General features: G+C 34.7%; 3 protein-coding genes and 1 long non-coding RNA gene across 4 annotated transcripts; 2 read left to right on the top strand and 2 right to left on the bottom strand.

Annotated features, from left to right (window-relative positions):
* Window positions 1-7758: 7758 nt before the first annotated feature.
* LOC142625986 (auxin-responsive protein IAA31) lies at window positions 7759-9330 on the top strand. Its single transcript, XM_075799743.1, has 4 exons — window positions 7759-8214; window positions 8556-8761; window positions 8905-9001; window positions 9100-9330. Exons 1-4 carry the CDS (start codon window positions 8051-8053, stop codon window positions 9152-9154), a joined length of 522 nt encoding a protein of 173 aa, XP_075655858.1. The 5' UTR covers window positions 7759-8050; the 3' UTR covers window positions 9155-9330.
* Window positions 9331-11361: 2031 nt separating this feature from the next.
* LOC142625703 (chromatin structure-remodeling complex protein BSH) lies at window positions 11362-17125 on the top strand. Its single transcript, XM_075799392.1, has 10 exons — window positions 11362-11556; window positions 11673-11761; window positions 12160-12254; window positions 12415-12486; window positions 12592-12639; window positions 12798-12881; window positions 13137-13175; window positions 13409-13491; window positions 13826-13888; window positions 16442-17125. The coding sequence occupies exons 1-10, from the start codon at window positions 11507-11509 to the stop codon at window positions 16539-16541; spliced, it is 723 nt and encodes a 240-aa protein (XP_075655507.1). The 5' UTR covers window positions 11362-11506; the 3' UTR covers window positions 16542-17125.
* Window positions 17126-17975: 850 nt separating this feature from the next.
* Window positions 17976-18958, bottom strand: LOC142624946 (uncharacterized). Its single transcript, XM_075798667.1, has 2 exons — window positions 18732-18958; window positions 17976-18497 (listed from the first exon to the last, which is right to left on the bottom strand). The coding sequence occupies exons 1-2, from the start codon at window positions 18826-18828 to the stop codon at window positions 18376-18378; spliced, it is 219 nt and encodes a 72-aa protein (XP_075654782.1). The 5' UTR covers window positions 18829-18958; the 3' UTR covers window positions 17976-18375.
* Window positions 18959-28667: 9709 nt separating this feature from the next.
* Window positions 28668-33397, bottom strand: LOC142623955 (uncharacterized). Its single transcript, XR_012842254.1, has 3 exons — window positions 33275-33397; window positions 29313-29419; window positions 28668-29226 (listed from the first exon to the last, which is right to left on the bottom strand). It is a non-coding gene; the product is annotated as an uncharacterized LOC142623955 (long non-coding RNA).
* Window positions 33398-67506: the final 34109 nt, after the last annotated feature.

The raw sequence follows: 67506 nt of genomic DNA, 5'->3' as shown, positions 1-67506 counted from the left end.
TGGTATAGGTATTTGGAGGGAGAAAGTAGGTATTAAAAAAGAAAAAAAAAATAGCCCTCATACATGTTAAGATAATAATAATAATAATAATAATAATAATGTAGAGAGAAAAAGTTGAAGCAAAAGAATAACGTGCTTTTGCCTAACGATTCACACCCATTCCATAGTGAAAAGTCCTCATCGGCTTTAACTTTACTAATCTAAATTATATATTACAATAAACCTTTTTTTTTTTTTGCTAAGAATATATTACAATAAACCTATTGCATAATATATATATATATATATATATAGTAACTAACTCTATAATTATAGTACATGTATTATACTACTTGTATTACAATTAAAATTATGATTACTTTATCTGCTCTACAAGTATACAATAAGTTTGCGCCTCTTGGATCACAATATTTTTAACAATGAGTTTGGATCCTAGAATGAATTAGGAAACGAAACCCCATACAACATACTTGTGGTGTATACACATTACACACACACACACACAAGAAAAACCAACAATATCAAAGCTTTAGTTCCACACACACATGATCTAGTGCACACATACATATATGTATATTAAAGAAAGAACAACAAAAACCATGGGTGTGACAATAAAGCCTTAGTGTCAAAAGTTTTAGGATTAGTTATTTAAGAGTACTAATTAATCAGGTTCAACCATAAGTATTCTTTTCAATCATTTTATTGTATCAAAAACCATGTTTTTTTTTATCAACTCCTTCATTAAAATTTTTACTACTTTCTATTTGTGTTATTTTAGGTCTTCATTTATCATTTTTCATTCTCTTATCTTGAATTAAATCACTCTTACTCCCAATACATTAATCAGTCTCTTTTGAATGTGATCTAATCAACTTATACGACTCTCCATGATTTTTTTCTTCACCCATATTTCTAAATAATTATCTTTATCTTTTCTTATATTTTCACTAATCCATTTTAACATTCTCATTTCGAGTTATACTCATTTATTAAACACGATCTTCTTAGTAGCCCAACATTTTCTACCCTATTAAATGGATAGTCTTCTTATATATGTCTTGTAAAACTTTTTCATTGACTTATTATTGATATTCTACAATTATATAATGCTCTTGTTGTACTTTTTCACTTCATCTAACATTCTCTTATCTTATGAATTATGATTCACAACATTTTCATATTTTCCACTTTTATAAATTATTAATCCAAGATATCAAAAGCACTCACTCTCTCATGACCATAAAATATCATATATTTTTCATCTTTATCTTATTTGACTAAACTTACACTCCATGTATTCCACAATTTCTTATATTACATGAATGTTGATTTCATTTATGTACAAGGGAATGGGTGTTTTAAATGTTCATAATTTGCTTCTTATTTATTGTTAAGTTATGGTTTTTCACATAACATTTATGTTGGCTTTATTCAATGACAAAAAGTGTTGTAATTTCATTAATTTATTTCCTTGTATTTTGTGGAATTTAATTCTAATGGGTTTAGTTTTAAGTGTTGAAGATTTGATCAAGATAGTTGAATGTCACATGAGGAGCACATGCCGGAAGTTGAAGAGTCAATATGTTTCGCGACTCATCTCGTGAGTTGGCCAAGTTGAGAGATGACCTGCGAGATTCACTATCAGCTGGGATTTTAAGTGTGACCCTTATATCCTTCACTCATATTATATATATCTTTATTACCTTTAAAATTGTAAGGAGACTGTTTAGAAGAAAACCCTAAAGAGGTTTTTACAACACATCCACCTTGTTAGAGAGAGCTATTCATTCTCAAGAGAGAAATTATTGTAGTCTATTTTCCTCCCCTCTCCCATTGTTATACCTTGAGAGAAGATTTGTACTCAAACACAACTCACACATATTCAGAGTGTAGAGAGTGTTTTGGAGTTTGGGAAGCATTTGGTATTTGCCAAAATAAGCCGGTGAGGCTTGGTAAATGCAATCGAGCGGTATTGTGAGATCCGGGAAGCTAGTGAAGACAAGATTCCGAGAAGTTTGTTGGTAGCTGAAACTTGGAGGGTTCAAATACTTTGGGTAGATTAGGCTTGGAGGGCTTTTTAAGTATCATTGTACTCTAACTTATTCACTAGTAGGTTATTTCGACTTGAAGGGTCACAGAAAGGTTTTTCGCCGAGTTCTTCGGTTTCCTTTTCGATAACACGTTTTGGTGTTATCTTATATTTGCATCTCTCTTCCTTTACTCCTTGTGCTTTTCATTCAATTGTTGATTATGTATGCTTATGCATTAGGAAGTAGTCTCAGTTAATTACGCCTTGATTTTTCTTATTCAGTACTTAGTTAAACAGATTAAAAGCAACTAAGCCATAATTTAAAATAAGGGGTCTAAACAAGTAATAGTGTTTTACACTATTGGAGCTTTCATTTATGAAAGTAAGATTCTTACGCTGCATATCCTATCTGTTAAAGGTTTCAAGGATGTCATATATAGGTTGAAACATTGATGTCGCTTTTGATCTGAATAACAAAGCCAGTTCATTCAGGCTGGTCCTTCATTACTTCGTTTGCACGTGTATATGTTCGTGTGCATAAAATTTGAGGATGAGAGAGAGAGAGAGAGAGAGAGAGAGAGAGGTTTTGATTGCGGAATTTAGTTGATTGCATGTTTCTTAAAGTTGAGAACACGTATATTCTTTTAATCTCTTTTGAGAGACCTCTTAGACATAGATTGGTTCAAAAAGTCCTTTAAACAATCCATCATCTATCAAACGGAACCTTCCACCAGGCCTTTTAAGACTTTTTCTTTTTCTAACTTCCAAGTTTCAAACCTCACGTCCATCTTTTGTCCCCCACACTCAACAACCCTAGTTTCTTTTTTCTCTATGACTAGTAGCCTAACGTATAAACTATCATTAATTATCGTTGCAATGCCTCTCTTTTTTCTTTTTCTTTTTTGTTATAACTTCGCTATTTGTTCAAACAATATTTTAGAATAATCTTGCACATAAGTCAAAACGTTTTCAATTTATTACCTAATATCAAGGGAAAATAGTTCCATTTATCTAGAATCAGGCAATCAAATCTGGGTAACTATTTGGATTTTGGACACACCATGCATGAAATTAGAAAATTGCATTCTATATGCTTAAAGAGAAGGTACATTTCAATTCCATGGCATTTTCTAGTGTTTCAACTTTCAAGAGTGATGTCCAGATTTCAATTCCCTTCTTCCTCACTTAAAAAATAATAATAATAAACAAAAAAATGAACTGAAAAAAGAGCATGGTTCATCATTATTTACCGTTATACAACACATCTAGACGCATCACAACTCACAAGTATATTATCATTAAAATGAAAGTTCAATTCCACTTGCATGACATAGTGTAATATATGTAGTTTTAGTTTATAATTAAGGAGAGTAATGAGGGAAGAGGACAAGATAGAATGAAGGCCAATCTCTTCACTTTGCACTTAATTTGCAATTTGTGAATAGACCATTAAAATATTTTTTATATATCTTATTGAATCACTTAGGTTTTCGAATTACTAAGTTTTGAGGAATGATGTTAGGGCAGCTCAAAGAAAAAAAAAATATTTTAAGGGACAAGGGACGTGGGGTATGGGTTCACGTGGGAATAGTTTATTATTGAAAGTCTTGCTCGTACGAATTGGCCAATGTCAAGCTTAATGAGCATGATCACAATGCTTGAAGTTAAATATAAAATACAAGAGGTCTATTTCAATTTTGCAAGTGAGAGTGATAATATAAAAGGAACAAGAGAGAAAACGTAGAGCAAAAGAGAGAGGATTGTCTACTCTCCTCCTCCACTTTTTTGTTGTTGTTATTGTTAACAATAAAACAAATAAATAAATTCTATTTAGTATGAAACAAATGTATAATATCTGTTTGGCCGGCCCATTGTTTCAATTGTATATATATGTTTGAAACAGTTGAGAATTGACAATTGAGACATATATTGAAGTATGTCTAATGTGGTCTCTTTGGGTGCAATTATTGACATAGTCTTCAAATGTCGAATACAAATTGAGGAATAATGATTTTCTTTTTCTCCAATTATATCATTTTATAGAAGAGAAATGGATAGCTTTTGAGACCAGATCAAGGAGATCCAGTTGTGCTTGCAAGCTATGGAACGGGAAGACAGATAGATTAGCACATCTCTCTTTGTCAGAAAGTTCATAAGCTTTATCAAAAGCATGCTCCTATTTTTCAATATTTAGAAACTCTTATTTATTTTTCAATATTTAGAAACTCCTATTTGATGAGAACTTGAGAAGAAATCTTACTAGTTGAGTCAGTTGACCCCACTTCAACAAACAATATTAGAGAAGCAATTAAAACATAGTTTATAAATGTACGTTGATCATGCTGAAAAAATAAAACTCATCTAGACTTATGTTAAAGTCATTGTGTGATTCTGGGTGATTGAATGATGAGCGAAAGCATGAAAAACAAAGCAAACATGAAGATTAAGTTTACATGGTTCAGTCTGATGCTTACATCTATAGTGAAAAGTCTTACAATGAACTCAATGTAAGTTTTATGCATGGAACAAACCCAAAATTTACTTGTTTGTTTTATTAGTACATAGGCATGTAATTAGTTTGGGTCGTCACTTGAGTCATAATATGTCTAACAAGCATGGACGGACCTAGGTAGGGGCCCAAGCCCCTCTAGGTCCAAAATTATTTTTTTTTAGTTATTATATATTTTATTTTTGTAGTTAAGCCCCCTTTCTCCTCAATAGGCCTGACTAGCCTTACCCAAGTAGCAATTATCCAACCAAAAAACTTAACAAAAACAATAAAAACATTCACAATGGTGATTGTATTTTAGAAAAAAAAAAAAACTAGTCTATCACCAAATAACCAAAAAATCATATGTTATTGGAGAAGCTAAAGCCAAAATTTTCGCAACTACTGTAAACTGGTATAAATACCATTTAACTATACCAGTTGACTGTAGCAAGTTGTTAAAAATAAAATAAAATATTTTATTAAGATTATATCTTTTTCTACAATTAAAAAACTCAATTTATCTCCCTTCCTTTATTATTTTAGTGAGTTGTTTATATTATTTTAAATGAAGTGATAAAAAAATAAAATTTTTGATATTAGATATATTATAAAATGAGGTGGTAAAATAGATAAAGTAGTTTTTTGAGGTGCTAAAAACTAAATTTTTTAACACCACCACTGTGAATGCTCTAACTTAAAAAAAAATCCTAGGCAGCCTAGTATAAAAAAAAAACATTATTTTGTTTTTGTTTTTGTTTTTGTTGGTAAATAATTAAATCTTAATGTATTTAGAAACAACGATTTTGAGTATTTATAATTTTTTTAATACTACATAGATGTTTATTTAAAGTTTTATTTTATTTTATATATTTCAGTTCTCATTATCATTAGCTTAAATTTCTGAGTCTGTCAGTAATAAAAATTATGAATAAATGAATTTCATATTTGAAGAATAAAGAATTACATAAAGATTAAGAGACCTAGGAAGGGTGAGACACTCCAAAAGATATCAACCTAACTTTATGAGTCTTGATAGAGCTATAAGTAACAACACACGCATATTACTCCCCCCTGATATGGGATTATGTTCTTTTCTTTTGAACAGAGACAGTAAAACACGCTCACATGAAAGACTGAATTCACAAACATTCACTAGCTACCTCAACTTTAGAAGAATTGATACGTATTGCTTCTTGAGAAAAGAGAGATTCTGCTTTTTTGACTTCTAAAAAAACTCAACTAAAACCTACCTATCTATGATTGTATAGCTGAGCAGTTGATTTTGAATCTTTTGATGGCTGATTTGGATTGGAGAGACCAGAGAGTTAATAAAACTTCACACTTTTCAAGTAATTGGAACGAAAATTTATCAAAGATTTTTGACTCCAAAGCATATATAATTGCTTGGAAAACACGCATGCTTTTACATATACCTTATAAGACTCAACAACATACATTGTCCAGAAAACTAAAATTAACCAATCTGCTATATGTATATATATGTAGTGTTTCATATCGGTAAAAAGTCTTTGTCTGTCCTAAGTCATGACTCATGGCAATGGACTAATAATGCCTTGGTTAAGATTGCTAACGTCTCTTTCACGCACCTCTAGCAGGAATTTTGCACATCGGCAGCACTGTAAGTGCATTTTGGCTAAATTTATGGCTTCCCATTTGGTCAAAGCACTCCATGTGAAACATAGTGGTGCCTATTGCAATTGAGTAGCTTATTAGGTAAAGGAAAAGGATGCAATTTTATGTTCTTTCTTACCATTCGCCACTTCATCCTCTTTTTAATTTAAGCCTCGTAACTCATATTATTGTCCTTTGAGACTATATATATGTTGTTAAGTGCATATAAAATAATAAAATAACAACCACCACAATATACAAAAAGTTAATGTGGTTTGGCTTACTCTCAACGCCAACCAAATTTATTATTAATAATAGGAATTACAACCACACATTTTACTCTCACAAAAAAAAAAATTAAAAAAAAAAATTAAAACATAAACTAACCTGATTCTCTCTCCAACAAAAAAAAAATAAAAAAAAAACTCCCAAATGTCAAAGGTGCTTTCGCACTAACTCACTAGACAAAACTTAATTTTTAAGTTTCATACTTAAGACAAAACTTCGCTTCTAATTGTTACACACCTGCATACAACAACAAATTTACACCACCACCATTTTTTTTAATGAATGGCGCACTTCCTTACTTCTTTTCTTTTCAATATAGAACTACCACTTTAATATAATTAATGTAACTCCTTATTATTCTTCTAGGCGGGGTGTGATTCTAAAACCAATAAGAAATTCTCTAAACTTCTTCTATCATGGGCTAGATTGAACATTATACTATATCAACTAAAACAAAGGACAAGAGTTGAACTTCTTTTGATTTGGCCTTCAAGTAGACTTGACAAAATTGGACTCATACCCGTTAATTTGACCCAAACTCAAAGAAAAATTGCCAACCTGACCTAAGATTTTTAGGCCTTGAGCAAAAATCGGTCAATTCACTTAGCTTTTAGGTTGGGTTGGATCAACCTTTCTAAAGTATTTTTTAAAAATTGGTTATAAGGATTTGAAGGTAATTTAATTCATTTATAGAATAGTGATAAAGTTATAAATTTTTTAATTCTTTATTGACTTGATCGCTTTCATTGTATATTTAAATTATATTAAATTTGTATTGTAGATGATATACTGACAAAATTACTCACTAACTTGAAGTGCAATTTTCAAGTATGAATATTTTTAGTGCGGGATGTTTTACTAAGGTTGAGTAGATTGAATTCATTTGAAAAAAAGAAAATTGAGTAAATTGAGATGAATTTCATATTAAATATTTATTTATTATTATTTACTTAATATGTTATGCTTTACTTTTTTTTTTTTTTTTAGTTATCTTTTTAGATAATTTAGCTTTATTATTATTTTACACGTAATAAGAACATGTGTTGAGGAAGTTGATAACTTGACATAGTCTACAATATTTAATATTATTTTCATTCTTTTATGATGATGGTATTTGTAGTAAACTTTGTAAATTTAAGAATTTAAGTATTATTCGACTTTTATTTATAACTATTTTGTTCTTTGTTCTCTTACTTGACAACTGACATGATCATAAAGATAATATGACCCGGCCCGACCACTTTGCCATGTATATCAACTTGTGGAGTCATAAACACAATAGTAATGAAATAGGCAAATTGGTTTTCAATAGTGTCCCACACACGAAAGAAAAGAGGCTAAAGGTTAGATAATAGAGTGAAAGCCACGTCGCTAGCGTATGCAGCGTGGACATGTCGGCCACCCTCAAGGCAAATCAAACCGACGAGAGTTTGTCGAAACTCTGACTTCCTTGTCCCTCCTCTCTCTCTCTCTCTCTCTCTCTCTCTCTCTCTCTCTCTTTTATGGCTATCTATCTAGGCATATAAAGACGCAGAGGGACAAAGGTGCTACTCTCTATTTCACCGTTTCATTTCATCATCATCATTATCAATCTCTATTCTCAATTGTAGATGGGAATTAAATCAGAACAACATTCATCAGCTTCTTCCATAGACAGCAGCAGCGATCCTTCGGCAGCAGCTGCCTCCTCTTCTTCCACAGACCTCAGACTTGGTCTAAGCATCTCATCCTCTTATTACAATGACCTCTTTCCCACTCCAACAACGACAACAAGGTATTTTTATATGTTCTTATTAATGGCTTGCATTCATATATTCAACAACCTTCAACCAACTTTTTTTTGTGTGGACTCTTTCTCTACCCCCAAGCTTTATTTAATTATTTCTGGACTTTTTCTTTTTTAATTCACATGCATGGCTTTCCCCTTATTTCAATTAGTCTTCAATGTTTTTGATTTTGGTATATTTGGACTCTTTTTTCTTGGCGATTAGCATTTTCCCGAGAAAAATTAAGACTTTCCTGTTTGAGTTCTTGAGTCAGGTTCTAATCTAGCTATAAGATCATATATGTTACATGTATGGCTGATATTGAATGAACTTATATTTCACAATTCAGAGTGCAACCACTAAGCTGGCCACCGATCAGATCGATATTGAGGATTGCACATTTAGATAAAGTACTGGATCACAAGCAGGCCTCCTTATTTATCAAGATATACATGGAAGGCATTCCGATTGGTAGAAAATTGAATCTGTTTGCACAAGATGGCTATGATAGTCTCATAGCAACTATTGCCCATATGTTCCCCACCACCATTCTTTGTAAGTACACAAAATTCAAGCTTTCTTCTTTTGGAAGGAAATTCAATTTTTCAAAGTTACTCTATCCAAAAGTGGCACCGTACGGATATGATTGTATAACTAAAGCTAAGCTACATTCAAATTTTATTAACTCTTTCAAATAGGCCCAGGTGCCGATCGAGTTCACTCTGATAAATATCATGTCTTGACCTATGAAGATAAAGAAGGGGATTGGATGATGGTTGGAGATGTGCCATGGGAGTAAGCCTCACCTTTCTTTTCTTTTCTTCCTTTCAAGTCTTATGCATTAACTTTTCTCACATTGTAAAATTCATTTTCTGTTTTTGGCTTCGGTATAGGATGTTCTTAAACAATGTGAAAAGACTAAAGATCACCAGAGCGGACAGGTGCTAGCAGCTAGAATAGTTGTTCTTCACTATGTACAGTCCATTTCTCTTTGTGTATGCATTTTTGTCTAGTTCCGGCTCATATTGTGACACACTCAAATACATTATGGTGTATATGCCCAAGATTACAGATATGTACAGCCTTTTCTTACAAAAACTATATATATCAACAGTATTATCTCATCCACAAGAAGTAGTATATGATCGATATTAATATTTACGTTACGCTCAAATATATATAACATTTCTTTTTCTCTGTTAGGTGGAATGTAATGTTCTTGAGTCTTGACCAACGATGGTGTTAATTAATCCCCTTGATTGGTGATTGTGATGCTAATCATTCATCGAAAAAAAAAAGTGATGCTAATCAATAAAATGGCTTTTAGACAGGTTCCACGCTCGTATGACTTACGTACCTAGACGTGGGGGTGCTGTCATGCTCTTCTAACTTTAATTTTAATCTTATCTTTTTTGGATGAAAACTTTAATTTTTTCTTAATTTTGATGGGACTTAACTTTAATTTTGATTGCAAAGCATTCACTTATTGGTACGATAGCTATGGACTATGGTCATCCTTTCACACTAATAAAAAGTACCCGATAGTTTTTATATATATATGTATATAATGAACTCAATTACGCTGCCAATGGAGAAAACTAAAAGAAATCGATAAAACTATATATATATATATATATATATATATATATAATGAACTCAATTACGCTGCCAATGGAGAAAACTAAAAGAAATCGATAAAACTAAGGACAATTATGAAGCTATACATAACAATTATGAAGCTATACATATAATAAGTAGACCTATTGCCACCTAAGAAAAAGTGGATGGTATTGTCTAGTTGCAAAATAGAATAAGAAAGCGACTGTTCGAGACAAAAGGAAAAAAAGAAAAGAAAAGGTTTTTGTGGAGCAAAAACTAATGTTAATGACTTGATGTTGTACTGCGATGCAAGCACTGCATTGATATCAAGTACCAGTGTAGTGTTTTTCAATATCTGGATATTCTTTCAAGGAATGTTAGTGTTATTATTTTGTGTATTATAATAAGTTTTATTAAAAAAAATAAGAATTTTTATTCAATATTGATTGGGTGTATCTAGTGTTATTGTTTATACTCTTTTATATTTGTACTCCAGTTATGTAATGTATTATAAAATATAAATTCAGTTTTAAACACTAGGGGTAATTGTCCTATAATAGTTGTGTGTGTATCTAATGTTCGCTATTTATAACTGCAATTTATAACTACAAAAATTAGGTCATTTTGTAATTGTATTAAAAAAAAAAAAATGTGAACCAATGACAGCCACAGGGCCAGCATTCTTTTTTTTTTTTTTTTTTCTTTCTTTTTCTGGAAGCTTTGACAGGGCCATGGCATTCTTAAAGTTGATAAAATGGTGGTCCACTGCCACTTGGTACTAATTCATGACAAGATAAGAGCAATAAATATTTATAATAAATTATTATTAATTAATTAATTAAGGATATGACTCATCAACTAGATGGAAAATGATACATTAATTCTGTTTTTGTACGAAGGGGGAGTAAAATTAATTATCAAATAGTACAATACTAGCCAAGAGTTGTAGCAATAGCAAATAAGACAATAGTACTAGCCAAATGTTAGTGCATTGTCACTTAATTGACATCTTTTATTTTAATAAAAACATTAAAGATTCAAATTCAGTCTTTCCATAGTAATTATTGAATTGTCTAAAAAAATACAATAATACTATCACCATAAGGACTTAGAATTGCTTAGAAATATGATAAATCATATAATAAAAAGAGTAATACTATGTACACAAATTTTTTTACAATATTTTTACAAACTATTAATGTTGTAAATTCTTTATTTGGGCCCAAAATTGACATCGCTTTTTTACTTCCCAATAATTACTCGTTGCATCAGTAGTTTAAGTAGTTTATAAAAAAAAAAATAGCATTCCTAATGAGAATAGAAAACGGCCTTGTAACTTGTAAGGTGATGAGGAGGAGGCTGGTTGATTCAGCAATCAAATCAGCATTGCATTAAAATGGGCCGTGAGATTTGGGCTGACGTATTGGCATGTAGTTTAGCTATTGGGTATGATAGGGGCCCAAGAAGGAAGCAAAAATAAAGGGAGGGCAGAGAGGGGGGTAAAACCGACATTTAAAAGGCAGTAATTTTATCGAATCGAAGAAGAAACCCAAAGTATACACACACTGTGACACAAGAAGATAAAACAATATAAGTAGTGAAGTGGGAAGAGAAGAGTAAACAGTACAAGTAAACACACACTTGTGAACACTTAAAAATAGTGTTTGAGTTGATAACTGCTGATTTTGTCGGAAAATTCAAATGAAAGCACCGGCGCTGTCTTTCTTTAAAGCCCCCGTCAAGTTCAGGATGTATGTCATCTCATCTCATCTCATCTCTTCTCTCTTTCTTCTTCTTCTTCTTCTCTTTTGGGTTTCTTTCTTTTTTGTAGAATATACTATATTTATTTGGAATTTTGATGAGGCAGGCCAACTTCGGCGAATTTGGTACCGATTCGATTGGACATAGAAATTGACGGCCAGAGATTCAAAGATGCTTTTACTTGGAACCCTTCTGGTATTTTTCACAATTTCCATTCCTTCTCTTTACAACTGGTATTTTTTTTTTTTTTTTTTCTTTTTGCTTATATATGTGTGTGTGTTTTTAATGTTAACCATCACTTCTGCTTTTGCATCCCTGAATTATACCCTACACTTAATTTTCTTCACTTGTCAAAATTCTTTTTTTTTCTTTTTTTAAAGTAAGTACTTTGAATAAAATTATGTGGGCAATTGCTAAAAGAGATCAATTTCACTGGGACTTCACTCTTGTAGAGTTAAATATGTCCTATTTGTTATGTGTATATGCATATGTATGTAGTTTGTAGCTATTGTTCTGAGAGATTTTAATTTGAGTATGTTTTTATATTCCTTCAATAGGTATATGATTACATGTTTTGTGAATTTTATATATAGACCCTGATTCAGAGGTCGTGTTGTTCGCGAAAAGGACAGTCAAAGATTTGAAGCTCCCACCAGCATTTATAACACAGATTGCTTCATCCATTCAAGTAAATGAAACTCACATTCCTATACATTCACTTGTTAGGGTGGCCTTTGTTTCTTACTTAGAATGATTTGTACACATTATAGTGCTTTAATTACTTTCACCAGAAGTTAAAGTTCCTCCTGCTATATCATGCATATTAACTATTGGCCTTTGCTTATCAGACGCAGCTAGCAGAGTTTCGATCATATGAAGGACAGGATATGTACTCTGGGGAGAAGATAGTTCCAATTAAGGTATATCTTACTTAACATCTCTTGTGTACTTCCTGCCTTTCCTCGCTTTTCAGCTCTCTTGCCTATTTGGTTATTAATACAGAATTCTTTGTGCTTTCTTCCCAGCTTGATCTTCGAGTTAATCATACTCTTATAAAGGACCAGTTTTTGTGGGTAAGGTTAAAGAATAGTCATTGCATCATATGACTCAAAACACTCAACTTTATGTTTAGTGCTGATGGATATCCATTTTTTTTTTTTATCTTTTATGCAATATACACGTACGCAAGGATTCCAGGCTTGAGTGCTTTTGAAATTTTTTTATATTTCAGGACATGAACAACTTTGAGAGTGATCCTGAAGAGTTTGCTAGAACCTTCTGCAAAGATCTGGGCATTGAAGACCCTGAAGTTGGAGTAAGTAAAGCTGACAACTGTAGCATTAATTTGTTTTCTCTATATATGTTCTTGTTTGTGTGTTCTTAACTATCATCTGGAATAGAATTTGCTAGGTGCCTAAGACAAAATGTTTTGATTTTTCCATCTTTACCGCTAATAGAAGAAATAAAAGAAATTCAATTGTTTTCTTATTTTTGCATGTTGGTAGGTGTTGCTCTCTCGCTCATTTCAAGTTCCTAAGAAAATACTAATGCCTGAAATCTGATTTTGCAGCCTGCAATTGCCTTCGCAATCAGAGAACAGCTCTATGAGGTAAAGATTTTATTGCTTGTTTGCACTCTCTCCCTCTCTTCCTTTTTGACTTCATTTTGCATCTTATGCTGTATATATCATGAACTAGGTATCTTGGTTCAGTTTCTAAGCTCTCTCTCTCTCTCTCTCTCTCTCTCTCTCTCTCTCTTTATGGCTTCATTTGCATCATATGCTGTAGGTGACATGTCATGAATGGTTCAATTACTATGCTTATTTTGTATTTGATATTGTAGATTGCAACTCAAAGTGTAGCTTCAGCAAGAGAAAGCAGAATAAGCAAAAAGGGTCGCCGGGGGACCGAACATGCTACATCCAGGTTTGTATCTACAGCCTTTGTTTCTCAGATGTTGTTCATAGCTCATTTTAAGATAAGAAGATGGAATGACCATTATGATATCCAAGGGGTAGCACATCATCTGGGCACCATGCCTCATAAATTGAAGTTCACTAGTTTAAATCTACCATTCCCTCTCTCCATGGGACTAAAACTCATTAAAAAAATGGGTGTAAGGTTGCTTACCAATCATCTCTCCCAAACCTCACAAAAAGTGGGAGCTTTGTGCATTGAGTACGGCCTTTTTATTACAGTCTACACCCCCTATTTACTACTATTTATTTTCTAATAATTTTTTTTATTGAACTTCCCACAGTAAATCAAGTGGTTCTGCATTGGACCTGGTGAAGCTATTTGGTTACAGATCTAGTGTGGTCCGGTATGTATATTCATTTCTACTTAATTTGGTTTTTTCTTTTTTGTTGCTAAAATTGAAAAATTCACTGAACATATTGTTATGTTGGACTCTGAATACTACAGCACATTCAACATTTAGCCAATGAGTTTTATATCAAATGTCACCTCCTCCCCTTGTAATAGCAAGGTGGAGGGTCCTCTGGACGTAGGATGTATATGTAATCTGTGTATTTAACGTTTATACTGCCTTCATGGCCCAGTGGTATCTGGCCAGCAGCCAGCTCCACATTTTGGAAGCATCCAGGGACTTGACTGACTCTTAGGATTCAACCTAGAAGCTTAATCGAGTTAACTCCTTCACAAATGTATTGATACCTTTTCGAAGGCATTACACAGACCAAGACTATATCCTTCCAGTAACATCTCTGCCAGCATTCAAGACCCAGTATTTTCCTCTTTTTCCCCTCTGAAATTAAGACCAGAATCTGAAGAGCAACATAAACAATTTTGGCATCTTTGCTAAGGTACTTTCAATTAAAGCCATCTTCTTAACATTTAACATTAGAAATATACTCTCTTTTCTAGCAGCCTCTCCATGCTTTCCAGCTCTGTCCCATGGAGCCATTCACTGACCTGTAGAACAAAAGAGAACTCATAAAAGAGAAAAATAGGCTCTCCTTTCTGCATCTTGAACTAACTCAGCATTTACATGTCAAGTACCTTCCCACTATCACATATTCTTGGTCTAATATCTTTTTAACCCTTAAAACCACTTTGAAGCCAGGCAAACTAAGCTTCTTAAAGATTCATGTTGTTCCAAGTGGCAGTCTTTGAGTGCTGAAGCTTGAGCCTCTTGTAAAGTTATCCAGTAGCAAATCTCTAACTGATGCTACCTCATCAATTTAATTGAGTGGAAACCAATTTCATTCTTACTCATCCGGGCATGGCACACCTTTAATAGAAATTAATGTTAGGAAGCACAGACACGGCGATTTGGGAGGCATGTCTGTGTCTGACACATATCCAACACAGACATGCCTATGACTCAGCTGTAAGTGTCTCCCTTGAGTGTTTGGCAAAAAAAAAAAAAAAAAAAAAGATTAATGGGGACAAGACAAGGACACAATTGCGACACTTCTCTTGAAAAAAAAAAATAAGAAAAGAAAAAGAAAAAAAGATCTTCTGCCAGGACAATTTTCACAGTTGATTGATGTTAAACCCTTGTTTTTTTTTTTTTCCATTTTCAGTCCTCTCTCTCTCTCTTTCTCTCAATCTCTCTCTACATCGCAACATGCCAGCCTTAGATCAACAACCGGTGATGCAATGATAGCCCATCTCCCCTCTTCAGTGACCAACAACAGTGATGGCAATCCTCATTTAGTGTTTTTATGTTCTCTCTCCCTCCCACACTCTTGTCTTGCAAATTTTTTTATTTATTTATGATTAGAGAACTTCTCTGTAGTGTAGTAGTGACTAGGCTACTCTAGTCTATACTGCTCGTGATTTCTACCAGTAACTTTTTGATGTTATTATTATTATTGGATATTAATAAATTTCATGAGTTGAGTTAGTTAGACTTAGGTTATTATGTGAGCCTATTTGTTTATTTATATTTTTTAATTAATTGATATAATGCTATTGGGCTGATTATTTGCATGCATTACTTTATTGATTTTTAAAGTTGAATTATTATTGCTTCTTTTTAAAAAAATAATAATTTTAGATATATTTTCATATTTTTTATGGTTGTTACTCGTTTTTTAAACCTAAAGTAAACATAAGTTTATGCCTAAAAACATATAAAATATACTTTAAAAAATTATTAATTAATTGCCATATCTCCACTGTGTTGTATCCTAGTTTCTCAAGAAATGTCATGTCCTGTTGTGTCGATGTCAGCTACATAGAATAAATGCCACTATTCAATTTTTTCATGTCTTCCCAATACCATCCTCTCAAGTTAAAATGCCTGAATGAGCTTTATTGTTCCAATGGTTTAGGTGTTGAGTGCTGAAACTTGATCCTTCTGCAAGTTATCCAGCTGTGAATATCTCTCATGACTCATGTTGTATTACCTCATCAATTTACTTAAATTGCAAACCAAATTCTTTCTTATTAGTCACCATACATATCATGTCTGCCCAACACTATCCTCCCAAGTTGAAAATGCCTGAGTGACTTTTATTATTCCAGGGTTTTTGTGAGGGTCATTACACCTTGGTTTGCCTAAAATAGCTGTTGAGGACCATAGTTGACCCCAAAAAATTGGGATTAAAGCTTTGTTGTTGTATTACAGCTTGGTTTGCTTTTGAGGGTTGTTTGTGTAGGAAATCTTCAATCAATCCTCTCATCATATATATATGTGTGTGTGTGTGTGTGTGTGTGTGTGCGCGCGCGCGTGTGTTCAATCATCATCTTTCTTATAATATTTTTATTTATGAGTATATGAATATTTTTCTCATCCAACATTGTTTCAGTTGGACCCCTCTTGATGTTATGTTTTTATTCAGTCTTTTTTTGTTTTCTTTTTTAACATACTTAAAAGTGATTGACCTGTTGCTTCAAAATGCTTCAGGAAAAGAAAGGACTGGGATGTATATGAACCCATCGTTGATCATCTATCTAATGAGGAAGTGGATGCCCTTGAAGCAAGAGAAGATAGGAATATTCGGTGACATACATGTAGACTTTAAGGCTCCCCTGGTTGACTAAGAGTTTTTGGTACCATAGAAAGGCTTTTGTGTTTCCTACAAAATAGAGGCAAAATCATTTTGTAAATGCTAGGTTTGCACAGTGAATGTGGTGCATCTTTTGCTGTTTTAGTTTTCCCTCAATTTTCTATAGAAAGACTTCGTAAACTTGGTGGAACTCGGGGGTTAAATTTTGTAGTGATAAGATTCCAGTAGATTTGCAGATTTCTCAGTTCCATTTAATCCATTTGTTTGGTGGTTTTAGTTCATTGTAATTTGTAACTAGAGGATTACATTAGTTCCTATCTATTAATATTAAGTCGTACTAAGCCCATTTAAGCTCAGCTAGCAAATGTGTATAAAGTTGAGCCCATGGTAAAGGAGAACACTCTCCTTTCAACTTCAAGACATGCTATTGTAAAGACCTATCAGTATCAGGGATTATTGATGTATCTACAGGATGCATATTGTTGTATGATATTTGTTTCCTTTTTGCCCAAAAACAGGGAACTGGATTCTCATTTCTTGGTTGGACATGCAGCTAATGATGGCAGGTCCGTTTTATCTAATTCGATGTACATCCATAGCCAGCCCGAGAGCTTGCCCGGCAATGTCCAGTCTTTCTATGGGGATCAACCCTATCCTGCAGGATTTAGATTAAGGGCTATTCATTCACTGTTTCAGGAATAATACTTGCTCTTATCATATAATAATTGGTCACACTAATTAAATTCATAGTGTAGTTTATCATTCATGTGCAAGAAGAAGGCATTGCTCTCAAGAGTATTTGTATCCAAGATTTAGGAATGGAGAATAAATTATGTAAATGTAAAATTCAAGGTTGGGTTTGTGCCTTGTGGGAACGAGTTTAGGGATCTCAATCTAGTCTTAATTGTACTTGTTCTCGTTTTGCATTTTGGGAACATTTCAATTTGTATAATTTTTTGTGGTCATAGTATCCAAATTTATCTTATAGGACCATTAAATGTAACTTCCTCTCGCAAATTTGCATCTCACAGATCTAGAAATTGGTTTAAATTCCTAACATTCTCTATTATAAGCGGGAGGTTACATGAGATTACACAAGTCTTGCACCATTTTTCATATGCTCAATGATATGTCTACTTGTTACTGGCTAATGGACTGGAAGATAGGCTTGCTTTGTCTTTAGAGAGCTTTTAAGTTTTTAACAGAACAAGGTCGTAATCCCGACCCAGCCCTGCTTTGTCTTATAGCTTTTGTCCCAATTTATCAAATCCACCTAAATTCTGACATACAATACAAGAGCGTGGGGACACACCGACATGCATTCAATAATAATCTTTCCACTCTAGTGAAAACATAAAAAAGTCGTCCTAAAAAATCAACAAGTGATCAGGAAAATAACAAGCTAATAAATACTGTAAATAAGAAAACAGATAAAAATAAAAATAAAACTTTCCATTAAAAATCTCACCATGATCTGCATTTGTCACGGGGATTCCCTAAAAGAAACAACCTTTTGACCCAAAAAAAGAAAAAGAAAAGCTGAAAGGGCCACCAGCTTCAAATGGGCATTGTACTAATATGCCTCATCATCACAACAGCATCTCCTTCATCTTGCTACCATTTTTAAACAAGATTGATGTCAGCCCAGAATATCATTTATCTACAAAATGATGCAATTGCATACCAGATCCGGATAAACAAAGTGCCAGTATGACCAAAACATAACTCCTATCATTCAACATATGCTAGTTGCTGACTCTGCTGAAGCTGAGTTGGTGGCCAGTGGGTAAATTTTTTTGTTTTTTTGTTGTTGGGCTGTAAAATACATATATCAAGAAGTAATATTGCAGGTTGAGGACTTGGACTTGTCCAGAATAGACCACATCACCTGCACATCTTCATAAGCACATGCCATCACTTCACCCTGCAAATCCATCACACGATTCTCTTGCCCTGAAATCATCCCAAATAAAATATAAATATAAAAAAAAAAAAACATTGGATGAAATGTACTCTTAATTCTAGAAACCAAACATTTTTCCCCTTCTTTTCACAACAGTTGATATCGCATATTGTGATTAGAGCAACATCACTACAACACCAATCACAGCAACAGCATAATGTATCAACGGTTTTGAAAAAAATTGTGGGCTTGATTTTTGACTTATGAACATATAGAAAATGTACCTGGCTGGTTCTTCTTTTGGTCTCTGCTGGGCTGCTGGTTGAAGAAAGTACAAGCTTTCTTGAATGGGGATGCGATGGTTTTTTTCCAAGAAGCCATTTTGATTTTGTGTGTAAGGTAAGAGGGAAAGTGTGTGTGTATCTCTCTATCTTGAAGAGTCTCAAAAGTCTTAACGAGTAAATTCTCTAGGCCTCAGCTAGCAAAGGGTGCTGCTTTATATATTTATATATATAGAAGAACACATAAGATATATAGTGGAGAGAGAGAGAGAGAGAGAGAGGCAAGATCCGTGAGATGAGCTTTAGTTTAGATTAGAGGAACATCACTACTTTTTTTTTCTAATTTCTTATCTCATCATCAAAAAAGGTCGCCCACCGTACGCAAGCACATGGCGCACGAGCCAAGACAGAAACTCTTACACGTGAAGTCCTTTACCTTCTCTTTATTTTAGAGATACCACCTCTTCTCTGCCATACAATTTTTCAAAAAATTTTGCCTTTGCATTTACACCACAACTCCCTTCATTTCTCTTTCTGGTTGGGATATAGTAATATGATTTCACCCTCACCCTTTTTGTCTATTTTTCCATCTAATTTGAGATTTTCTTTGCTGTGTTTTCAATCTTAATTTTCAGCTAAGGTTTTCTTTTGAGTTTGAATAAAATCAAACCAATTCACATCACGGACGTCCAACGGCATTGTGATTCATGGTTCAATAAAGAATACAATCGTAATGTATTAATCACATATTAGATTTAATAAAGTACGTGACTTTTACTTCTAATAACATGTTATAATAATCACATGCATTGTAATTCGTGGTTCAGTAGTATTATTTCATAACTAAATCACATAGCATATAATTGTGACATATTAATCACGTGCTAGATTTAATAAAATATGACTTCTACTTCTAACAAAATCCTAAAAATTACCCATCCTAAAAAAGCACCCTGAAATCTAGCTTGTGCATGTTTCACCAGCAACTTTTCTTTCCAATTTTCAAAATTACATCAAATTTGGCACATATAGATATTTAGCTAGAGTAATCTTATTGAGCCCTTAGGTTTGCTTGACCTTTTGCAATGTCAACTATCTTGTCATTTCATCATCATTAATGTTAGGACTTAGGAGTTTGGGATTCAAGTTTCTTTTTTTTTCTTACTGAGAGCTTGAGACCTGTTCTGGTCTCCAATGGGATATTCAGACCCAATTGGATGGAGAGGATTTTGGTGGAGGACTTGTATAGTTTAGCTCGGTCTGATGTGGTCTCTCACTCTGTTTTTGTTCCAAAGATTGTAATAGGTGATGTTAAATTCCTAGCTAAGTTGGCTACTGACATGCCAATTAACCATTGTATGGTTTAACTCTCTTGTTTTCTGGTTTTATAAATAAAAAAAATGTTATGAATTAGACTCTTGCATTGTGGTATTATTACACACAAATAAAAACAAATAACTTGATACAAAAATATCACAATGTACTTCCACAGTGTTCAAATTATTTTCCTCCATTTATTTGGGGACAAAAAGATCAGCTGCAAAATTGTGGACCTTGTAATGAAATTAACCTTGGGGCAGGCTTTAGTTTTTCATTTCTCTCAGTCAGAGCATGTGAATCCCACATGTTTTAGTGGGAACACAAAAGACTGACTAAAACATTCATAACCAAGTGGGGTCTACATGTACTTCTATAGTTCTACTCTTTTACAGTTCCACTTCCACCCAAACATACCAAGTTAATTTGAGTTGGAGCCCTTGGTGTGCATTTGTTTTTGCTTTTTGGAAAAAATAAAATAATTGAGATTCATAAATAATTGAAGAATTATATATAATGTAATTCAAATAGATTAATCTCCTGCATCAACCCCCATATCCATAAATGAACGATGATTGTGCCGTTAAGTATAATCATGAGTTGACAAATACATTAACTTACATCGAAGGAATTGTAAAATATTGTTTTATCGTATTATATAGTATATCATATAGTATTCTTCTTATTTTTCTATTGTTAGCGTCTCGATGCAACACTTAATTTACAGGATCTTAATCTGCACATTATCTTCATTGCAAACTACGTTATTTTGAAAAAAAAAAAGAAAAAGAAAAAAACAAAACAAAACAAAGAGAGAGGTCAATTATATATCTCAATCAGTCTTATAACTCGATTGATATGTCATAGTATTTTTTATGAAAGCATTCAAAACTTTAAATCACCTGTATTTGATTATCAATATATATATATATATGATCATTAAAAAAAAAAGATTATCAATATATATGTAGTTTCATTTTGATTTTAGTTAGGTCAATGGATAAAGATTTTTGTCTTTGAATAAGAAATTTAGAATTCAAATTCTATGTACACTATAAAACAATTAGTGTCTTGACCTAATAATAAAGAACAATCATCATAAATAGACTTATAGGTAGGGGTGGCAATTCGTGTTCGCGTGTCGGGCTCGTGTCGTGTCAACTCATACGTATCCGACTATATGGGTCAACACTAACCCGACATGTTTATTAAACGGGTCAAGATTCCTCAACCCTAACACGACCCATTTACTAAACGGGTTAGTCGTGTCGACCTGTTTATCTAATTTTATCAAAATGAAGAAAAGCATTTATGGAAAAACAAGCAAATAAATATTTTAAATATAAAATTCAAAACTAATGAGTAATTATATTACAAATAATCATTCAAAACTAAATCATATCTCAATATGATAAATAATCAATCACAATACATCAAAGAAAATAAACTACAACAACTAATAAGTTTATATACTTATAGTTTGAATGGTATATTGGTAAAATTTCATTTAATTAAACGGGTCAAACGGGTTCTATAGGTTGAACCCTAACCCAACCCGTTTATCAAACGGGTTCGTTGTGTCAACCCGAATATGACACGAACCCATTAAGCCTCAACCCATAACCTGCTAATTTCGTGTCGTGTCGTGTCGGGTTCGCGTGTCGTGTCCAATTTTGCCACCCCTACTTATAGGTTAAAATTCTACCATAATAATAATAATAAAGCCAAAATGCAAAACTCACCATTTAAGGTTATTACAATGGCCAAGCAGCTCCTTTTGGATTTTGTAAAGGCCAACCCTGAGGCCTTGCCTACTTCACTTAATGTTCCCAGAGCTCGGGTTCGTTGGTCTCCCCACCTTCCTCTTCCCTAGTCAAAATTAATTTTAATGGTGCACTTTTTACAAAAATTGGTGAAACTAAACTTGGAGTTATTATCTGTGATTCACAGAGATTAGTTTTAGCTTTTTTGGCAGAGAAAGTCCCCCTCCCTCACCTGGTTGATGTTGTTGAAGCTATGGTTGTAGTGAAGGCTCTAAGCTTTGCTCAATAACTCAACTTTTCCTTTATTATTCTAGAAAGTGATTTTGAGAATATCATCAAAGCTCTTTCCAATGAAGATGAATTTTTCTCATCTTATGGTCACCTTGTAGTCGAGGCTAAGCTTTTGTCAGGATCTTTTTGTTTGCTTAGTTTTTCTCATATTCGTAGATAAGAGAATTCTATAGCTCGTAACCTTACTAAACATGTTAGCAGTCTTAGTGTGTGGATGGAAGATGTTACTTCATACATAAATTTTGTTTTCTTAGCCGATTATGGTTAATTGTTTATAATAAAATGCATGGTACCTTTTCTCCAAAAAAATAAAAGAAAAGGGTTACACTATTTTTCATTTTAGTCCTTTAAGTTTGCATTCGTTCATTATATATTGAGTACACCTTATGAAGTCGAGCCGCCAAGTACACATGGAGCCAAGCGGTAGAGTACACCTCCTAGATCTCTCTTTCTCCCTCTTAGTCTCTCAGTTATCAAGTTAGGTTAGGATTTTGATGGGTTCGGTTTCTATTTCGTTTTCTTCAGATGAAGGAGGGACGGGATCATTTGGTTCTTTTAATTTCTAGATTTTTTTAATTAAGAAATATATAATAAATTAAATATTAAAATAAGGTCAAACCGACCGCTTTGAGGGACTTAACAGCATCAATAAATGGCAGGTTAACAAATGACTTAATTGACGAATTTTAAAACTAGGAAAATTGAAATGAACCAATACAAATTTGAAGGACTTAAATGGATAGTGATGAACTTATAAGGTTAAATTTGCATTTTTAACATAAGAATAATAATAATAAAAATAATAATAGTGAATGGCTGACGCTGACATTCTTAAATTATGTGACCTCTTTAACTAATGTGGCATTGATTAAACATTGTTTCTCTTTTTTCCATTTTTTTTTCTTCTTTCCCTTCCTCTTTTTCTACCTTTTCCTCTGGTCTAACTTCTTTCTCCAACGACCCACCTCGAGCCGCCCTCCTTGGTCAAAAACCACCTCCACAAATCCACTGTTAACCTTTCCGTGCCACCGACACACATACATTTGACTCAAATCAAAACTGTCAAACCCCAAACCAATATTTTAAATCCCCAATTACCTTTCTATTCAACGCTAAAATGCCATTAGTCAAAGTACGCAAAAACTGGATGGGAAATTTAATAATAATTTCATTGTTACCTTTTAAATATTTGTGAGAGATTCCCTCAAAAAAAAAAAAAAAAAAAATTGTGAGAGATATTTTTCAAAATTTTAAAAGAACAAAATTGATTTTTTTTTTTTATAATAATTTTGAAATGGGAAGAAAGCAAATTTAAAACTTGAATACCTATGTCAAAAATACTAAGGAAAAAAGAAGAAGTTAATAAATTGCATTACAAGATTCTTGACAACAAAGTTAAATATTTGTGGATTTGATTAATTCCAGAATTATTCCTAATGCGTCATATATTTTTCTTTTGGTTGATTGCAGGTTATTGCTCAACATAATTCCTCTTGCCAGGATGAAGCATGTTTATTGGGAAGCCAACAGATGTGCTGATGCACTTGTAAGAAAATGTTGTAATATGCAAAAAGATTTTGTTGTTTTTGATTTATCCCCCTCTTTTGTTATTTCATCCTTGGTGTGCTTGGATGTCAATGGGGTTAATTATTGTAGGCTTTCAGCCTCTAACTTAGCCATTTTGGCTTCTTAGTTTAATGAAGTTTCCTTTTAACAAAAAAAAAAAAAAGAAGTTAAATATTTTAAATTTGAAAGGATTAAAATGAAACTTGCTATACATTTTAGAAACATGTTGGACGGCCACTTTGCTAACACTAAAAGGAATGGATATCAAGGTCAAGGTATAACTTTCATTAGACTCATAAACCCAATAATAAAATAGTAGTATATACAGCATCTCAAATGTAATGGCGACTTTTAATACCAAAGCAAGTATATTTTTCTATTAGCAATGTCTGAGCACCTCGTAGGATGAAAAATTTTATCCATAGAAACTGACAGTGCATCCCCCTTTGTTCCTACTTGTTTAAAGGGTTTTTTTTTTTTTTTGCCCCCCCCCCCCCCCCCCAAGTGTTTAAATTATTCTACTATTCTGTTCATTCACATGTAAATTTGTTTATTCCATCCCACATGTTTAGCCTTGATTGACCAGTAGAAAATTATCACTATTATCGATACATAAGATATATAACAAAAAACCAAAAAAATGAATGTTTTATTTCAAACAAAGAAAGATGAAAGTTGAGAAATGCATATTTGGGCATATTCGAGGATGGTCGGTCAGTTTGTATTTTTCTTCTTTTTCCTTTACTATTCATTTCGAAAGACGTGTCCTTCAAAAAAAAATCTCAAAAGATGGGGACTGTGAAGTGTGAACAAATAAATAAGTAATTTACATGAGACAAAATTTAGGTTTAAGTTATTTTGTTCACACTCCAATTTTGTTTCGTAAAATACCTACATTAACTTGTAAAATCAAAACATCAACAATAAATTACCATATTAATATAAAAATAAAGTATCAGAACTATTATCCCATTCCCATAACTCATTCAAAAGTGGAGCAAGAAAAAAAAATTTTGTGAATTGCGATGCCTCATAAATTTAAATTTGAATGTTATCATCTTTAAATAATTTTGTATATATTCGATCTGGGAGACAAGATTGTTAGTAAAGTAAACTCTGATCTTTAATTTCCTTTATCGACATTAAAAAAAACAAAAATTCTATCATATTCAAACTTGTTTTTTTGTGTGCTAAGGCTGCCACAATATTCATACACATCCAATCTAAGTGACATGTGGCAAATAGTTAGAGAGAAAAAGATTATGATGATGATATAGATGGGTGAAGGAGGACCCCACAGGACCAAACTGATTGGAGAATTCAGATTTTTCAGATGTACAAAGAGCAAAGTGCAAAGGAAAATACGGATGACTCGGCCCCAGCCCTACGCCCATAGCTCTCCAGGAAAAAAAAAAAAAAAAGAAGCCGAGCAGCTTCCTAAATAAACAGTAGTAACGTAGTAAAACTCTCTAAAAAAAATTAAAAAATGTACGTGTAAAACTCTCTAAAAAAAAAAAAAAAAACTTATTTGGGGTGCCCCCATTGCCCTTACCACAAACAATGTGCTTCTTGTCCCATAAAGTAACGGTAACTGTGGCCCCACTAGCTCAATGTTTTTTATATGCTGAGTTTGGCATTCTTCTTAAGCAATCATTGCCCACCATTCCCTGTTTATTGACTCTTCTTTTTCTGGATTTCACTCTCTACTACAAAATCTTGAAATGTAATTATTATTATACCATCAAGATTAAAAATAAAAAAGAATGCCATTGCATTAAAGGAGGAAGAGAAACACGTGACTTGATGTCGGTTCCTTCCACTCTACCTGCAAGGTTTCATTTTTCTTTTTCTTTTTTTTTTACATGAATATCAAGTTCAAGGTTAAGAATTGTGGACATTTTGACAATTTTTTTCTTTTCTTTTTAGTGATGTGTTGAATTTGAGAATAGGGACTACACTACCAAGGTGGCCTACTGAACAATGTGATATGATGAGAGGAGATTTACTAGCTAGCAACTTGAAACATAGGTACAATCAATTTCCTCGCCTTTGGGGTCAACCAGCTGTGGGGTTGGCCATATGAAATTCACGTCGGTACAAGAATATCTTGCAACTTTTGAGTAAAAAATTGCAGAGTAACATGATTTGTAATGCATGTTTTTTGTGATGATTTGGGAGAGTAATAATAAAGTTTTGGTGGGTGGAGTAGGTGGCCAATTCTGCATCATAAAGTGAGAGAGATTGTGACAACACATCATCCTTTTAAGTTGATTGAGAGTATATATTTCTAAAATACGATCTCTAATATTATAAAGTAACGACATATCTTATTACATTTAGTGTAAAATGGATGACAATTAAGAAAAATAATTAATATTGACACGATAACATAAGTGACCTTCCTTTTAAGGCGAGGGTCCATTACCAAGCTCTAGGCATTTCAAACCAAAATATGTCTATGGTTTTAGCTTTTTAAGTGTTTACCCCCTTATGCCACGTGCTCCCTCTTCACAAGGGTCTCACCTATCAGTGTGTGGTGTATATTACTAGATAGGGAGTCATCAGGTTGCCTTGTAACCATGGTCTTGGGCTAGACTCACCTAGGTTGAACCATGGCCTTGCAGGTTTGTTCAAGGGATAGCTTGGCCTAGGCGTTCAAGGTTTTGCCCCTTCAGTGAAGCTTCAAAAATTTACTTGGCCTCATTAAATATCCTGACCAAACTCATATGTACAAATTTTCTTGTGCTAGAGACTTGATATTGGTAACATCTTTCACTATTACCGCTTCTTTTTGTGTGTATACATATTGAAAAGTAACCGTTATTTATAATGCATACCATCATAGTTGGTTTGAGAGAGTATTTGTAAAATTTTTGTGGGTGGAGTTGATAACTAGTTCTCTATAAAGTGGAAAGATCCTGACCACACATCATCCCCTTAGGTTGGTTAAGAGAATGAGACTGTTTGGTAGTATATTTTGAACAACAGTTTTCAGTATTTAAACAACATTACACGTATTTTCATATACTCTTTCATCCACGCGTCTTTCAAAAAATACAAATAATGTTACTAAAACAACATTATTAAACAGGCCCACATTCTAAAGTGTGCCTTCTAATACTATAAAGTAATGATATTTCTTGTTACATTTATAGTCCGTTTGGATTGAGGGGAGGGAGGGAGAGTAGAGTAAATTTAGTACAAAATTAGCTAATTTTTAGTTAACTCTACTCTACTCCCCTCCTTCCCCCTCTATCCAAACATGCCATTAATACAAAATAAGAATAATTAGTTATGAAAATTAATGTTGACACGATAGTATAAGTGAACTTTCCCGATATTTCTTTTACGGGAGGATACAGACACCAAGCTTTAGGCATTTGAAACCAAGAACAAGTATGGTCCTACCTTTCTAAGTGTTTGGCCCATATGTCACATGCTCCCTCTTTACAAGGATCTCACCTATTTGGGGCGTCATGAGGTTGCCCTGTAGCCATGGTCTTGGGCTAGACTTGCCTAGGCTGAACCCTGGCCTTGTGGGTTTGTTCAGGATCTAGCTTGACCTTTACTTTCTTTTCTTTTTTTTGAAGGAACGATCTAGCTTGACCTAGGCCTTCATGGTTTTGCCCCTTAGTGAAACTTCAGCAATTTACGTTGGCTTCATTGAATAGTCTGACCAAATTTATATATACAAAATTTTCTTGTGCTAGTGCTAGAGCTTGATACTCGATATTGTTAACTTCTTCTCTCTGATTTTTTTTTTATTATTATTTTTTTAAATTTTTGGGTTTATCATCGTTTATATATATATATATATAAACACAAGTTTTTATTAGATAGCAAACCTCAAGAACTCAGTACATCCAAAATGGATCTCAAGTCCAACGAAGTAGCATCAACAAAAGGCTGGGGCCCCACTAACTCAATGTTTTATATATGTTAGAGTTTGGCACTCTGCTCAGGCAATCACTGTCTACCATTCCTTGTTATTGACTCTTTCTTTTCTGGATTTCATTTCTACTTCAAAATCTTAAGTAATCATTATAACATCAAGATTAAAAAAAAGAATTGGAATGCCATTGCTTTAAAGGAGAAACACGTGCAGTCGGCTCCATGCTACTTCCAAGGTTTTCATTTTCCTTTTGGTATGAATATCAATTTCAAGGTTAAGAATTGTGGACATTTTGACATTTTTTTCTTTTCTTTAGTGATGTTTGAATTTGAAGAATAGGAACCACAACAAGGTGGCCGACTGAACAATGTGATATGATGAGAGGAGATTTACTAGACAACAACTTTAAACATAGGAACAATCCATTTCCTAGCCTTTGGACCAACCAGTGGGGTTGGTGAGATGCAATTTACGTCGGTACAAGAATTTCTTGCAACTTTTGATAGAAAAATTGCAAACGAACATTGATTTGTAATGGGTACCTTTTGTGATGGTTTGGGAGAGGGGTGGAGTAGGTGTCCAGTTTCCCATAGATTGTGAGAGATCCTGACAACATATCATCCCCTCAAATTGGTTGAAAAGACTAAAGATCAGTAACGACATGTCTTGTTATATTTAGTGTAAAAAGATTGAAAATTAGTACATGCAATTAATGTTGACATGGTAAGATAAGTGACCTTCTCCAAAGTTCCTTTTGAGGCAAGGATGCTCCATCACCAAGCTCTAGGCATCTCAAACCAAAATCTATCCATGGTTCTAGCTTTTCAAGTGTTTTGCCCCCTTATGTCACATGCTCCCTCTTTACAATTGTCTCACATATCAATTTGTAGAGTATATTGATAAGGCGTTATCAAGTTGCTTTGTAATATAACACATACCTTTTGTATTGGTTTGAGAGTTTTTAATCCTTATAAAGTTTTTGTGGGTGGGGTTGATAACCAGCTCTCTATAGAGTGGAGAGATCTTAACAACACATCATCCTTTCAGGTTGGTTAAGAGAACATATTCTTAGAATACGACTTCCAATGTTATAAAGTAATTACATGTCTTGTTATATTTAATGCAAAATGAGTGACCTTAGTAAGGGAAAAATTAGTGTTGACATGACAGTATAAGTGACTTCTCCAATGTTCTACCAAAAAAAAAAAATCCCCAATGTTCCTTTTGAGGTGAGGAAGTTTCAGTCACCAAGCTTAGGCATTTCAAAACAAGATCTGAGCAATGGTCCTACCTTTCTAGTGTTGGCCCCCTTATGTCACATGCTCCCTTTAACAAGGGTCTCACCTATTAATGTGCGAGATATATGGCACAAGAAAAGAAGAAAAATTATGCAGACCTTGAAGAAAAGAAGAAAAATTATGCAGGATGCTTCAGCAAATAATGACAGCTTCAACCATTCCATCATGCAATTAACTATGAATCTCTATCGCATGGAGGATACTTGGAACCCTACGTTAAGACTGCTTGGCATGATTTTTCAGTTCTTTGCTTCTTTACAAACTCTGACTTCACGGCATTTTCTGAGGAGTCCAACACAGAGTGCTCTGCATACATATCATATATTGTTTTGGCAAAAACTCCTTGCTTGAGGCCTCTGGGAATTATATATCTGGTGGAATACAAGAAAATAGTAAGAGACTCATTGTTAATTTAACCCTTGGAATAGCTCAAAGGTTCTTGAGATTGAACACTTGCCTTAAATGTGGGAGTAAGCTAACCTTTTCTCTAACGTCAATGGTTCATGCACCATATTCAGCAGACCTCTTCTCCAACGTCAATGGTCCATGCACCGTAGTCAGCTTCTGCAAATTCATGACCTCTCAGATGCAAATCAAATTCATTTAAAAAAAAAAATTCAAAAATCTAAAGAAGGTGAAATTAGAAAGCCAGAGCAGCATAATATTTGAGAAATCTTGTTTAAGATCTCTCCCATTAACAACCATGTCAGCCAAGACAGAAGCCCTCTCACTTAGGTACAATAGCTTAAGTGCTATGCATTAGATTTGCCAAATTATATTCAAACACATAACTGTATTGAATTTAATTCTCCTCAGGAAAGAAAATATTGTTTGTGCTGTGCATTGATCAATGCAGTCAGATGTCTAAATTTAATTAAAAAACCTAAAGTGTTGCACTTAAGGAATTGATCCTAAGTTTTTCCCATCTTCATATTGCATTCATACATTGAGAATCACAAGTTATTATGAATTCTTTTGTTCTTTTTTTCCTATTTTCCAAAGTCCCCCCCCCCCCCCCCCCTAAACAAATCCTCTTCTCCTCCTCCTCCTCTCTTCTTCCACAGTCCAGACCCAAGTACTTCTTTAAAACAAGAAAAAACAAGGGCACATGCATGGTCCTAAGAACAAAAAATCATTCAGCAGCATAATGGCTTAATCCATGTTAGATATATATCCATGTTAGAAAGTCCAGGACATAAGGAGACAAGGGCGAGGCACCTAATGCCATGAAATGAATTCATCCCAAACCTTTCTGTTATCTTATTGAATACCAATTTGTCCCACATGGGAGATTGATTCATTACTGAAACAATCATCAATATATAATAAATTTACCTGGGAGTGTAAAAGAATAAAAAGTAGAGAAACAATGGGGTTCCCCCTCTGTGACAGACACCAAGAAACTCATGAAAATACAAATGCAATTTAACAATTAATTTATTGCATAGAACACAATAATATATTTGAAAAACTCCTATGTAACATGTTACAATAAATTTTGTTTCTTGAATGAAAATCAATGTTGTAGTGGGCTACCACACCAGACATTCTATTATGTGAATTTACATGGTGCCAGCAAAAACTTGCTTTAGGCATGAGAATGAGATGGAGAAATGCCAAACACATTGCGGAATAGTTCTAAAAACGAAGAAAACATATTTTTTGATAAATAAATCTCAATTTTTCATGGAGAAAAAAAATCTAGAAAGTGAACACAAGAAAAAAACTTATGCTAGAAAGAGACAGAGGTCCAATTGATGACAACCTATACCACTGGATAAAACACAAAGGAGTCTAAAGAATTACAAAGAAAGAGTATTATGTACAGAAAGGCAATGACTAAAATCCTCAATGGAGTTGCTACTAGCGAAACCCCACGTGCAAGACCAAAAAAAATGTTACACCAAACCATAAAAGAACTAACTTAAACAAAGATCTGTTCTTTCTCAAGTTAGACAACTAGGCCTAGGCATGGATCAGAAGATGGTTAGGGTATTTGGCATGCTTAGATAAGTGAAGAAACTAATCAAACCTGACCCCTTCTTTTTTATTAGATTCAAAAAAACAAGAAAAGCAAATAAAAAAGTACAGAATCAGCAGCTAAAATGCGTAGTTGTTTCCACCAAGAGATTTAGAGGGTTCTAGCAGCGCTTTTTTGAATGTTATATCAAGAAAATATCTTCTTAAGAAAGTATTTCACCACAAAGAAACTTGAGCTTAAGTCCAAGAAGCATGTTACACTCAAGTAATCTTGCTCTCTATTAAGCATTCTAGCTAATTTCTACTATGGCAGGCGGCAACACTGCTGCTCTTTAACTTTTATGTGAAACTAGCCTAGGATCCCTTAGCATGAAAACAGGAACTTAGTGCTATGGCAGAATTGTATATATGTATTGTCTAAGATGTCAATAATGATTCACTTAAACAAGCCAATATCATGAAAATAAGTTCATTTAATAGCCGCAATCAGCAACACCCACCATCATGTCTATGATAATACTTGCATAATTTTATCCAACTAGCATAAGAACAATGCAAACCATTGACAAGTAATTATAACAGGTAGGACACAAAGGTATAGCACAAAACAAAAGAAAATCTCCATAATTTCCTTCTTCCTCTCAGTGAGCAAATTCATGCTAAAATACCAAAAGAGCACAATACAAGTCCATATGAAATCAATAAACAAAGCTCTTAGATAGGATCCTATGAATATGATACTTACAGTTACTACTTAGTACTTACTATAGCACCAAGCAAACAACGGTGTTCCCCCCTCTGTGACTAACACCAAGGAACTCATGAAAGTAAAATACAATTTAACAGTTCATTTATTGCACCGAATACAACAATATATTTGAAAAGCTCTTATGCAATATGTTGCAATAAATTTTTTTCTTGAATGAAAATTGAAGTTCTAGTGGGCTACCTTACCAAACATTCTAGTATGTGAATTTACATGGTGCTAGCTGAAACTTGATTTAAAGAAAATTGTAGGATAGAGAAGGAGCTACATGAGATTGGAGGAATGCCAAACACATTACATGTATAGTTCCAAATATATATATATATATATATATATATATATATATATATATATATATATATATATATATATAATATCTGTTGATAAATCTCAATTTGTCAAGCAAAAATAAATTCTAGAAAGTGAAAACAAGAATGAATCTTATGCTAGAAAGAGACAGAGGTTGAATTGATGATAAACTTTACCACTTGATATCACATAGAGGAACCTAAAGTATTGCAAAGAAAGACTGTTATGCAAAAAAGGCAACGACTCTATAATCTGCGATGGAGTTACTACTAGTTAAACCCATGCATGAGACCAATCAAAGGTTAGACCAAACCATAAAAGAATTCACTTAACAAAGCTTTGCTCTTTGTCAAGTTAGCCAACTAGACCTAGGCATTGATTAGAAGATGGTTAGGGTATTTGATGCACTTGGATAATTGAACAGACAATCATAAACTTGACCCTTGGTTTCTTATTAGATCCGCGAAAACAAGTATAACAAATAAGTACAGACTCAGTAGTTCAGACGTGTAGTTGTTTCCACCAGGAGCTTTAGAGGGTTCTAGCAGCACTTTTTTGAATGTTATATCAAGAAAATATCTTCTTAAGAAAGTATTTCACCATAATGAAACTTGAGCCTAAGCCCAGGAAGCATGTAACACACAAGTAATCTTGTTTTCTATTAAGCATTCAAGCTAATTTCTACCATGGTAGGCGGCAAAAACTGCTGCTCTTTAACTTTTAGTATCCCTTAGTATGGAAACAAATTCCATCACAGAATTGCATATATTATATTTTCTGAGATGCCAATAATGATCAGCAACACCCACCATCATGTCTATGATAATACTAGCATTATTTTCAACAACTAGTAATAAGAACAATGCAAACCGTTGACAAGTAATTATAATAGGTAGGACACAAATGTATAGTACAAAAGGAAATCTCCGTAATTTCCTTCTTTTAGTAAGCAAATTCATGCTAAAACACCAATAGAGCAGCACAACACAAACTCCACAACATGAAATCAATAAACAAAGCACACTTAGATAGGATCCTATGAATATGATACTTATAGTTACTATAGCACTAAGCAAACCATGGCGTCCCCCTTGGTCTGAAAGGGGGACAGCATCTATACTATACTATATATATTACAACCGCATTCGGTTCACCCACAAAAGCTGAAGGTGACCACAAAAACAAGCATATTCTCCTGAATAATAACAATACAATACTACTCTCATTCTCACTCTTACACTACTTCTCATTATCATGCTTCTTCTTCTTCCATAGAATGTAATCAACAATACAACATTAAACCATATTTAAAGAGAAAAACACAAGTTCAATTTTTTTTTTCAAAAAAAAGTTAAAAAAACAACTTAGGGTAAGGGATGCCGGAGAGCGTGAGAGGTAGATGATGAGTGTGGCTGTGGTTAGTGACATACAAATATTGGTGAGATTGAGAGGGGCTGAGACGAGAAGTGGCAAATGACGGGTTTGGTGGGTTTTGGGTTGGGTCATTATAGGTCAAGATCACCTATTTATTGTTGTCCATTGTCTACCTAATCCATTAAATTGCACGAGATCCAACCCATCTATTCTTCTTATTCTTTAAGTGCAAGATATTTGTAACGCTATGTTTTTATTGAAATTACTTTTTCACCCTCAACCAATAATAATTTGTCACTTAAAGATTATTGTGAAAATGTTGTGAACATATTAACAACTAATAACAATTTGCCACATTAAATTTATTGCAAAAATGTTGTGAACATAACATTTTTTGTTAATTTTTCTAAATCAACACATATATGTGGTTAAGTTTAATTGGAGAATCTAAGTTTTACCATTACCAAAATAAACTTTTAAAATTAACAAATTACCTTAAGCCCTAAAAATATTCAAAATATCCTTAAAATACCCAAAAAATGATAAAAAAAATTAAAAGAAAACTCATAAAACTTCCCACAAGACCATAATACGTTCAAACCATCAAAATATCTTTTTTTTAGACCTCTAAAATTTTCAAATTTTTCAAAATCTCTAAAATGACCCAAAAATCTAAAAATACCCAAAATACCCTTAAAAGCTTCAAAATAACAAAAATACTTTTGGAACCTCCAAATACCCTCACAAAATTTCCAAAATAACTAAAACACTCATTAAACTCCAAAATGACTAAAATACCAAAACAAAAATAACAAAAAAAAAAAAAATGCCCAAAATACTCCAAAAAATACCACTTGAAATCACCCAATACCTCTTAAACATCCAAAATTACTAAAACATTCCACCAAAACCTCCAAAGTGACTAAATGCCCCCTAAAAACTACAAAATGACCAAAATACACACGAAACAGCCAAAATTATCAAAATACCCTCAGAACCACCAATGTGATTAGAATGCCCCTCCTAAAATGTGCAAAATTACCAAAGTACCCCTAAGAACCCAAAATAACGAAAACACTCCCGAATTGTCCAAAATGACTAAAATACCCTTGGAACATCCAGAAAGACCAAAATACCGTTGAAACGTTCAAAGCAACCAAAATAGACTCAAGAACCTCAAAAATACCATTGGAATCATCAAAATGACCAAAATACTTCTGAAACATTGAAAAATTAACAACATATTTCTAAAACCACCAAATTGACCAAAATACTCATGAACCTCCAAAATAATTTAAATACCCCCTTGCGATAGAAACTACCTAATAATAACTTAACTTTGCATATTTATATCATTATTAGAAAGTATTATCATACTTATTTTGAGTTAGTTTATGCATCCTATATTTGGTTTTTGGAATAATGTTGAATAATTAATTTTGTGCTTAATTGAATTTTAATGCATGAATATGTCTTCAGTAGGAAAATGGAATTAAATGAGTAGGTTTGTTTAAAGAAGAAGGCTAATGAATTTACTTTTACAAGGGCCATAATGAAGTTAAAGAAGGCCAGCCCAATTAAATTTGAGTCCAATTGGTGCAAAGAATCAAAAGAAATTTACACCAAATCCAAATCCAAATCCAAATCCAATTTGGATTAGGATTCTAGTCTGTGCACCCGTTTGTATTTTGGGCATACCTTTCTTCACAGATGTCTACCAAAGATGATTCAAGTTGGGCTTGAAAGCTAACTTAAAGGGTTACAAATTTGTAGTTTACCAAAAACTCGATTTCAGACTTTTAGTAAACTACAAAGTTGTAACTTTTAAGTTAGCTTTCAAGCCCAACTTGAATCATCTCAATTGGACATCTGAGAAAAAAGTTATGCCCAAAATACTAACTTGTGCACAGACTGAAATCCTAATCCAAATTGGACTTGGATCTGGTGAAAATTTCTTTTGATTCTTTTCTCCAATTGGATTCAAATTTAATTGGGTTGGCCTTTTTTTAACTTCATTATGGCCCTTGTAAAAATAAAGTCCATTAGCCTTCTCCTTTGCACAAATCCACTTATTTAATTTTGTTCTCCTACAAAAGATTTTCAACGATTAAAATGTAATTAAACACAAATTATTTATTCAACATTATTCGAAAACCAAATATAAGATGCATAAAGTAACTCAAAATAAGTATGATAATGTTTTCTAATAATGATATAGCACAAAACAAAATGTCCATAATTTCCTTCTTTCTTTCTGTAAGCAAATTCATGCCAAAACACCAATAGAGCAGCACAACACAAACTCCCCATGAGTTTGAATTCGGGTCAATTGACCTTTAGTGCTGGGCATACAACACCACTGTAGTTCATCAATTAAAATGGACTAACTGCACTTGTAGCGGAGGGCAAGAAGTGCTACTATATGTGACTAACTTTAGTGGCGGGCTATAAGCGCCGTTATAGGGCTTAATGTAAAATAGAATATATGCACATTTTAGCGGTGGTCATGTGTGAAGCTTTAGCGGCAGTCTAAAAATGCCGGTATATGGCTGCATTTAAAACTTAATTTTAGACCTTTAGCGGCACTTTTTGCTAGCCACTATAGGTTAAATTATTTTTTTTCCCCTCTAGGTTTTAAAACCACAGACCTATTACAAAGAACCTATAATAATTTTAGCTCCATTGAGACAATATCACAAATGTAACTGATTAACAATACCACAAATGTCTCCAAACTAACATTATATTAACATAGAAATATATTATTAAATACATAACATTGTCTATAACCATCATCATAAGATTAACAAAAAAAGATGTGGTCATTTGAATAAAACAATCGCTTAAATTAAGCTAATATCATAATCAAAGTTCCAAAGTGTTTAAAAATATCCTTAAACACTTGCAAAAAATGCGGTTGTTTAAATGTCATTCTTTGTATACAAAAAGTCCTCAAACATTAACATAAAACTTATAAGCTGCTTGGTCGATGCGATGCAACTGATGATTTTTGGAGAGCTGAAAATTGTTAGAGAGTTGCAGATTGTTGGACCAGAGGAACATCCTACATACAAAAAAAAAAAAAAAAAAAAAAAAGAAGAAGAAGTTTCACTGAGATTAGAGTATAAACCAATTTTCCTTACACAATAGAAAGGGAAAATAAAAGTAATGGGGCCTTGAGTCTATGTTCGCTGTCATGGAAAAAAATAAAGGGACCCGAAAATAAATTGTCAGAAAATGACAGTACAATAATAGTGGTTGAACATTAAGCACAAAAATTAATTGGTTTTTTAATAAAATTTTTTTCATAAAACATGCTCTAATCTTTTCTAAACCAATGGAACTTGTATGTTATATACCACTCCAGAAATGGTTTTTGTAAACAAAAGCCAAAAAGGTTCTTTTTGGAGCTCTAAAACAAGGAGACCATTTGAACCTGAAAGTCATTAGCTATAAAGATATAAAAATTTCGCTAAGAGAATGAGATGAATGGACAAACAAATTGATAACTAAGCGAGTTGTTGTGAGTTTACAGATTATCAGACACCGTATAAGCATCAAAACAATGAGATTAAGCTCAATAATTAATGCCAAATGGTTTTATAGATGTAGATTTACCCTACACTCATACTAGGTCGATTTCCACAAGGAGAGAATAAGCATGATCAAATTAATGAGAGACAATGTGGTGTCACACACAACAGAGGGAAAATAAAGAAATACTAAAATGTCAATTACAGGTGACTGAAATGGGAATATGGGCATAACAATTGGATTTTTTTTTTGATAATGTAGGGAATCTTTCTAAAGAAGAGCCATTTGAAATTGTTTCTAGCTATGAGCAACTGACTCCACTCGTCAAAATCTGTTGCCGGGTAATCCATAGGCATTCACCCTTGACAGGCTTAGCAGTTTATGCTCATGCCCAAGAACACATGGCATAATAATTGGAACTCAACGGTCCCAAACAATCTCAAACAGTGACACCAATTTTGTTACATCTCTTAGGATTATCAACAAAGCACTCGTGGACAATGACACTAATTTAGTTAATTCACTTCCTGATTGTCACGTTTGCAATCCATCACCTAGCATAACTTTGAGACCCCATTGGAGTCAATTCATCATCAGCACAAAACCATACAACCATGCAATACATTACTGAAGCCCGAGAGTTTTCAAAACCAATCAAACCAACTAATATGGCTACATATTCAAAATGCAAAATGTTGCTATCCCACATCAACCACAAATGAGATCACATTAATTTCAGAGAATGCTATACAATTCATACATTATTAATTAAAGTTATAGCTCACAATGCAAGGAAAATAAAATAGATAATAAAAAAAAGTATTTAAATTTAAAACTGATCTAACATCTCTTTGATGTTGCTGCTGTTTTCTTTTTTAGTGGAATGGATTCCCTTGTAACCAAAAAAAAAAAAAAAAAGATAGAAAGAGAGAGGTCTTTAATGGAGGTTTTGGTCTACATAAGAAATATTTATCACCAGGCTATCTCTGTCAAAACTTAATCTACATGAAACTATTTTTCCAAAAGCAATAAGTCCAAATTAAAAAATAAAAAAAAAATACAACCAAACACCACCTTAATAGTAAAACATAACTTAGTGTCCATCACAAAGCTTTAGCCAATATGTAACTATATGCAGGCATTTTATGTGAAATACTTAAAAAATTATCTCCATAAACTAGCTACTATCTCTAGCCATTAGACAAGCTATTTGTTCAAAGTCTACATGATGAAAGAGATATCTACATGAAAAACTACACTTGCACTTGCAAGATACACTAAGGCCTCCTTGCTCATTTGAAAGGGGCATTGAGTCAGTCATTTAATGTGGTGGTTCATTAGGTGGAGAAAACATTGTAGTGTAGCATGTAATGGATGTGGTTATATGTTAATAAATAGTGTAGTCTTTACAACAAAAAAAAAAAGTAGTGTAGCATGTAATGGAACCTAATTGTCAAATGTTTAGGGAAACTAATTTATGTAGTATTATACCTCATACCAATCATCATCACAATATAAAAGGCTTACAAGTATTAAAAAAAAAATTAAAATAATCAAACAACAGTAACTCAATAATATTCATTCACAATTTCTAAACATAAGAAACACTCCCAATATCTAAGTATATCACCTTATAACACCATGCAAGCCACTCGTTTGCTCCAACTCAACAACCCACTACAATACCAATTATCAACATTATACTATAGAATTTTACATTTCTCAACAATACAAGAGATATATTATTACAATAATAAAGATCTAATTAAATAACTAAGGAAATGAAAAATTATGCACAGAAAACAAAAAATAACCCTTTTTGGCATTTTCACAAACATGTATGTGCATACTCTTATAAAAAAAAACTAGACAATCTCGTATGTACTCTTATCCAATCACATAAAATGACATGCATATGACTCAAAACCAAACATACCCATTAACCTTCATAGAATATCACAACAAATCTAAGGCCTAATTTAATAAAATAACAAAAACAACAGTTAGCAATGACAACCTGAAATTTAAAAAATCCATCAAAGCATACACCATGGTTCAAACAAATTTCAACGGTTGTTCAAAAATTACCCACAAACAAGTGAAAATAAATCAAAACCCATTAAAACTATGACAGATCTCAAACAAAATTCAAAGAAAAAAACTTACAGCGTAGATGTTGAAATTAGGGGAGGGAAGAGGAAGGCAGCAGAGGAGAGAGGATGAAAGCAGTGAGGGAGGGGTGGCAACGACAGCGACAACTGGGATTGTGAAGGGAGGGGGAGAGAGAGGAGATCGTAGTGAGGAGAGGGGTGAGTGGAGGGGCGAAGGAGGATGGGGTCAACGGAGGCAGGTTTTGGCTGTGGCGGCGGCAGGTTTTGGGTAGCGGTGGCAGTGAGCAGTGGAGAGAGAGACCCATATATTTGTTTTAAGTTTTAACAAAAACAAAAACGAAAAAGAAGAAGGGTATTATATTTTGCTGAAGTGTTTAGCAGGAAGTGAAAATTAAAATGTGTGGGAAGTGAAAATTTATGCTGAAATTTATTTAAAATTTTTATTTTTAATTTTTTTTTAAAGTTTTAACCAATGTTATTGATTCATAAAAAAAGTAGAAAGAAGATGAGAATATAAGAGACTTACGGTAAAGATCTGGGGCATTCAAACGAAGAAGCCGAAGACTATAAGAAGAGAAGACAAACCAATAGTCTAGACTGCTTCTTAGAAGAGATGAATATTAAAAAATAAAATAAAATATATCATAAGATTAGCAAATGTGTTGCTAAGCCTAAGATAGTTTCGAGTTTCAATGTATTGGTTTCCAACTGTTTCTAGAGTAGAATGCTAAAGGCTGTTTTTTTATTATTTAAAAAAAATAGTGAGTAGTTGATAAGGTGCTGGTAACTTAACAATACTTATCCATGAGTAATATTTCAACTATTTCTAGAATATATATATACCAAAAAGGGGGGTAAGTTACAGACTAAGGCCGGTTGAGGCCATGTGCGAAAAATACAAATAAAGGCCGGCTGGGGCCATAGGGTTACAAGGATAAATACCGACTGAGGTATATAATTGAGCTATCTGATTACAATGCTAAAGTTTGTAAAGAGTAGGCAAAGCTGAGAAACTCTTTGCTGGAAGAGGGAGGAATTTTTGGAGTTGCTGAAGTTGCTCCTAAAATTGGTTCTGCCTCAGAATGGAGACTTGGCTGCCTTATATAGACTGGAGGGAGCCTTGGATGCCATCTGAAGATTGCTAAAATCATGGAGGGTGAATTGCTTTTACTGAGGTGAAAATTCTTTCCACCAAAAGCAACAGTGATTCTGAATGATTATGTCTGTGAACAGTAACTTTTACTGTTCCATGAATAGTGACTTGTCCCCTTGCTTTTCCAGAGTACTGTTCATCGGTCGCTGTTGGATGAATAGTAATTTGTCGAGGAATCTGCCAAGTGCTGGTACTGTTCATGATATGGGTACTGTTCATATCAGTGGCTAGTGCTGATTTTGAATAGTAACCGGATTGTGATCTTATCTTGAGTTGCTGGTCAGGATGCTTTCTAATCGCTATCCAAATTATACCCACTGTATGGATCTTGGGAATCCTGAAAAGGATCAATTGGATTGTGATTGACTGATCCCTCTAAAGCAGTAGGAGAGACCTGTTCTTCTGATTCTAGCTGCTGTGAATGAGCCATTAGCTGCTGGGCTAATTCTTTTAACTCTTTGCTAGATTTTTCGGCAATCTGAACAGAGTTTAGGCTAGACTGAGATCTTGTTCTGTGGGCAATGGGTTTCTAAATTGGGGGAGGATATTCCTTATAAACCTGATCGATGATTGGATCAATCTTAAGGCTGTCCCACCATTTTACCAAAAATTCTCGGTATAAGAGGTTGCTGTTAATTATGTATTTCCACATACTGATCCAATGGACCCTGTACCTCTGAGTGAAGATCAGGATTACCAAGAACTGGGATCTGTGTTTGGAAGATCTGCATCTTGAATCAAAGTATCTTAAGACATCCTGTAATGGTTCTGGGAAGATCTGAGGGATGGATCCAAACATTTCCCACCACTTAAGGAACCAAGAGGGGATTTGGCTCTGAAAATCTTTACAAAACATTAAGAACACGAATGATTAAAGTTCTGGTTCTAGAAAAAGAGTACTTTTTCAAAGGCATCCATGTAGTCATAATAACTGTAATGGAGTTCTGAGCCTGATGGAGATCTGTAATTTTTGAGGATCCTTAATAAAGAAGGATGTTGTCCCCACTCTTTGCAACTGACAAAACCTGTGATGATGAACTTGTGATAGAGGACTATTGGGGGGTCCCCTTTACTGAAGATATTTTCTATTTGAGCAAACTTTTCCTAGGAGAGGATGCCCTTATAGAACTTGATATTTTTCTCTGGATGTTTGGGTAAGAAATGCCAGCTTGGTGGCAGAACTTCCATAGCTAAGGCAAGGGGATCTGTTATATGAACTAGGTGAGGTTCAATATAAGAGATATGCTGGATAAAGGCCTTCTTGACATAAGAAGACTTTCCTCTTTGGGTTAGATAGGAAGAAGGCTTTTGAGTTCGGATGGGGCTAAAAGGTTCTTCTACCTGATAAGGGTTGATTGCTTTTGGTGATGGAGAGGCTAAGGCTGAACTGTAACTGGGCTGACCATAAGGCGGCCTTTCATAATTTGGTTTTGGAATTGTTGGAATCAAATAATGATTGGCAATATTTGATGGTGAAGCAGGGTTATCCTGTCTAGGGCTTCTTGCTTGGGATATTGGGACAATTTGGCTAAGGGTGATTGGTACAAGCTTTCCTAGGTTCTGTGCTTGGCTAGTACCAACAAGATTTTGCTGTTTAGGCAATTTTGGGGGTTGGGGCTATTGTATGGGTTTCTTCTCGGACATCTCGGCTATGACTCTGCAAAAATTCACGGGTTAGGAAATCAGGGATGTTGTTCTGGCTTCCTTCAATGAATTCTAAATCAAAGTCAAAAACTGAAAGGATGGCTTGCCATCGTGCAAAAATATGTTTTGATGCAATGTTTTGAACATCTTTTTTCTAAAACATGTTTTGCAGATTTACAATCAATCCTGATTAAAACTTTTGATTTAAAAGATCACTTTGAAATTTTGAAATGCATAGTACTATAGATAGTATTTCTTTCTTAATAGTACTATAATTAATCTGAGTGGGAGTCCATATTCCCGAATGGAAACAGACTATCTGTTCAGGAGAGTTTGGACTAACACATTGGAGGAGGATGCCGCCATAACCTATGTTTGAGGCATCGGTCTGGACAATCTTGAAGGAATTGACTGAGGAAATTCCTAAACAAGGAAGAGTTTTGACATACTTTTTGATATGCTGGACCACTGTGGTATAGGCTGGAGTCCAGGGGGATGGATTGGTTTGAAGTCTATCAAAGAGAAGTTTGCATTGCTGTTTGAGATTTTGATAGAAATCAGAGATGTAGTTGAGAGAACCTAGAAATCTCTGAAGCTGGGTTTTATCTAGGATTTCATCTGGAAACTTATCCGCAAACTGGATAGCACTATCTATAGGTTTGATTACACCATGGTGGATTTTAAAACCTAGGAAACGAACTCTGGTTTGGAAAAGTTTGATCTTGGGGGCTGAAACAACAAGACCATTGAGCTTGATGGTGTTGAGAAATGCTCTTAGGTGTTTCTGATGTTGTTCTAAAGACTCTGAGAAGATGAGTACATCATTGATGTATACAATGGCATGGCTGGATAATGGATTAAAAATCTCATTAATGATTTTTTGGAATTCAGAGGGTGCATTTTTTAGACTAAAGGGCATTACATTCCATTCGTATTGTCCAAAGGGTGTGGTAAAGGATGTTTTATACCTATCAGGCTCTCTGATTTGTATTTACCAAAACCCACTCTTTATGTCAAACTTGCTGAAAACTACTGCTTTGCTAAGCCTATTGACTAAGTCTTTTTTGTTGGGGATTGGGTACCTTACCCATTCTAAGACTTTGTTAAGGGGCTTGTAGTTGATGACCAACCTAGGAACACCTCTTTCTATCTCAGCATTTTTCAGGATATAAAAGGTTGGACAGGACCATGGTGATCTAGATTTTCTGATGATTCCTTTCTTAAGGAGGTCCTCTATTTTTACTCTGCAAGTATCCATGAGTTCTTGGTTCATTTGGATAGGTCGAGCTCTAGTAGGGATATCCTTTTCATTGAAATTTTTGAAATATGGGAGAGCTACCTCGTGTCTCTTTCTATGCCAAAAAGATGTGGGTAGATCAGAGCAGACTTCCTGCTTAAGTTTTTCCTCAAACTTTTTGATCGTTTCTTGGAGTGTTTTGCAAGTTAGTTGGTCCTCAACTTTCTTGTATCTAATCTCCTCCTAAAGATACTTAAGATGTATGGTCTTGGCACTGATCATGTTTAAGGTTTTTGGGACAGAGTCTGCTTGGATTGTGCTAATACTTCTAGGCATTGGTCCACTAAGAAACTTAAACTTGATGGTTTGGCCAAAGGGATGGGTAGTAAGTCCTTTACTATCCACTGTGAAGGGGTACAAGATGCATAGGAAAGGATTTCCTAAGATGACCTTATCTGTCATATTTTTGACAAGAACAAATGTGGTTTTGAAACACATGTTATCTTGGCAAACATGGGCTTTAGGAAGTTTGAATTCAATCTGCATTTTTCCTCCACTTGCAGAAGTCAATCTCTCCTTGGACTTCTTGAAGTATTTAGAAAGAATGATTCCTTCCTAAATGCAATTAAGATCAGCACCTGAATCAATTAAGGCTATGACCTCGAATTCAAAATCTTTGCTAATGACAATTCTGACTTTGGAATGCCATTTATGGAAGTTAATCCTAGTGATAGCATCTAAGAACAATTCTTTGCTGGGTTCTTGGATAAGATCAGCTGTAGGGTTAACTGTTTGATCAACTTCATTATTTGAGGGGCCTTCCCCATTGCTTTGATAAGAAGTGTTTTCTAACTGTTGGGCTTTCTGGAGGGCAATAAGCTCATGCTTTAAGGTTCTAATTTTACACTTGGTTTCCTTGGCTTCTTCTTGAAGGTCGTTGACTGTAACTCCCTTCTTGGACTGGGTAAACCTATTGCAGATTTGATCTAAATCTATCTTGGGTTTGGCTAGGCTCCTGAGACTTGACCACTGGGTTATCTACCTTTATAGTAAAGGGTTTGGTTCCACAATTTTTCTTGAGATGGTCACGCTTGCCACAACTGAAACATTTTCCTAGTTTCTGTGGAGTGTGTTTCTTAGCTTTTTTGTAGGCTTTGGAAATTATTCTTGGCCGGGGGGCTCTGCTATCACGGTTTGTAAAGTCTTTTCATTTTTAGACGTTTCCATTTGGCTTCTAGAGGTTCTTTCTCTTCTTCTGTGTCAGAGGAGGAGCTGCTAGAGGCTGTACGGATATCTAAAACCTTAAGCTGGCTTGTTGAGACTGGTGGAAGAATGGCTGGTTTCAACTTGACTGGTTCATCTAGCTTTTGGGCGACTATTTCTAAGGCTGTCTTGTCCTTAGGATAACTGGGGCTAGTATGGCTTGACCTGACAACTTCCTTAGTTGCATTGGGTCCTTCTATGGTCAATGCTTTGGTATGAACACAAAACTGCTTGTGCTGGCTAAAATACCTTTCAAAGTATATGAAAAAGGGGACATTACGAGATATTTCCCTCATGAATGCCTTCCATGCTTCCAATACTTTTTCTTTTTGTTCTCTGGTATAATTGGCTTTGTAGGCTTTTCTTTTAGCTCTGTTTTCCTCAGAACTAAATTCCTTAGTAGGATGTTCCAATCTCCGATGTCTAGATCTAGATCGGATAACTCATAAGACTCCGAATTAAGTATTCCTACATCTGCTGGTATCTCTGGGATGGATGATGGTTCGGAACATCTACTGCTGGTAGAAGAGAAACTTCTAAACAACCTATTCATTGTTCTAGATTACAAGCTTAAATCACAATTACAACCTAGTCACCTTTATCCTCAAACTTCTGGATCAAACCTTTAGATCTGAAACAAAAATACACAACAATGAGATAGACACCTAATCTGTGAACTCACACCTGCCATAGTTTCCTCCAATAATGGGGACCACCCTTCACACACCTTCTCTCGGCTTCACACGGGCTGTCCAAACCAAACCTAGGAAGATTTCTGACCACTTATGGTTTAGAGACCACACAGAATTCGGTAAACAAATCTCACAAGCATATTTCTGCAACAAATGTTAGGGCTAAACACAAAAATAGGAAGAATCTGGATAACAGGGAAGCAATGGTTAATCTGAACAAATAATAACAGAATAACAAATAGAATGGTTAGAAGGAGGCTCAGCCTACCATTTACAGATGTAAAAGAAGATGATGAAATAATAGCAGACGAAGAAATAAATAAATGGGAATGGAAGAGTTATCATGAAATAGATGTAAAACAAAATATGAGGTATGGGGGATATATCCATAAAACAATTCAAAATAATTATAATGCCAAAAATAGCTTGGATAACTATGGTGGCAGTGCCGACCAACTTGATTGAAAATAAATAGTATATGGTCTAACATGATAATCTGTTTTGAAGGCTTTCGTCCAAGACCATGAAGACTTATAGATCAAGTTTATGGTATAAACAAAGAGTACGAGACGTGCTACTTGTTATCCCCATCAGCCATTCAAGCACATAGAGACAAAGGACATAACTTCCTACACATAGGATTAGTCCAAGTCGGAGTTAAACCACTCACCAAAAGAGGTTTGAACAGCTCAATCCTCATGGCCCTTAGAGATGCTCGTCACATCAGATTCAATGACAGCCTCCTAGGAACCATAGACACCAGTCTTAGCAATGGACCAATCCATTTTAACTGTTTCCCGGATTTCACTATCCACATCCATGATAGCATAGTTATCAAAGCCCTCACACTCAATATCAAGACCCATGGAACCCTCATGACGCAGGGACCTAGTCAGATTGCCTTGATATACAGAGTATACTACAAGTGCATGAGAACAAACATGAATGTCGGAGCACTTGATAGAAGGGAAAGATGTGAGACAACCCTCATCCAAACCACTGACCCTAGTGCCAGGATTTAGGTCCCAAGAACCCTGAAATGGATAGAGGTCACATTCCCAGCCAATTGGACTCTAGAGAATGAAAACCATACTCTACAGATCCAAAACCCAACCCAGAATCCAGATCTAGAATTTGTCCAACAACTAGCCGACGACATGGTTAGGTTAAGTTTCGACAAATCTAGGCTTAGCACTCCTCTAGACTATGAGTGTAGACCACCTCTGGATTTACCCTGGTTTAGGTCCCCAGCAGATCTACAGCAACCCCATAGGCAGTCACCTATCTACCTTAGAGATAGATCTGCATCCCAGTGTAGCTCAACCAGACCTCTAGGATCACCATTCCCAAGGTCTAGAAGAGATCTGGGAGTACAACTTCAGGGAGTTAGAACCAATTCCCAACTCACCACACCTTGCTACACAGCCAAACAGGATCTGATTGTCAATGAGGAAGACGATCGTGAATAATCCTCACCATCCCCATCTAGAACTGATATGGAACAGCCTCCATCTCAGCAAGAGGAACCCATAGACGAACAACTTTTGGTCTTAAACAAAAAATTTGTTCCTGACCTAGAAGAATGAGGTAAGGAATTTAGTTATGAGGAAAACAGAGCTAAAAGAGAAGCCTACAAAGCCAATTATACCAGAGAACAAAAAGAAAAAGTATTGGAAGCATGGACGGCATTCATGAGGGAAATATCCCGTAATGTCCCATTTTTCATATACTTTGAAAGGTATTTTGGCCAGCACAAGCAGTTTTGTGTTCTTACCAAAGCATGGACCATAGAAGGACCCAATGCAACTAAGGAAGTTGTTAAGTCTAGTCATCCACCTCTACAAGCCATAACCTTCAGTCATCGCAAAAAAAAGATAACAGCCTCTCCATTCAAACTCTCCACTGATAGACACCAACCAGTCAACAAAGTGATTGAGCAAAATAATTATACCAACCAGTGTCTAAATGTTATAGGAAAACAGCTTGACAGGATAGAAGATAGGATCGAAAACAAGGTTATCCTCCAGCCAGGGAACCCTAGTAAGCCTATCCAAACCTTAGAGAAACCTCTAGTCAAGTTACCCACAGCTAGGCACACCAGCCTCAGTTATCCTAAGGATAAGACGGCCTTAGAAATAGTTGCCCAGAAGCTAGAAGAACTAGTAAAGAAGGAACCAACCACCCCATCATCAGTTACAACTAGCCATATTCACGTTTTGGACATCCAAGCAGCCGCTAGCAGTTCTAGCCAAGCCTCTGACCAGGAAATAGAACAACTAGAAAACTAATTCCAGGATTTACAGGTAAAACGGCTTTACCAGGATTTAGGAACATAGATGGTTATCAGAACAGGAAATTCTAACAAAATCCAGCGTATGACTATGGTAGCCAACAACTACTTGGATGAAGGCCGTCCTCATAAGGAAGTCATTGAAATGATGGCTTTAGGATTCACAGGAAAACTCCTACAATGGTGGAACAACTGCCTAACAGAAATGTTTAAAGAAGACATCAAGCATGCAGTTCAGAAAGATGAGGAAGGAACCCCCATCATCAACGAAGCTAAACAAGGAGTTCTTGATGGATTTAATACCCTGATCTATACGATCATGAAACACTTCATAGGAAAACCTAGCAATATTACATCCAGGATTTACGAGCAGCTAAGTAACCTTAGATGTAAAACCCTAGGAGACTATAAGTGGTATGAAGGTATCTTTACCACCAAAGTCATGCACAGGACTGATTGTAATTCTCCGTTTTGGAAGGAGAAGTTCATCAATGATTTACCAACACTTTTCAGCCAGAAAGTCAAAGAGACCCTTTGCAATCCCTCGGGTGTCATAGATTATGATAACCTAACCTATGGAGACATCTCTAGCACCATCCGAAGTGAAGGAATGAAGATGTGCAGGGATCTCAAAATACAAAGCCAAATCAACAAGAACAAAGCCAAGTACGAAATTGGACATTTTTGTACACAATATGGCTTACCCTCAGTCAAACCTTCCAAGAGGAAATCCAAGCACAAAGGAAAGGAATCCTTTAAGAAATCCTATAGGAAGAAAGCAACCAAGTATTATAGAAAGCAGAAGTATAAGACAGATGATTTCTATAAGAAAGGAAAATCCAAGGAACCCATTCCACAAGCATCAGGCAAATGCTACAATTGTGGAAAGAAAGGTCATTTCAAGAGCGAGTGTAGAGCTAAGGCCAAATCCCTTATCAACACCCTCATTAGTGATCAACCCAGCAGAAATGAGATCTTTAAGTTACTAGAACTTGACCACTCGGACAGTGAGTCATTCAGCAGTGCTAGTGACAGAGAACTCAGACAGATATATAGGTCATCCTCTAAATCCTCTAGAACTAGTACCTCTAGTGGCTCGGATGAACCCACACCATGCAAAAATGGTTGTTATAGGAACAAAACCATCAATGTGCTCAACAAGCAAGAAGAACTCCTTTTAGACCTCATAGAGGCGATAGATGATCCTATCATCAAAGCCCAGAAGCTTACCCTTTTCCATCAGACCTTAGTAAAGGAAACCAGCAAACCTGAATTAAGGATCCAGCAACCCAAGGTAGATTAAGAGCAAATCTACAATAGGTTTACCCAGTCTAGGAAGGAAGTTACAATCAACGACCTTCAAAGAGAAATTAAGGAAACCAAATCAGAAATTAGAACCCTAAAGCAAGAACTAACTATTCTCAGGGTTGATTATGATCTTCTTAACTGAAGAATCCAAATTCTAGAAAGCACTTCTCATCAAAAAACGAGGAAGGCCCCTCATTCCGGAACCTTTCTGATGATGAAGCTGACCAAACAGTTAACCCTACCGCTGATCTTAGCAAAGAATTATTCTTAGACACCATCAGTAGGATTAACTTCCACAAATGGCATTCCAAAGTCAGGATTGTCACTAGCAAAGATTTTGAATTCGAGGTCATAGCCTTAATAGATTCAGGTGCTGATCTTAATTGCATTCAAGAAGAACTCATTCCCTCCAAATACTTCAAAAAGTCTAAGGAGCGATTGCCATCCGCAAGTGGCGGAAGAATGCAAATTGAATTTAATATCCCACAAGCTGAGGTTTGCTAAGGCGGCATATCCTTCATGACAAAATTTGTCCTTGTTAAAAACATGACGGATAGAGTTATCTTAGGAAATCCTTTCTTATGTTTGTTATACCCTTTCATCACAGACAATGAAGGTATCACAGCCCATTCCTTTGGTCAGTCTGTCAAGTTTGAGTTCATGAGAAGCCCCGAACCTTGGGAGGTCAGTTCCCTCCAGAAAGCTTCTATATCAAAAACTCTCAGTATTGTCACCATCCAAACCCTTCCATCTCATAATCAAACCCAGCACCTTGATTAAGCCAGAACAATTAATAATTTTTTTGACCCCAATCGGTCCCAATTATCAATATGAAAATATTTGCATTTCTGCATCCATCAGTTTTAAAAATAAAAGGGTTTTTAACAATTATTTGAAAATCTCAAATGATCCAAACCTTTCTTAGCAGGAGAGAGATAGAGCAATATTTAATACCACTAGTAAGTGGACAATGACTTCTTCAGCAGAGAAAAAGAACAGGGGAAAACACCCGCAAAGGGCTATCCTCAAGACAAAAGACTACCAGTGGGACAGTCTTTTGTAATGCATGAAGGCGCATCCTCTACAAGCCATAGAGGATCAACATCCCTTCAGGAATTTGTCCCTCCAACGGTGACATATTCCAGTGGTGATATGGCTATTGTTTTATAGGAAGTTTTATCCAGGACCTTACAATTCAATGATGGAGCATATACAGACTTACCTTACTCCACTAAATGTCTCCTAGATAACCTTCAATTTGCCTACACCAGAAAAAACCAAGACCTTTTCTAAAAAACCCTCAAAGCACTAGAGATTCACCTAGTTAACCTTGAGGCCATAAACGAGGTCTTAACCAGTCAACTTTCTGGCAAAGAGTATATCCATTCAATGGATAAAATGACTATCATGGGCACTGATTATGCTAGGCTCAGTCTTAAGGCTAGAGCTACTCTAAGAAGTGCCACTGCCAACTTGCCATCAGACTTACAAACTCGTATTCTGAGAAGCAAGGCTATGAACAAGTCTCTGAATCTTTGGTTTAAACATTTCAAAATATTGGTTACAACCACTATCCCTAATCCAGACGATTCAAATGATATTGATAATTTTATCATGCAAGCCAAATGGGAAGAATACTTTGGAAGCAGCTCTAGAGTATATGAAAACAAACATCCCTTTCTGGGACTTTTGGTCAATTATGAAGATGAAACAGACGAAGAAGAAAGAGATCCTGCTTAGCTCTCACAAATGTTTGAATTCGATTTCATCAGACTTATCAAGCTCACCAGTCATGACCAAATCAGCTAGTTACCCCAGATTATCCAAAATGTTGTTAAGCAAATCAAGAGCCCTTTTGTCTCTATCAGATGTTGGAGTACTCTACCAAAATGGGACAAAGATAATTGGATGGAAGTTCATCCCTCAAAGCATCTTGTCCTCATCAATGGTTTCACTTATCAGGGCCCATCGTATGAAGGAGACATATATATTTCATACAAATACCCTAATGCTCTAGTAGAGCGCTGAAGGAACTACTTTAACAATCAAATTCTTGATATCAGCCAAGATCTATGGAAAGACTACCATTTTATAGGTTCTATAGATAGGATCTATGTTTTTGGAAGACGACCATATGACTCTGCTATCAGAAATCTCAAGAAGCTTGGTCCTTATAGTCCTAGGGAGTTTCTTATGGGGAAGAAGCCTGTACATGAACCTCTCCTATACTGTGGACTCTGCAATCACTATGCCAGGTATCACAAGCATAATTGTAATGACGATTCCCCATGGGATCCCTATGATGATTATCCATTAGATGCTCCTGATACTGACTAAAAGCATCCTGACCAGCAACTCAAGATAAGATCACAATCTGGTTACTATTCAAAATCAGCACCAGCCACTGATATGAACAGTACCCGTATCATGAATAGTACTAGCACTCGGTAGATTCCCCGACAGATTACTATTCATCCAACAGCGACCGATGAACAGTACTCCGAAAAAGTAAGGGGACAAGTCACTATTCATGGAACAGTAAAGTTACTGTTCATAGACATAATCATTCAGAATCACTGTTGCTTTCGGTGGAAAGAGTTTTCACCTCAGTAAAAGCAATTCACCCTCCATACTTTCAGCAATCTTCAGATGGCATCCAAGGCTCCCTCCAGTCTATATAAGGCAGCCAAGTCTCCATTCTGAGGCAGGACCAATTTTAGGAGCAACTTCAGCAACTCCAAAAATTCCTCACTCTTCCAGCAAAGAGTTTCTCAGCTCTGCCTCCTCTTTACAACCTTTAGCATTGTAATAAGATGACTCAATTTTATACCTCAGTCGGTATTATCCTTGTAACCCTATGGCCTCAGCCGGCCTTTATTTGTATTTTCTGCACATGGCCTTAACTGGCCTTAGTCTGTAACTTACCCCCCCCCTTTTGGTATCAGAGCCAAGTTGGCCCGATCGAAGTTGTAAGTTACTATTTATTTTCAATCAAGTTGGTCGGCACTGCCACCATAGTGGTATTAAATATTGCTTTCTCTTTATCCTGCGAAGAAAGGTTTGGATCATTTGAGATTTTCAAATAATTGTTAAAAAACCTTTTGTTTTTAAAATTGATGGATGCAGAGATGCAAATATTTTCATGATGAATGCATGATGACAACTAGGATCGATTGAGGTCAAAAGAATCATTAATTGTTTTAGCTGAATCAAGGTGCTGGGCTTGATTATAAGATGGAAGGGTTTGGATAGTGACAGTACTGAGAGTTTTTGATATGGAAGCTTTCTGGAGAGAGCTAACCTCCCAAGGTTTAGGGCTTCTCATGAACTCGAACTTGACAGCCTGACCAAAGGGATGGGCTGTGATTCCTTCATTGTCTGTGATGAAAGGGTAGAGCAAACATAAGAAAGGGTTTCCTAGGATGACCCTATCTGTCATGTTTTTGACAAGGACAAATTTTGTCATAAAGGATATGCCGCCCTGGCAAACCTCAGCTTGTGGGAGACTGAATTCAATTTGCATTCTTCCGCCACTTGCGGATGTCAACCGCTCCTTAGACTTCTTAAAGTATTTGGAGGGAATGATTCCTTTTTGAATGCAATTAAGATCAGCACCTGAATCTATTAAGGCTATGACCTCAAATTCAAAATCATTGCTAATGACAATCCTGACTTTGGAATGCCATTTATGGAAGTTAATCCTGCTGATGGTATCTAAAAACAATTCTGTGGAAGGTTCATGGGTAAGATCAGCTGTAGGGTTAACTGTTTCTTCATTATCAGAAGGGTTTTGAAATAGGGACCTTCCTCATTACTTTGATGAGAAGTGCTTTCCAAAAGTTGGATTTCCCGATTGAGAAGATCATAATCAACCCTTAGAATGGTTAGTTCTTGCTTTAGGGTTTTTACTTCTGACTTGGTTTCCTTAATTTCTCTCTGAAGGTTGTTGACTTTAATTTCCTTCTTGGACTGGGTAAACCTATTGTAGATGTGCTCTAAATCTACCTTGGGTTGCTGGATCCTTAATTCAGGTTTGCTGGTTTCCTTTACTAAGGTTTGATGGAACAGGGTAAGCTTCTGGGCTTTGATGATAGGATCTTTTATTGCTTTTATGAGATCTAGAAGGAGCTCTTCTTGCCTATTGAGGACATTGATGGTTTTGTTCCTACAACAACCATCCTTGTATGGTGTGGGTTCATCCAGGCCACTAGAGTTATTGGTTCTAGAGGAATCAGAGGATGACCTATATATCTGCCTGAGTTCGCCGTCACTAGCACTGCTAAATGACTCACTGTCTGAGCGGTCAAGTTCTAATAACTTGAAGATCTCATTTTTGCTGGGTTGGTCACTAATGAGGGTATTGATAAGGGATTTGGCCTTAGCTCTACACTCGCTCTTGAAATGACCTTTCTTTCCACAATTGTAACATTTGCCTGATGCTTGTGGAATGGGTTCCTTGGATTTTCCTTTCTTATAGAAATCATCAATCTTGTACTTCTGTTTTCTGTAATACTTGGTTGCTTTCTTCCTATAGGATTTCTCAAAGGGTTCCTTTCCTCTGTGCTTGGATTTTCTCTTGGAAGGTTTGACTGAGGGTAAGTCATATTGTGTACAAAAATGTCCTATTTCGTACTTGGCTTTGTTCTTGTTGATTTGGCTTTGGATTTTGAGATCTTTGCACATCTTCATTCCTTCGCTCTGAATGGTGCTAGAGATGTCTCCATAGGTTAGGTTATCATAATCTATGGCACCTGAGGGGCTGCAAAGCGTTTCTTTGACTTTCTGGCTGAAAAGTGTTGGTAAACCATTAATGAATTTTTCCTTCCAGAATGGAGAGTTACAATCAGTCCTATGCATGACTCTAGTGGTAAAGATATCTTCATACCACTTGTAGTCTCTTAGGGTTTTACATCTAAAGTTACTTAGCTGCTCATAAATCCTAGATGTAATATTGCTAGGTTTACCTATGAAGTGTTTCATGATCATATAGATCAAGGTATTGACTCCATCAGGAACCCCCTGTTCGGCTTCGTTGATGATGGGGGTTCCTTCCTCATCTTTTTGAACTGCATGCTTGATATCTTTTTAGTTATTTCCGTTAGGCAGTTGTTCCACCATTGCAGGAGTTTCCCTGTGAATCCTAAAACCATCATTTCAATGACTTCCTTGTGAGGACGGCCTTCGTCCAGGTAGTTATTGGCTACCATAATCATATGCTGGATTTTATTTAGGATTTCCTGTTCTGATAAACCTTCTAAGTTCCATTCATAGAGTCTACTAGATGATACTGAGAATTGGTTACTAACATTCCGTTCCTCATATTGGAGGTCAAGGGGTGTTGGTCTAGGGTACCAATTCTTAGTTGAGCTAGTTGGATTTATGTTGGGGTGGTAAAGCCGTCTTACCTGTAAATCCTAAAACTAGTTTTCTAGTTGTTCTATTTCCTGGTCAGAGGTTTGGCTAGAACTGCTAGAGGCTGCTTGGATGTCTAAAACATGAATCCGACTAGGGGCAACTGATAAAGGGGTGGCTGGTTCCTTCTTTACTAGTTCTTCTAGCTTTTGGACAACTATTTCTAAGGCTGTTTTGTCCTTAGGATAACTAAGGCTGATGTGCTTAGTTGTGGGTAACTTGACTAAAAGCTTTTCTAAGGCTTGGATAGGTTTACTAGAGCTTCCTGGCTGGAGGATAACTTTGTTTTCGATCCTATCTTCTATTCTGTCAAGCTGTTTCCCTATAACGTTTAGACACTGGTTGGTATAGTTGTTTTGCTCAATCACTTTGTCGACTGGTTGGTGCCTATTAGTGGTGAACTTGAAAGGAGAGGCTACTATCTCTTTTTTTGCGATGACTAAAGGTTATGGCTTGAAGAGGTGGATGGCTAGACCTGACAACTTCCTTAATTGCATTGGGTTCTTCTATGGTCCATGTCCTGGTGAGAACACAAAACTGCTTATGCTGGCCAAAATAGCTTTCAAAGTATATGAAAAAGGGGACATTACGGGATATTTCCCTCATGAATGCCGTCCATGCTTCCAATACTTTTTCTTTTTTCTCTCTGGTATAATTGGCTTTGTAGGCTTCTCTTTTAGCTCTGTTTTCCTCAGAACTAAATTCTTTACCTAATTCTTCTAGGTCAGGAACAAATTCTTTGTTTAAGACCAAAATTTGTTCGTCTTTGGGTTCCTCTTGCTGAGATGGAGGCTGTTCCATATCAGTTCCAGATAGGGATGGGGGGGATTGTTCACGATCGTCTTCCTCATTGACAATCGGATCCTGTTTGGCTATGTAGCAAGGTGTGGTGAGTTGGGAATTGGTTCTAACTCCCTGAAGCTGTACTCCTAGATCTCTTCTAGACCTTGGGAATGGTGATCCTAGAGGTTTGGTTGAGCTACACTGGGATGCAGATCTATCTCTAAGGTAGATAGGTGACTGCCTATGGGGTTGCTGTAGATCTGCTGGGGATCTAAACCGAGGTAAATCCAGAGGTGGTTTACACTCATAGTCTAGAGGAGTGCTAAGCCTAGATCTGTCGAAACTTAACCTAACCATGTCGTCGGCTAGTTGTTGGACAAATTCTAGATCTGGATTTTGGGCTGGGTTTTGGATCTGTAAAGTATGGTTTTCATTCTCTAGAGTCCAATTGGCTGGGAATGTGACCTCTGTCCATTTCAGGGTTCTTAGGACCTGAATCTTGGCACTAGGGTCAGTGGTTTGGATGAGGGTTGTCTCACCTCTTTCCCTTCTATCAAGTGCTCACCTCTTTCCCTTCTATCAAGTGCTCACCTCTTTCCCTTCTATCAAGTGCTTCGACATTCATGTTCATTCTCATGCACTTGTAGTATACTCTGTATATCAAGGCAATCTGACTAGTTCCCTGCGTCATGAGGGTTCCATGGGTCTTGATATTAAGTGTGAGGGCTTTGATAATTGTGCTATCATGGATGTGGATAGTGAAATCTAGGAAACAGTTAAAATGGATTGGTCCATTGCTAAGACTGGTTTCTATGGTTCCTAGGAGGCTGTCATTGAATCTGATGTGATGAGCATCTCTAAGGGCCATGAGGATTAAGATGTTCAAACCTCTTCTGGTGAGTGGTTTAACTCCGACTTGGACTAATCCTATGTGTAGGAAGTTATGTCCTTTGTCTCTATGTGCTTGAATGGCTGATGGGGATAACAAGGAGCACGAGATCGTACTCCTTGTTTATACCATAAACTTGTTCTATGGTCTTAACATGGTAATCTGTTTTGAAGGATTTCGTCCAAGACCATGAGGACTTATAGATCTGGTTGGTGGCTACTTTGGGGATATTCCAATTTCTAATGTCTAGATCTAGATCGGATAACTCATAAGACTTCGAATTAAGTATTCCTACATCTGCTGGTATCTCTGGGGTGGATGATGGTTGGGAACATCTACTGCTGGTAGAAGAGAAACTTCTAAACAACCTATTCATTGTTCTAGATTACAAGCTTAAATCAACAATTACAACCTAGTCATCTTTATCCTCAAACTTCTGGATCTAACCTTTAGATCTGAAACAAAAGTATACAACAGTGAGATAGACACCTAATATGTGAACTCACACCTATCTTAGTTTCCTCCAATAATGGGGACCACCCTTCACACGCCTTCTCTCGTCTTCACACGGGCTGACCAAACCAAACCTAGGAAGATTTCCGGCCACTTATGGTTTAGAGACCACACAAACTTTGGTAAACAGATCTCACAAGTATATTTCTGCAACAAACGTTAAGGCTAAACACAAAAATAGGAAGAATCAGGATAACAGGGAAGTAAAGGTTAATCTGAACAAATAATCACAGAATAACAAATAGAATGGTTAGAAGGAGGCTCAGCCTACCATTTACAGATGTACAAGAAGATGATGAAATAATAGCAGACGAAGAAATAAATAAATAGGAATGGAAGAGTTATCATGAAATAGATGTAAAACAAAATATGAGGTATGGGAGATATATCCATAAAATAATTCAAAATAATTATAATGCCAAAAATAGCTTGGATAACTATGGCGGCAGTGCCGACCAACTTGATTGAAAATAAATAGTAACTTACAAATATATGAAGTAAAGGATTCTTTTTGTACATACAAGAGGTGATTTGACTTCCATATTTATTATACATTTGTACTATTTACAACTATCCAAAATGTGAATTTTGTTTATAGAAAAATTATAAATAAATATTTTTAACCCAATTTTATTTAAATATTAAATTTAATTCATTATTTTATATAATAGTAATAATATATATATATATATATATTATTTTAAGGAATTCCGAAACACTCTGAAATGGTACGTTGAAATAGACCAGTACTGAAATATTCTGTTCCACTGGATAAACCGAACAAAATTAATAACATTGGTTTTAACCCAAAAGAAAATGATATATTTTGCTGAAGTGTTTAGGAGGAAGTGAAAAAAAAGTGTGGGAAGGAAAAATTAAAATATGTGGGAAATGAAAATATATACTGAAATTTATTTAAAAATTTTATTTTTTAAGCTACAAAAAAAAATTGATATACCCCTAAAATCGCAAAAATGGCAAAAAAATGCCCTAAAATCCTTTGGAATGAGAAAAAAAAACTTTGAAACCTCCAAAATGACAAAAATACTCTGAAACCTCTAAAATGACAAAAAAAAAATACCCCTTAAGCCTCTAGAAAGACAAAAATACTCCCAAAACCTTAAATAATGAGCAAAAGTACCTTTAAACCTCTAAAATGACCAGAAATAGCTTGAAAGTAAAATGAACAAAATATCCCCCAAATCTCTATAATGACAATTTTGGTCATTTAAGAACTTAAGGAGTATTTTGGTTATTTTAGAAACTTTAGTATATTTTGATCATTTTAGATATTTCAAGGCTATTTGGGATATTTTAGAGGTTTAGAGAACATAGTCAATCAAAGTTTTTTACCATGTGGGTACATAACACATGTCTATCATGCGTCATACTTAGATTTGAAATCTAACTGTTGGATTTGAAGAGTGTAATGAAAGATTAATTTTGATATATTATGGTCACAATCAAACAGTTGAATTTAGAAAAATGAGTGGTCAAAGTTTAGTTAAAGTTGGTCAAACCCGGTCAAACTTAATAGATGGTTCCGAGACCACTAGACTTGGTGAAATTTGTATTCAAATCTTGATCATTGGGATTGAAGAGTATGATGACATATTAGAGTTGGTGAAATTTGAGACCAATTGGATGGTTAAATTTAGAGAACATAGACATACAGGTACACATCATATGTCCATCACGTGTCATACTTAGATTTGAAATTTAATCGTTAGATTTGAAGAATGTAATGAAATGTTAATTTTAGTAAATTATGGTCACAATCAAACGATTGGATTTAGAAAAAATGCGGTCAAAGTTTAGTTAAAGTTGGTCAAATCTAGTCAAACTTAATAGATGGTCCCAAGATCACAGGACTTTGTGAAATTTATATTAAAATCTTAATCATTGGGATTGAAGAATATAGTGACATATTGGTGTTGGTGAAATTTGAAACCAATTGGATGGTCATACAGGTACACAACACGCCATAATTAGATTTGAAATCTAACCGTTAGATTTGAAGAGTGTAATGAAATGTTAATTCTAGTAAATTATGATCACAATCAAATAGTTAGAGAAAGACACTGTCAAAGTTTAGTTAAAGTTGGTCAAACCCGATCAAACTTAATAGATGGTCTCGAGACCATTGGACTTGGTGAAATTAGGTCAAACTCGATTTACAAGACCTCTTGAAGAATTGTACAACTAAATACAACCCAAGCAAAAACAATAAAAATAAAAGCTTGGCAAATAGTGGGACGCCATAGTCACATAAGTAATAAACAAATAACATTAACCAACCAACAAACAAAACCCAGAATCACAAAAGCAAAACCATGTATGTAATTTATAGTCCTACTACATAAAGGAACAAACTTTAAGCAAAAAAACCAAAAACCCAGACTCACCCCTTTGTGAGAGGGAGGAAGCACAACCCACTAGTCAAACATAAAAGCTTATTGAACTTTGTTTCTCATCATCAAAAAAAAAAAAAAAAAAAAACCAAAAACCAAAAACAAAAACGAAACTAAAAAATCCCTTTAAAAAAAAAATCAAAGGCTTCGAGAGAACTTACAGGGTAGTGCAGTTGGTGTAATAGTGGATTGGGGTTGCTAGGTGGCCATTGAGTCAACAGTTTAGTGGTGGTGGTGGGGTTGTTGTGGAGGTGGTGACAATGGTGGGGTTTGTCTTCACCGAAGATGAAGAGAGAGAGAGAGAGAGAGAGTGAAAAGGCGCCGGTGGGTTTGGCACGTACTGAGGACTGAAGTGATTTTAGGTTCTACGAGTTGGGTGTTTAGGCTGTGTGTGGTGGTCAAGGTGGGTTCGTCATCATCAAAGATAAAGAGTTAGAGAGAGAGAGTGAAAAGGTGCCGGTGGATTTTGAGAGATTGAGAAAGAGAGAGTGTTTTTAGTTAGAGTTGGCAAATGAAAAGGCGCTAAAAATGAAAAGCCAAAAAAACAGAGGGAAAATTTGAACCAGAAACGGGCAATTAGAAGGTTTATTTTGGCGGTCCAAACCACTGCTATAACTAAGAAAACGCGTCGTAAAATTGGTACCTACTGCGGTGGTCATCCAAACGCCGCTACAACTTATATATTGCAGTGGTTTTATATACCGCCACTCTAGTACCCCGCAAAAGGCTATATTTATTACGGCAAGTTTTTGGAGTGCCGCTATATCTAAGTTTAACGCCGCTAAAACACATATATTGCGGTGATTTTATATACCGCAACTGTAATACGCCACAAAAGACTAGAACTATTGCGGTGGTCCAATAGAACACCGTAATAGATCCCATGTACAGCAGTGGTTTGAAAAAGTGTAGCAATATGTGACATATAGCGGCAGTTTTCACACTCGCTGCAAAAGCTCGTTTTTCTTGTAGTGACAGCATCTATACTATACGATATATATTACAACCGCATTCGGTTCACCCACAAAAGCTGAAGGTGGCCACAAAACAAGCATATAGATTCTCTTTAATGATAACGATACAATACTACTCTCATTCTCACTGTCACACTAATTCTCATTATCATGCTGCTTCTTCTTCCACAGAATGTAATCAACTATACAACATTAAACCATATTTATAGAGAAAAACACAAGTTCAAAAGTTAAAAAAAAAAAAAAACTTATGGTAAGGATGCCGAAGAGCGTTAGAGGGAGATGATGGAGTCTTGCTACGGTTAGTGATATACTAATATTGGTGAAATTGAGAGGGGCTAAGAAGTGGCAAGTGATGGGTTTGGTGGGTTTTGGGTTGGGTCATTATGGGTCAAGATCACCTATTTATTGTTGCCCATTGTCTACCCAACCCATTTAAACTGCACAGGATCCAACCCATCTATTCTTCCAATTCTTAAGTGCAAGATATTCATAATGCTACATATTTGTGACAAATTGTTATTGATTCTAATTTAGGCTCACTACTGAAATTACTCTTTTACCCACCAACTAATAATAATTTGTCACTTAGAAATTATTTTGAAAATTTTGTGGACATATTAACAACCAATAACAATTTTCCACATAAGATTTATTGTGAAAAAGTTGTACACTTAACATTTCTCATTAATTTCTCTAAATCAAAACATATATGTGTTTAAATTTAATCAGAGAATCTAAGTTTTACCATTACCAAAGTATCTTAAACTTTTAAAATTAACAAACTACCCTTAAGCCCTGAAAATGTTCAAAATATCCTTAAAATACCCAAAGAATGATAAACAAAAATATTAAAAAAAAAAAATCAAAACCTCCCACATGACCAAAATACGTTGTAACCATCAAAATATCTTTTTCTTTTAGACCTCTAAAATTATTAAAATTTTTCCAAAATCTCTAAAATGACCCATAAATCTAAAATAGGCAAAATACCCATAAAAAACCTACAAAATAAAATACTTTTGGAACCTCCAAATACCCCAAAAAAATGTCCTAAATAACTAAAACACTCATTAACCTCCAAAATGACTAAAATACAAAAAAAAAAAAAAAAAAAGAGATGCCCAAAATACTCCAAAAATATACCACTTGAAATCACCCAATAACTCTAAAAACATCCAAAATTACTAAAATGCCACTAAAACCTCCAAAGTGACTAAATGCCCCCTAAAAATTACAAAATGACCAAAATACCCTCAAAATAGCCAAAATGATCAAAATACCCTTAGAACCACCAAAGTGATCAAAATGCCCCCCTAAAATGTGCAAAATGACCAAAGTACCCTTAAGAACCCAAAATGACGAAAATACTCCCAAATTTTCCAAAATGACTAAAATACCATTGGAACATCTAGAAAGACCAAAATACCCTTGAAACATTCAATGCAACTAAAATAGACTAGAGAACCTCCAAAATACCCTCAGAATCATCAAAATGACCAAAATACTTCCAAAACATTGAGAAATTAACAATATATCTCTAAAACCACCAAATTGATCAAAATACTCATGAACCTCCAAAATGACTTAAATAACCCCCTTGCCATGGAAACCACTTGATAATAGCTTAACTTTGTATATTTATATCATTATTAGAAAGCATCATCATACTTATTTTGAGTTAGTTCATACATCCTATATTTGATTTTGGAATAATGTTGAATAATTAATTTTGTGCTTGATTTTCCTCTCCAAAAAAAAATTATGCTTAGCTGAATTTTAATGCATGAATATGTCTTTTGTAGGAGAATGGAATTAAATGAGCAAATTTGTTTAAAGAAGAAGGTTAAAGGACTTTACTTTTACTAGGGCTATAATAAAGTTAAAGAATGCCAGCCCAATTAGATTTGAATCCAATTGGAGCAAAGAATCAAAAGAAATTTGCACTAAATCCAAGTCCAATTAGATTAGGATTCTAGTTTGCGCACTAGTTAGTAATTTGGGCATACCTTTCTTCTCAGATGTTCAATTGAGATGATTTAAGGTTGGCTTGAAAGATAACTTAAAGGGCTGCAACTTTTTATTTTACCAAAAGTCTGAATTCTGACTTCAAATGGGTCAAATCCATCGGTTAAGTAAAGCTTGAAAACCTAGAATTTTCTTGAAACATGAATTCAACTTGTAATAGAATTACTTGACCTATTTAAAGGTTATTCAGGGCAAAATTCAGAGAGGATTTGCCATAGAACAAAATTTAGGTTTTCTTAAAGTTTCTATATAATTTTTGAGTTTTATTTGGTGTTATGACTTGCTAGAAGCCTTGCTAAGGCAAGGGGTAAAACACAACCATTTATTAGTATGTTCTTAATAATTACAATAAATGGTTGTGTTTTACCCCTTACCTTAGCAATGCTTTTAGCAATCCATAACAACAAATAAAACTCTAAAAAATGCATGGAAACTCTAAAAAAAAACCTAAATTTCATTCTACGGCATCTCCCCTCTGAATTTTGCCCTGAAGAGCCTTGAAATAGGTCAAGTAATCCTATTACAAATTGAATTTCCATTTGGAAAAAATCTCAGGTTTTTAGGTTTCACTTAATCGACAGTTTTGGTCCATTTAAAGTTAAAATTCGGAATTTTAGTAAACTACAAAGTTGTAACTTTTTAAGTTAGCTTTCAAGCCCAACTTGAATAATCTCAATTGGGCATCTGAGAAGAAATTTATGTCCAAAATACTAATTGGTGCACAAACTAAAATCCTAATCCAAATTGGACTTGGATTTAGTGCAAATTTCTTTTGATTCTTTACTCCAATTGGATTCAAATTTAATTAGGTTGGCCCTCTTTTGACTTCATTATGGCTCTTGTAAAAGTAAAGTCCATTAGCCTTCTTCTTTGCACAAATCCAATCATTTAATTATGTTCTCCTACAAAAGACATTCAACCATTAAAATTTAATTAAACACAAATTAACTAATTATTCAACATTGTTATAAAACCAAATATAGGATGCATGAACTATTTCAAAATAAGTATGATAATATTTTCTAATAATAATATAAATATGCAAAATTAAGCTATTATCACCACTAAAACCTCAAAAATAACAAAATTCAAGGGTATTTTGCCCAAGTAGCAACATTATGAAAAATTGATTAGCCTAAAGCTTTTTTTGGTAATCAACTTAGGCATATAATCCCATATTTACATCTCTACCTATTTGAAAGTATATAATGAGAATCCATTAAACAATATAATTAAAATTGAGTAATCATTCTCATATATTTTAGTCATTTTAGTAGTTCAACTGTTCAAGGGTTATTTTGAAATTTGGAGTTCGTTTTGGTCATTTGGGGCGTTTATTTGGGTCATTTAGATCAAGGCTGAGCCTTCGAATCTTAAACATTTTACTCAAGCAAAATTCTTCATTCTTCCACTTAATTTCACATCTTACCATCTACACACACACGTGTGTGTATATATATAAAACAATTAATTATGCTAATGTGATATCATGTTTTGCTCGCAAAGAGTCTGGGAATTTTACCTTCTTAAATTTCACTTTCCTACCTCGGAGTTGGAGTCTTATCATATACTCTTGATTCTTGATAAGAGTCAGATTTCACAATTACAAAGATTTTATGAGTTATAATTATAGGAAGAAGAAAACATGCTAATTAAATAGTCCAAAGGTTGATGGTACCATTTACTTTAGTTGGAGATCTAGTTTATTGATTTGTAGCTTGTAAACTAATTGTTTTACCAAAGAGAGGCCAAGAGAAAAATACCCAATAATAATAATAATAATAATAATAATAATAATAATAATAATAATAATAATAATAATAATAATAATGCTTACCAATAAACTATCCCAAACGAGGCAAGAAGGCATAATAATAATATGGTTGCAAGGTAGGTACCTTGACTTGATTCCTTCACCTGAAATAATTTGAAACCTTGTGAACGTGCCTCCAAATCAAATGAAGGGAGAAAATGGGTTTTTGCCCTTTTCTTTTAAAAAAATCCAGCAAAATGCCCCACATCTGAAACTAATTAGGAAATACCCTTGTTTTGAACTCAATTTTCTAAAAATCGAGTTTCAATTTAAAACTCGATTTTTGGATAATCAAGTTATAGCGAACTGAAAATTAAAAAAAAAAAAAATCTAGAACTCAAGTTCCATGTGAAGTACTCTAGTTCCTTGAAAAAATTCAAGTGGAACTCAAGTTCCAAAAAAGATAAAAAATAAAAATTCTAAGTCCATATTTGCTATAACTTAATGTTCCACAAATCGAGTTTTACATTTAAAACTCGATTTTTAAAAAATCAAGTATCAAAACAAGAGCATTTTTCTAATTAGTTTCAAACGTGGGGCATTTTGCTGGATTTTTTAAAATGAAAGGGCAAAAGCCCACTTTTGCCTCGAACGAAGAATCTTCAGCGTGGAAGTCCAAAGCGCTCATCCTTTTCTCTTTGATCCATCCAAGCATTCAATCAGATTTTCCTCTTTAATATATCAATGAAACAGTAAATTAAAAGGGTTATTGCAGTACTTTGATGAATGGCCATTGACTCCATGATTCGTCTTTCCACTTACTCCAACGTGAATCAAGTCAATAACGAAATAAATAAAATGATTAATTAATGTTCTTTTGTGCCTTTTTTTTAACTTTTCTTTCGTGAACCATTGAATTTAATGATGTGTTTTACATCAATATTTATTTTAAGCATCTAATTTAAAAAATAAAATCATAAGTCAAAGTGCTAAGAGTAGCATATATAATTCAGTAATATTACTTGTTCTCTTTTTATAAAAGAATTATGATTGTCTGTACACTATCAAATTTGTAAAAGAGAATTTGATGGTAGTTTATTAAGGCAGATAATATTATTAACAATATAGTACACTATCGGTACAGAGTCAAATTTGTAAAATTTAATCTAAATCATAAAATGGATCATTTCCTAAAACTTATTATGTTATGACACCATTTACACTTTTATGCTTTAAAAGGAATTTCAAACAAATTGAAAGTTCATAATTGTCAAGGTTCTATTATCACCATAGTCTCCAATTATAGGCCTCCAATGGACAAAAAGACGGCTGATTCGAAGGTATCATGGGCCAACTATAAGCCTAAGCTTAAGGCTCCACCTTCAAAAATTTTATAAAAGATCTCAAGGCCCCTTATTACATAAATAGAAGACCCCTAAAATTATACAAAAATGTCTCTAAATTATAGAAGAGAAAAAAAAAGAGTTTGTTTTGCATTCTTCCCTCCACCTCCAAAAAGGCTCTCAAATAATTGAGCCAAAAAGAATTTCAACCTAGTTAAAACCATAATTTGTTTCAACAAAAAAAAAAATTAATGTACTGAATACTTATTAACAATTGAATTTTCCTAACAACTTAAAAAAGAGATGTTGATAAAATCAAAATACAAAAACTTAATTAAGATTTTTTTCATCTCAAAGTACAAAAAGAACAATTTTTAAACCAAAAAAAAAAGTATAATATAGAAAGCTGAATAAGTAATATTTAATTAATTTTTAATAATAAAAGAACCTACTCTCTCTTCTTTTTTTTTTTTTTTGCCTTAGTCCTTAAAATATATTAAGTAACTCGCACTGAATAGCACTTATTTTACTAATGCAAATTGACAGTTTGACACACAACAGTGAAGGGAAGAATTTCGATCTCTCTCGCAATCCAGGCCAAAAAGAAACTAGGAAGTAAATTAGGGAGATAGGGATTCTTCAACTAAACAGAGAAATAATAGACGCCCAATGGTAATATTTTGAGCCAAAGAGTTTAGTTTATTGGCTACAAGCCAATGTGAAACTATAAGAGAGCAATTAATAATTGAATAGGGTTAATGATATTTAGAGCATTACCTTCTAGAATATAGCTAGTGAGGCCCTCTTCAAACATACGTTCCACAACAAAAAGAGTTGCCTTAGTTTCTGCCCATAATAAATCACCTGGATCAATATAAAAGGACCATAAGAAGAGAATTCCAACCCTATGATAATTGAAAGTATAACAAAGGTATATCTAAGGCTGTTGCATCAAAATTTACTTTCAAAGTCTCCTCTTATTTAGCTTACCATCAAGAATATGGATTTTTTTTTTCATGAGAAGTCTGAACTAGGGTCTTAATAATTAATAGCCAAGTGATATTTATCTTTTTTTATTTGTGAGAAGGTATTGGGGTCTATTCTACCCATCATAAATTAAAATTTATGAGGTTTGTGATTCATCTATGACTTAATAAAATATATTTTTTTTAAAAAAATATAAGAGCCATATAGATTGTTTTCCAAATGAAATTACCAGTAAATTTCGTTGAAGAGATCCTTCTTTGATAAAAATTAATGAAGGTGATCTCTTGACAAATTCTTACAAAGTGGAATGGTAGGAAATGGTATAGGCTTAATACCATCAATTGTTTAAAGATTGAACATTGAAAAGCCCTAAAAAAAATCTATTAAAAAAAAAACATGAAAAGGGATCTCCAAAAAGGAGAAGCTCCGAATACATTTGATGGTTCTCCTTCCAAGCAACTACTTGAAAAGAAACATAACCAATTGAGCTACTTTTTGCCTACAAATACAATAATACATGGCTCATTGTTTCAATTAATGTCAATTTAAAACGCAGATGTGTAAGAATGATAGCTAGCTTTATGAGTTGATAAAAATTGCATAACTTTGATGCTTCACTGATCACCATAATAAATTTCCTTTTTAGGGTTAGGGTCACTTTTTATGTTTGATTTGTTTAGGTTAGCCATGAACTGGATACCATATATACATTGGGTTCCTTTACTATCCCGGCCGTGATTGAAAACCAAGATTATTCTATTCCTTCTCCAATTGATACAAACAATGCTTTCTTCTTCTCTTTGTTTTTTGGTTGTGATTGGTACTTATAATAGTTAGAATCTTTTCAATAAGGAAAATAAACTTTGATGATGCCAAGAAAATCAGTAGGCTGGATGCTTCGGACTTGAAAGGACTACTGGATCTTTCTACGGCCTGAAAAAGAAGGAAAAGCCTATCAAAGGCGACCGGGGCTGCCGGCCAAAAATCCTCCGATGGCAAAGTTAGTTTTTTCCTCTAAGTTATTCGAATTCCAACTTTTTTGGAGTGAAAATTGAACATACCTTGGGTTTGTCTGAAACAACCTTTATATAGTGTTATCATAGGCGGTTACCAAAATTGGAACTTCTCCTGGCTTCAAGGAGAGATAGAAATCAAACGTAACTTGCATAACCGTCTGGAAGTTATGCTCTTGTTTCACAACGGATACCTGGCGGTTACGCGTGGGATAAGGGATTATCATATCTCATTTGGAGATTTTTCTAAGTGTGACACTCTCGTCCTTGAGTTCCTCAGTTGGGCGTGCTTTGTTTCACGCGAGGGGGCTGCCTCGTCTAACGGGTGAATTTGCTCAAGACGAGGATGTCGACACTCTGGACGAGTGCATCACTCTGGTGGTGCGTACTTCGTCTTGAGCTCTTCTTCCCTGGACGAGGCACTTGTAGGTAAGTTACTGAGGGTGTTTATGGTAGTAGGTGGGCTATGGACGACCTGTATGGACGACTTGGAGATGGGCTATATTATTCCCCTATCAGTTGCCCCCTGTTCTAAGGTCGTCCAAAGTTCTTTTGTTTCTTCGACTCGTTTCAACACATTATTCCACGTGTCTCATGTAAGGGACGAGGTTGCAAAGGCTTCATATTATGTCACGTGTCATTACTTACCCGAGTTAACCGTTGTGTTGGTTTGGGTTTTCGAGGAGGTTGCCACGTGGTTCTTCCTGATTGGTCATTGCGTTCTGGGTTTTACTTTTCAACGCCTATAAATAGTGAATTTCCTCCCCTACCCTCCTCATTCTTAAAATTCTCTCGTTTGACATCTCTCGTCCATCGCCTCGTCTAGGAGTATTCCAGCGTCCTTTAGTTTTCGTCGTCTAGAGCCAGGTATTTTCTCTACGCTC

This window comes from Castanea sativa, chromosome 2 (genome assembly GCF_040712315.1).
Source record: "Castanea sativa cultivar Marrone di Chiusa Pesio chromosome 2, ASM4071231v1".
Lineage (NCBI taxonomy): Eukaryota > Viridiplantae > Streptophyta > Magnoliopsida > Fagales > Fagaceae > Castanea > Castanea sativa.
The sequence above is the reverse complement of the archived record's forward strand: the minus strand, read 5'-3'. Positions and strand labels throughout refer to the sequence as shown.

What these genes read in the sequence shown, in the direction of transcription:
- LOC142625986 (XM_075799743.1), top strand. Translation starts at nt 8,051, where the DNA reads ATGGGAATTAAATCAGAACAACATTCATCAGCTTCTTCCATAGACAGC. An exon ending in GTTCCCCACCACCATTCTTT is followed by an intron (nt 8,762 to 8,904) that starts GTAAGTACACAA and finishes TCTTTCAAATAG; the next exon opens with GCCCAGGTGCCGATCGAGTT. An exon ending in GTTGGAGATGTGCCATGGGA is followed by an intron (nt 9,002 to 9,099) that starts GTAAGCCTCACC and finishes GCTTCGGTATAG; the next exon opens with GATGTTCTTAAACAATGTGA.
- LOC142625703 (XM_075799392.1), top strand. Translation starts at nt 11,507, where the DNA reads ATGAAAGCACCGGCGCTGTCTTTCTTTAAAGCCCCCGTCAAGTTCAGG. An exon ending in TTTTACTTGGAACCCTTCTG is followed by an intron (nt 11,762 to 12,159) that starts GTATTTTTCACA and finishes TTTTATATATAG; the next exon opens with ACCCTGATTCAGAGGTCGTG. An exon ending in TCAGAGAACAGCTCTATGAG is followed by an intron (nt 13,176 to 13,408) that starts GTAAAGATTTTA and finishes TTGATATTGTAG; the next exon opens with ATTGCAACTCAAAGTGTAGC.
- LOC142624946 (XM_075798667.1), bottom strand. Translation starts at nt 18,828, where the DNA reads ATGGCTTCTTGGAAAAAAACCATCGCATCCCCATTCAAGAAAGCTTGT. An exon ending in CCAAAAGAAGAACCAGCCAG is followed by an intron (nt 18,498 to 18,731) that starts GTACATTTTCTA and finishes GGATGATTTCAG; the next exon opens with GGCAAGAGAATCGTGTGATG.